The 71071-nt window shown below is 37.4% G+C and overlaps 2 protein-coding genes across 6 annotated transcripts; one reads left to right on the top strand and one right to left on the bottom strand.

Annotated features, from left to right (window-relative positions):
• Positions 1-19930: 19930 nt before the first annotated feature.
• Positions 19931-40697, bottom strand: NPY1R (neuropeptide Y receptor Y1). Of its 4 annotated transcripts, XM_040471296.1 has the most exons (6): positions 40609-40658; positions 32128-32191; positions 28902-29164; positions 27548-27764; positions 21734-22580; positions 19931-21629 (listed from the first exon to the last, which is right to left on the bottom strand). In XM_040471296.1, exons 5-6 carry the CDS (start codon positions 22427-22429, stop codon positions 21177-21179), a joined length of 1149 nt encoding a protein of 382 aa, XP_040327230.1. In that variant the 5' UTR covers positions 22430-22580; positions 27548-27764; positions 28902-29164; positions 32128-32191; positions 40609-40658; the 3' UTR covers positions 19931-21176. The 4 variants fall into 4 exon arrangements, with proteins under 4 accessions (XP_040327230.1, XP_040327241.1, XP_040327236.1 ...); XM_040471307.1 differs by lacking the exon at positions 32128-32191 and having other exon boundaries at positions 40609-40697; XM_040471302.1 differs by lacking the exon at positions 40609-40658 and having other exon boundaries at positions 32128-33052.
• Positions 37917-47637, top strand: NPY5R (neuropeptide Y receptor Y5). Of its 2 annotated transcripts, none has more exons than XM_040471287.1 (2): positions 37917-40317; positions 45980-47637. In XM_040471287.1, exon 2 carries the CDS (start codon positions 45992-45994, stop codon positions 47330-47332), a length of 1341 nt encoding a protein of 446 aa, XP_040327221.1. In that variant the 5' UTR covers positions 37917-40317; positions 45980-45991; the 3' UTR covers positions 47333-47637. The 2 variants fall into 2 exon arrangements, with proteins under 2 accessions (XP_040327221.1, XP_040327213.1); XM_040471279.1 differs by having other exon boundaries at positions 37918-40317; positions 45983-47637.
• Positions 47638-71071: the final 23434 nt, after the last annotated feature.

Here is a 71071-nt window from a genome sequence, read left to right as displayed (position 1 = left end):
GACAGATACCATATGGTTTCACTCTTATGTGGATCCTGAGAAACTTAGCAGGAACCCATGGGGGAGGGGAAGGAAAAAAAAAAAAAAAGAGGTTAGAGTGGGAGAGAGCCAAAGCATAAGAGACTGTTGAGAACTGAGAGCAAACTGAGGGTTGATGGGGGGTGGGAGGGAGGAGAGGGTGGGTGATGGGTATTGAGGAGGGCACCTTTTGGGATGAGCACTGGGTGTTGTATGGAAACCAATTTGACAATAAATTTCATATATAAATAAAAAAAAAATAAAAATAAAAAAAACATACGGAAGGAGCCTAGTCCCTAGATGACAACTCTGCATCTTCATTTCTGGACTTTTTAATTCATGGGAAAAATAAACTCACTACTTGTGTAAGTTATAGTTTGTTGTGATTTCTGTTACTTGAAATTTAATACAATCCTATCTGGTACATCTCAAAGGAAATAAAGCTGATACAGAAAAACAAAAAAAAAAAAACAAAAAAAAAACAAAAAAAAAATTTTAAATGTCTTAAATCAGGTTTTTTGTCTTCTCAATGGAAACAAAATTATATATATATATATGTGTGTGTGTGTGTGTGTATACATATATATACACATATATATATATGACATCAAAAAGTTTTCTATCAGCACTGACAATCTTTAAATGAACCAATACAGAGACATTGTTTTCTGTGATTTGAGATTAATATAGTTTTTAAAATTAATATCAGGCAAAGTAAAAGATGAACCGATGTGAAGGTTTAGGTAGCTAAATGTAGAGAAAAATGGCCTGAATTAATGGAAAAATATATAAATATATAAATATTTGGTGTTTATCAAATTGCTTGTAATGCTGATACTGGAAATACCTTGAATTTCTGAAAGTGCTTAACAGGCTAAATAAACAATTACACTTATAAGAGCAGAAGCAAAGACCAACTGCATGCTAACATAATAACAATGGATGGTGATATCAATAGGCCGTGAAATGAGCAATGAGTATGCATTTTTTGTATTAGTTAACTTCCTCAAGAGTTAGTGCTTTTGAAAAATTTCTTATTTGGGAATAATTATAGATTCATTGGAAGCTGCCTTTCGCCAACTTTTCTCCAATGGTTACATCTTGTACCATTATTATGCTGTATCAAAATTAGAAATCTGACATTGGTACAATCTGTGTATGTAGTTACATGTCATGAGTTTGCTTTAAACCTTGAGGAAAAAAATTCTTCATTTCTTCATACTTAAGATGCCTTTCCACCTATACTTGTGGCTGAAATTTTTATTTGGGGATGAAATTTTAACAGGATAAAGACTGTTCTTGAATAAAGGGTTTACCCCATGCTCTTGTTGCCATGTTTAGCACTGCTTAAGATATTTTCAGAATTAGCTAAATTAAATCCTCATTTTTCCAAAAGCCAGATTTTATCCTATCTTTACAGGTAATGTTGCTACAAAAAGAAGTATTTGAAAAGTCTGTTAAAACCCATTATTTAGGGGCGCCTGGGTGGCGCAGTCGGTTAAGCGTCCGACTTCAGCCAGGTCACGATCTCACGGTCCGTGAGTTCGAGCCCCGCGTCAGGCTCTGGGCTGATGGCTCGGAGCCTGGAGCCTGTTTCCGATTCTGTGTATCCTTCTCTCTCTGCCCCTCCCCTGTTCATGCTCTGTCTCTGTCTGTCCCATAAATAAATAAAAATGTTGAGAAAAAAAATTTTTTAAAAAAACCATTATTTAATGGTGGAATTAGTTCTTGAGAATGTTTTTGTCTGAAGTCAGAACGGTGTTTCAAATTCTATATACTTTAAATTTACAATTTTCATTTCCTCCAGCTGTTCTGTATTCTTATCTGCTTTAGGATTGTTTGCAGTAGTTTTCTCTGTACACCCTAATCTTGTGACAAGTATTATAAGTTCAATTTATCATTATTGTTGGTCTTTGAGTCTGGTGGAAAAGGCAGTCCCTGAGTTCCCTCCAACACACAGAGAGGTTTACTGACCCTCACTCCCTCCACTGTGTGATGTGGAAAGACTAAATTGCAAGAAGGGCAGACTAGAGCTCTAAACCCTACAATAGAATCAGCTAGATTGTGCTTATTTAGGCATTGCTGAACTTCCATTTCTCCATCTCTACAATGTAAGTTATAAATTCAAGGACTTCTGAGATACTTTCTATGTTTAATTCAATAATTCTGTGATTTCTCCAATTCAGCTAGGTCATGCAAATTCAGTTTTGCAGCCAGCAGTCCCTAGTATAGAATGTTATCAGCAGGAGCATGGTATTATTTCTTTGAAAGGATATAGTTGATATGCTTGAGGCATCAGTGATAGCTCGGATTATGGTCCAACAAATCTTTTCGGCCATGACAGTCTGGCTTGGCCACAGTCTTGACCATTCATTGCACACTCCAGACTAGGAAGCCTTTGCCAGGTTGTGAGCTGTGCCAGGACATGCGCAGGAACAAATTGAAATTCTGCTGCTCGGTTGCCAAAAATCTAGGATAATGGATGATGTATGGTACAAGAGGAACAGGAGATTTGGAGCCAGTCCTTAGTTTGAATCCCAGCCCACTTCTTGCTAGCTGTGTTTATAGCTATATAGGTGGACCAGGACTGAAAGGGACCAGGGGGGGTGAAATCTGGATAGAATTCTAAGAACAAGCACAGAGATAGTTTATCCTCTACCTCATTTCAGACTGTCTTCTGGCAGAGATGCTCCTGGACTCAGAGGTGTGATCTCCAGCCAAGCAGAAGTCAAAAGACTGAGAGTAAATCCTTCCCTTAAAAAGTCAAGTTAAGAGAGGGTAGGATGACCTCATAACAGGTTAAGTGCAAAGCATGAGCATAAATGAAGATTAGAATTCCCCCCCTCTTCAGATTTGGGGGGAAAAAAGAGTAATAATGACCTAGCCCTCAATATCCTGCTATACTCTGACTGGTGGTTGTTGACTCTCTGCTTCAGAATCCCCAATTGTGGGTCAGTCACCATCTCCCAGAGTAAGCAGTTTAATTTTCTGCCTTCCTAATTCATCCCTTCCTAATTAAGAAATGTCCTTAATTTTCTTATATTTTTCTTATGCAATGTTTTGAACAGGTAGTAAAAGGGAATATGGAAGAAAACACAGCAGCTCTTGCTGAACCTTGGGTTAATAGTTTGAAGTATCCCAATTTCATTGGTTTTATTCACAGGAATAATTTAACCACAGAATCCATGAATTGCTATGGATAAGCAATTTTTGGTGAGCATTGCCTTTGGGCTTATTTTGAATTTTATCACTTAAGAGAGAACTCGTTTACATTTCTCAGAATTTCACATTATTGTGACCAGGTTTTGGGAGAATTCCAGAATGGTTTCTTTTTTGTATCTATTTCAACTACATGGTTTGATGTTTTCCCCAAGCTCTTGCTTGAAGTGCTAAATCGTTCCCAGAGCTCTGGTAAATCTCCTTAAACTTCTCATTAAAAACAAAATACAGAAGGATACTATATAGAAAAAACTAATTTTAATGAAAATGGCCAATCTTAGATGGAACCAGACCTATTTCGCTGTATCATATTTGTAACCTCCCAAATAGTTAATAGGAGTCATTTTTTTCTTTCCTCAAACTGCAGTGTTCTTTTCTATCCTTCTGTAACACCACTGCCATTATAGTTTAATATCTAATACACAGTTAGCAGAAATGTGCTTTTACTACTCAACTCTTCAGACTTTGCAGTCCAGAAAAAAAAAACCAAACATTATTAATTTCTCCACATATGCAGGTATTGGAGAAGGTAACAAGGAAGTTGAAATAGTCTAACTCTTAAGGAATCATCCATCTCGGAAATAAAGATAATTTAAGAGGAATATTTATACATACTAATCTAAACAGTGAAAATTATCATAAGGTAATAAAAAAGAGATTCCACTTGTTAAATATGATGAACTTTTTCTAATAAAAGTTACTAATTTTGAGGCACGAGAACAGAGCAGTGTTGAGAGGGAAGGCTCCAGAATCAGATAGTCATGTATTTGAATTCTGGCTTCATCATTACTGCCAATATGATTCTGAGCAAGTTATTCGTAGTTAAACCTAAACCTATAATTACATGCTTAAAGATAAGGCTAACACAAATATTTCACCTCATTAAATTCTTGTGATGAGTAAATGAGATAACACACAAAAATTACCTCCTATAGAACCTAACTCTTGGCAGTGCTTAGTAGATATAAGCACTATTATTGCTTAACCCTGGATTCTAGAAATATTTATTGTATTTGCTATATTCCAGATTCTGTGTGAGGTACTGAGGATATAAGAATTTGAAGCTCCTGGGGCACCTGGGTGACTCAGTTGCAGGAGCGTGGGACTTCTGCTCAGGTCATGATCTCACGGTTCATGTGTTCATGCCCCAAGTCGGGCTCTGTGCTGATAGCTCAGAGCCTGGGGCCTGCTTCGGATTCTGTGTCTCCCTCTTTCTGCCCCTGCCCCACTTATGCTCTCTCTCTCTCTCTCTCTCTCTCTCTGTCTCTCTCTGTCTCAAAAACAAACATTTAAAAACATTTTTAAAAAAGGGCACCTGGGTGGCTCAGTCAGTTGAGCATCTGACTTCTGCTCAGGTCATGATCTCACAGCTTGTGGGTTCAAGCCCCATGTAGGGCTCTGGGCTGACGGATTGGAGCCTGGAGCCTGCTTCGGATTCTGTGTCCCTCTCTCACTCTGCCCCTTCCCTGCTCATGCTCTCTCTCTCTCAAGAATAAACATTAAAAAAATTTTTTTTAATTAAAAAAAAAAAAGAATTCAAACCTCTTTCTTTCATTGGCTTTCAAAATCTAGTACAGTAATAGAGAAAGAGAGAGAGAAATAAAAACAAACAACAGTATAATGTGGAAAGTGCAGTGACGCAAAGATGTGGAAACACAGTCCAGAAGAGTCAAGGCAGACATCACAGATAAGACAACATTACACTCTTAGACAGCTTTTATAAATGCAAGCCTTGAATCGATGCAGACTTCTAGAAATGTTTCTTGATCCTTTATCAGTTATACCAGACTCTCCATGGGTAAGTTTTCTAGGAGTAAATCATGTGCTTCTAAAATCTGCCATAATTTGTTTAGGTTTAAGAATGCTGTCCAGGCACTATTCTAGTGATTATCATTAAACAAGAGCACTCAAGGTGTTTCCAGAAGTGCCAGGAAGGTCTATGGGGTCTCTTGGGATCCTTCACAGATGGGAGGGAATATATAATCTTATATTACATAATGGTTTAAGTGTGGCTTCTGGAATCAGGCTCCTGGGATAGACTTCTGACTCTTTCATGAGCCCTGGTTTGCTGTGTGCAAAATGCTCCATTTCCCTAAGCCTCAGGTTTCCACCCTATATAATAGGGAGCATAATATTGTTAATTTTTTGAACTTTGTGAGAATTAAAGGAGATAATATATGTAAGGCACTTGACAGATGTTAAATGATAAGCGGAACACCTCTATTTGTAATTTAATTGTATTTCCCTGGATAGTGAAGGGTGAAGGATTCTGTGAGTGTCAAATTAGATAAGGGCTGGTTTCCATTTACATTGTTGTGATAGCTCTGTTTTCTCTGTGCTTGTTCATAATGTTCTCATTTAATGTGTAAATATGTTTTAGGTTTCACACAGTGTGCTCCTGCTTTTATGACCAAATCTGTTGCTATGCTGCCCAGGGTTTTATTTTTTATATTTTAATAAGAATCCTTTGGTTTATCTTTTTTATCAGATTCTTACGAGAATCAGTCAGGACTAAATAGCAACTCTTTGCTCAATATCCAAGACAATAAAGAAAGAAAGGAGCAAGGCCTTGGCAGGAAGATATGTCACCCATAGAAATATGAATAATAGACTCTGGACACAGGAAGTGGTGGGAGTGTCATTTTTACTAAAATAAACATGCTGATTAATTAAAATTTCCCTCACCATGCCTGGCTTGTAGCCACTTCATTGTTAGCTTCACCAGCAGCAAAGCTGTATTGTCATTCTCTGATTTCTAGAGATTATTGTCCGAAATGTTTTATTATAACTGGAAAAAGCAGCTCCAGAATCTCCAGCCACTCCCTACCACATGAAATAAAAAAAAAAATAACACTTCTGGTGGATTCTAGCAGTCATACATATGTATACCATTTCAGCAGTAAACCAAACTTATATGATTTACCCTTTTCAATTCCTAACCTCATATTCTCATTGCACTCAAATTTGATGGCATTTATGTCAGGTTTTCTGCTTAAGCAGGCTTTTTAAAGCTTTTTCAAAATTGTGAGATATAACACACATACAGAAAATTGCATAAAGTTTAATTGGAGAGCATAATGGATAATTAGAAGGAGAACACCCAGAATGATAAATGAAATCTGCAGCCCTCTGGGTTCTCTGCCTCATGTGTCTCTTCCAGATGCCATTCCTTTTCTGTCCCACTTGAGGTGACCATTGCCCTGATTTTACAGTAACACATTCTCTATGGTTTCCCCGAATATGTGTGCCTCCCTAAAAATGTAGTGGGGGGTTGGGGAGCTACATATGGGAGGGATCATACAAAATGTATTATTTTTGTCTAGTTTCATTTATTTAATGTTGTCTGTGGAAGATTTGGAATAGAGCCAAATCTTTTTGGCTATAAAATATTCCAGTATGTAAATCATGGATACATGATTTATCCATTCTACTGTCTTTGGACACTTGACTTCTTTCTACTTCTGGATAACTAAGGGCAATGACGCTGTAGACATTCTTTTACATGTATAGTATTCAATCCACATGGGCAAGAAATTTTATGAGTTCTATTCTAGGGTTGAAATTGTAGGATGATAGGGTATACATTTCTCCAACTTTACCAGATAATTCCAAATTGTTTTGGAAAGTGGTTGTCCCCACTTACACCCTACCATCAATGTGTACAATTCACACTATTCCCATTCTGGCCAATTTTATGGGTGTGTAATGGTAATTTATTGTGGTTTTAATCCACCTTTTCTTAATTACTGGTAATATTCAACACCTTTTATATTTAGCACCAATTTGAACTTCCTTTTTTGTGACATTCAAATATTTTGCCCATTTTTTTACTGAGGTTTTTTTTTTCCTTTTTCTTAATCGTATTTTTATTTATTTATTTATTTTTAATTTTTTTTTCAACGTTTTTTTATTTATTTTTGGGACAGAGAGAGAGAGAGACAGAGCATGAACGGGGGAGGGGCAGAGAGAGAGGGAGACACAGAATCGGAAACAGGCTCCAAGCCATCAGCCCAGAGCCTGACGCGGGGCTCAAACTCACGGACCGCGAGATCGTGACCTGGCTGAAGTCGGACGCTCAACCGACTGCGCCACCCAGGCGCCCCTTTTTAAAGAAAGTCTGGATACCAGTACTTTGAAGGTCGTTTCCCCAATTTTACTGAGGAAAAATTGAGAAATAAAATTATAAGGTATTTAAAGTGTACAATATGATGATTTGATACATGTAAACATTGTGAAAAGCTTCCCCCTTTGAATTAATGAACACATCCATCACCTCACATATTTACCTCTTTTGGGGGGGTCAAAACATTTAAGTTCTACTTTCTTCACAAGTTTTAATTATATAATACAGTATTATCAATTATAGCCACCATGTTATGCATTAGATTTTCAGACTTAATTCACCCTATAACTGAAAGCACGTACCCTTTTACTAACCTCTCCTGAATTTCCCTCATCCCCCAGCTCTTGGCAGTCACTTTTCTACTCTCCGTTTTTATACCTTCTACTTTCTTTTTTAGATTTCACATGTAAGTAATACCATGAAGAATTTGTCTTTCTCTGGCTTATTTCACTTGGCATATAATGCCCTCTAGGTTTATCCGTGTAGTTGCAAATGACAGGATTTTTTCTTTTTCAGGGATGAATAATATTCTCGTTTTTGTGTGTGTGTGTGTGTGTGTGTGTGTGTGTGTGTGTGTGTACCACATTTTAAGCATTCAATACTTAGGTTGTGTCCATACTCTGGTTATTATGAATAATGCTGCAATGAACATGGAAGTGCAGCTATCTCTTCAAGATACTGATTTCATTTCCTTTGGATGTACACCAGAAGTGGGATTGCTGGAAAAGATGGTACTTCTGTTTTTAATTTTTTGAGGAACCTCCATACTACTTTCCATGGTGGCTGCACCACTTTACATTCCCACCAACAAGCGTTCTCTTTTCTCCACATCTTCACCAACACTTCTTATTTCTAGTTTTTTTGATAATAGCCATTCCAACAGACATGAGGTGATATCTCATTGGGGTTTTGACTTGAATTTCCCTGATGATTAGTGACATTGAGCACCTTTTCATGTACCTGTTGGCCATCTGAATGTCTTCTTTGGGAAAATGATCAATTTCATTCTTTTGCATGTAGCTGTCCAGTTTTCCCAATTGGATACCAATACTCCGGTATAAGCTTACAAATATTTTTTTCCATTCTGTAACTTGTATTTTCACTCTATTATAAGTTGTCTTTTAATAAACAGGAGTTCTCATTTTAATGTAGTAAAATTTATTAATTTGTTTCTCGAATATGCTTTTTTGTGTGTCATTTAAGAAGGAAATCTTACCTTAACCCTAAGGTTATGAAGATAGTCACTTACACTGTCTTCTAAAAGCTTTAGAAGAAAAAATTTGTCTTTTACATAGAAGTCTATAATCTACCTGGAGCTGTTGTTCTTTGTATGGTCTGAAGTAGGGGTACAATTTATTTTGGAGGGGGGAGGGTGCCATATTTCTTAGAGGTAACTATATTGAGAGTTACCTCATTGCTCTTTAGAATAACTTTTGTCGACAACAACAATTACTACAATAATGATAAAGAATATGATATATACTCATTTAATAAAAATGTGGATCTCTGTTCCTAGACTCTTTTGTTCCATTGTTTATATCTTTACCTATTTCTGTACCAATATTATCGTTATTATTGTAACTTTGTATGTGCTTAAAATGTTTTAAGTAATTATACTATAAACACATATTGAGGGTAGTACAGGATAGTAAAAACTATGTATCTCTTAGTCAAGTTTCATAATTATTAATGGTCAGTTATTAATGGCCTGCATGGTCAGAATCCATGTCAGATGTTTAAATGTAGTTAAGAAGTCATTTTAAAAGGATGAAGAATGATTCTTGATGATCTGAGTCTAGTTTAAGGTAATTTATAATAAAAAATCAAATGGGGAAACAGTGGATCTTAACCAGGGGTGCACATCAGAATAAGTTATGGAAGGCTTCAAAATTTACATATGGTTGCTTAGTCCCCAGGAAGTCTGAGATATAGGCAAGGCAGGTATATTTTGATTGAAAAATGTGATTGTAATCATCATTCGTGTTGATTATTACTCCAAAGAGTCAAAAGTTGATTTCAAGTCACAGTTCCACCACTTACTAGTTTTATGACCTCATTTTATGTTACCTAAACTTTCAGTTTCCTCAACTGTAAAATGAGGACACCTACATAAGAGGGTTTTTAAAAGACCTGTAAGCATCAGTAAATTCTATCTCTCTTTCTCTTTTAATCTTGGCTTCCTAATATGCAAAGTGGAGCTAATAATTGTTTAGTACAAAGAGTTGTTGAAAACATCTAAAAGAAGCAAATTATATCGAACTGGTTTATGAACTGCAACACATTATTTAAATATGAAGTATTTTCAGCTAAAAAGCTATCAGATCAAGGAAGGGCTATGCAACAAGAGGTAGTGAATTTACTTAAAACAAGATATGAATGAAAACTTTAAGAGATTTAGTGTCAGGCTTTATGAGACACTGAAAATAACCTTTGGGCTTTTTCTGGGACACCATCTTCTTGTGTGTGTGTGGTCATTTGTCAGGTAATATAAATAGCTATGGGAGGAGTAGCCAATGGTAGTTCTTTAGCCTTAATATCAAGTTAACCATACTACTGGGTCTCCCTAGTGCAGCTCACTTGTAAGTTACACCCACTTGAACTCCACTTAGTTTACTTGGTTATTATTTGGAAGCTAAAATGACTTGAACGGCAAACTGGAATGGAATAGCTTTGTCAAAAAAAAGTTGGGAGAAAGTCAATATAGTTAGAAATAATAACTAGCTGCATACCCACAGGGTTCCCCAAGACAGCCTCTTCATCCTAATGGTTTTGGTTCCCAAAGCTGATTGTTTGGATAAAAACAAATTTCTGCTTAAGGCAAATGTAAGTGCACATGGGTGTCGCATGTACCTATCGCTTTCAGATTTCTAACTTGCACCATAGATATCCACAGTAAAACCACATCTTCTTCAAGCAACCTACATATATTTAACAAACTCTGAGTCTCCAGCACTATCCTAGGTACTCCTCATGTGCCAACAGCTGTATTCAAGGACAAAACATCCTCTAAACAATTGGACTTGGACCAACAAGTGAAAAAGAATAATTCTTGAATATGTTAATTACTATTCCAACACTCTGAACATTAGCTGAGATTTTATTAACACTTATCTTTGATTAATGTTAGCTCCTTTCTCAGCTAAAATATTTGTTCTTACTAAATGTTTAAAAATAACTTCTGTCTTGAATGCATAAATTATGTATAACATGGACAAAGGGAAACAAAAGCAAAAAATTCTAATAATTGTATTGTCGGCTATATGACCTGGATAGATTAAGATTCTCTATAATTCTTCCTGTCATGTGACAGCAGGCCTTAACACAGCTAATGCTCTTACTCACTTTCCAGGCTTGGTTTAGATGTCTTCAAGAAGCTCCCTTCAGTCTGACTGAGTTAAGTACCTCTCAGAAAATTGTAAATATACAGTTAGGGTTACATTCACCACCTGCTATGTGTTGGAATTTTACATTTCTGTACATGTCTTCCATGAATTGAATGTCTGTCAAGAGTAAAGGCAGTCTTCTTTCACTGCCAGAGTCTTCCACAGAACTTGGCACTATCTCGGTTACTCATTAAATGTTAGTTGAAAGGAATTGAACTGATTCTACCCTTTACTGAGAGCCACAGTTTCTAGTATATTAGCTTACTTTATGTTCATCCTGTTTTTCTTATTTGGGTGACTTCTTTGAAGACACTCTAGTAATGCTAAGGCATTTAGAGTATTATCATGGCTATTTAATTATAAATTATAATTTCATTCAAGATATGATTTAAAATTGTTAATACATTATTTATTTATACTCAGGTGCAATCTTTCCCTTAAAAAAGTACTTAAATGGGAAAACAATATGTCCTTGAGAAAAAAAGACTAGTTGTATGGATGTGCTCAAGCTGAAGGGTATGTTTACAATTTTTAAAACTTCCATTTGGCTGCTAGTGGGAAGTATAATAATCCAGTGTTTAAGTAGACACTTTCTGGAATAACTCAGATGTGGGATTAAATTCAGCCTTTGCAAATGACTGTGATTTGGCGGATGCTATGTAATCTTGGTGACCTGCAGCTTCCTTATCTAAAATGACAACACTATCTAACTTATGGCTTTATGGCTGTTGTGGGGTTCTAAATGCTTAGGTAACTATTGGTAAAGCCTCTTTGAAATAATTTGGAGCACTAGTCACTTGATGGCAAAGGATTTCTTTCTCCTTAAGCCCCTTTCCTTCTTCAGAATGAGGTTGTTTTATTGCATTTGTTATTGTTGTTTGTTGTCATTTTGCACTAGTACTTTTCTTTTTTGAGAGAGAGCGAGAGCAGAGGAGAGGCAGAGAGAGAGAGAGAGAGAATCTTCAGCAGGCTCCGCGCTGAGCGTGGAGCGTGGATGACGGGCTCCATCTCACAACCGTGGGATCAAGAGCCAGATGCTCAACCAACTAAACCACCCAGGCACTCCTGCATTAGTCCTTTCTAACTGAATGTTTTCCAATTTAAAACATTTTATTGGAAAGACAGATCACTTGTCTTCCTTGTAACACTTACTAATTGCTGATTGTCACTATTTCCTTGAACCACAGCACAATCTCTGGCCTCTGTGATCCTATGCTCATTAAGGTCCACGTTGCATCTGAATTCCACCTTGCACACCATCTGTTAGTTGGGCCAATTTGCTTTCCTCTCCCCCACTTCATTCATACCTAAATATATTTCTAAATATCTTGCTCTGTTCCCAGTTTCAAAATGTCTTTTATATGACCTTTAAAATAGTGTCCATTTGGGGCATCTGCATGACTCAGTTGGTGAAGCATCTGACTTTGACGTAGGTCATGATCTCACGGTTCGTGAGTTCAAGCACCGTGTTGGGCTCTGTGCTGACAGCTGGGAACGATGAGCCTGCTTTGGATTCTGGATCTCCCTCTCTCTCTGCCCCTGCCCCACTCACAGTCTGTCTCTCTGTGTCAAAAATAAATAAACATTAAAAAAATTATTTAAAAATATTTAAAAAATTTTTTTAATTTAAAAAAATTTTTTAAACTAAATTAAATTAAATTATTAAAAAATAAAAAAGTAAAAAATAGATTTAAAAAAATATTGTCCATTTGGAAAATCAGGTGCGTTCCCTTAGTTGGCTCCTCCATGCACCCAACCTCCCCAGTCTACCTCAATCTTACATTCTGTTCCAGCCAAACTTCTTTCCCTTTGGTCATATATTTTAGCTTCTCCATCTTTCCAGTCTGTCCTTATTTATGGCACAGGCTTCTCTCTTACTTTGCTATAAAGTCTTTCCTTATTTTTCAGGATACCTCCACTGACAAGATTGGTTACAGATAGAACATTTTACCTGCAAACAGTCCCTAACCAGGTATCTCCTTTCTATTAACTCATTCCTAGATTTACTTAAATGGAATCACATAATTTTGGAGCTTATATCTATCTTAGATATCAGATAGAATTAGTCTAGATATAGATATATCATATATAAGATGTAGATAAAAGATCTATCTATATGTATATATATATATATATATATATATATACACATGTATATATACATATTAGATAGGTATTATTTAGTCTAATTTCTTCATTTTATAAATGAGAGTGCTGAGGCCCAGAGAGATTGATGCGTTACAGGCATTGTTCATTAATATTTATTTATTTTTGAGAGAAAGAGATAGCAAGCAGAGGAGAGGCAGCGACAGAGAGAGGATCCAAAGCAGGCTTTGTGCTGACATCAAGACAGACTGATGTGGGGCTTGAACTCACGAACTACCAGATCATGACCTAAGCCAAAGTCAGATGCTTAAGTGATTGAGCCACCCAGGTGCCATGCCCTTAAGTCTATTATTATTACCTAGAAAGATTGCATGTGTAGGATAGACACAACAGTCCTCAAAGTAGTCTTTCAAAATGAAATAAACAATAAAACAAAACTGACGGAATGAGAGAAAATGTTTTATATGGGTGCTTACTCATTTCATTAATTTTTTTAAAAGCCATAAAATACTAAGGCTCAAGATAAAAGAGAAAGCAAAAATGTAAGACACAGAACAACTAGCAAAACTTATTTAAACAAAAAGAAAAACAAGCACACTTTTTTTTTGGTCAGTTGGAAAAAGCACAATATTTTGCTTGATTGCATTTCCTCACTTTTCAACCAGTAATATGGATTGCATGAAAAATAAACAAAATAAGTAAACTGTACAATTTCATTCCAATATTTGCTGGTGTAGAGGTATGAAAGAACAATCCATGGATTGTTATGTGATTTGCAATCACATAAATCTAGGTTTGATTCCTATCACCTCTTATGGGCATCAGTTTAATCATTATCATGAGTTGATGTAGAAATAACAGCATCTGGTAAAATACCTTGAGTCAGATACATATTTGAATGCAACATTCCCAAGAGGCAATTTTAATCAAATGTTTCTCTTCTGTCTCCCTTAGGAGTATAAGATGTAAATGCAAAGCCTGACATCAATACAAGTCTGTAGATCAGTGACTTTGTCTCTGGTGGATATTTTGTACACATCCAGTGAGTCCATATGAACATTTATACAGCAGCTTTCACTGGAAGAAGTTGGAGCACTGCACAGAATTTTCTCATTAATGGCAAACAGTAATCATTTGATAAACTTTTTGTAGAAAAAAATGAGGGAGGTAATCAGATAGACTGGAACTGACATAAGCCTTAGAGTCAAGCATACAATTAAATTCTTACTTTGCCCTTTATGGACTCTAGTGAGTTTGGAATGCTTTTTAATCTGTTTGAGCCTGTTTCCTTACGTATGAAATGAGGATAAAAGAAGCCACTTGCAGGTATTTTGTGAAGATCAAACGAGACGATATATATCAAATTTCTAGCACACAGTAAATATATAGCCATTGTCTCCTTTCTAGCCTTCTGGGTCTTTCCTCCCCTTTAGGAATCATTGTGAAAGTGAAACTAGATTTTGATAATAATTCAAATACCTCTTTTGTTAGTTTTCCTCTTAGGAACTTACATTTTATTTTTTTTTTTAACGTTTATTTATTTTTGGGACAGAGAGAGACAGAGCATGAACGGGGGAGGGGCAGAGAGAGAGGGAGACACAGAATCGGAAACAGGCTCCAGGCTCTGAGCCATCAACCCAGAGCCTGACGCGGGGCTCGAACTCACGGACCGCGAGATCGTGACCTGGCTGAAGTCGGACGCTTAACCGACTGCGCCACCCTGGCGCCCCAGGAACTTACATTTTAAAATTAAATGAAGAAACAGAAAATATTTGCAAAGCATATACTTCATAAGGGACTAGTATCCATAATATATAAAGAACTGTTACAACTCAAAAATAAAAAGAGAAATAACCCAATTTAAAAATATGCAAAGGACCTGAATAGTCATTTCTACGAAGTAGTTACATAAACGCCCATTAAACACATGAAACAATGCTCCACAACATTAGATATTAAGGGGAGGCAACTCAAAATCACAATAAAATACCACTTTACAAACTCTAGGATGAGCATGATCAAACTGACAGGCAAGAGTGGAAAAACTGGAAACCTCATACCTTATGGTAGGAATGTAAAATATGCAACTGCTTTGGAAAATAATTTGGCAGTTCTTCAAAAAGCTATACACAGAATTAAGAGATGACCCACTCTCGGGTGTATATACAAGAGAAATGGAAATGTATGTTCACATAAAAACTTATACATTAATGTTCATAGCAGCAGTATTCATAATAACCAAAAAAGTGAAGGCAGCCCAAATGTCCACCAACATATGAGGAGACCAACAAAATATGGTGTATCTATATATTGGAATATTATTTGCAATAAAAAAGAAGTGAAGTTTTAAAAAAATATTTAAGTCAGTGGATATTTTTTCAATGTTTTTTGTTTTGTTTTGTTTTGCTTTGTTTTTAATTTAAATTTTAGTTAGTTAAGCTACAGTGCAACGTTGGTTTTAGGAGTAGAATTCAGTGATTCATCACTTCCATTCAACACCCAGTGCTCATCACAAGTGCCTTCATTAATGATTATCACCCATCTAGTCCATCTCTCATCTACCTCCCTCCATCAACTCTCATTTTGTTCTCTATAGTTAAGAGTCTCTTGTAGTTGGTTTCCCTCTCTTCCCCTGTCCCATCCCATATGTTCATCTGTTTTGTTTCTTAAATCTCACATATAAGTGAAATCATATGGTATTTGTCTTTCTCTGATTGGCTTATTTCTCTTAGCATAGTATATGTTAGCTCCATCCACATTGTTGCAAATGGCAAGATTTCATTCTTTCTGGTGGCTGAGTAATATTCCATTATATATGTGTGTGTGTGTGTGTGTGTGTGTGTGTGTGTGTCCACATCTTCCTTATCCATTCATCCATTCATCAGTTGATGGATATTTGGGATCTCTCCATAGTTTGGCTATTGTTGATAATGTGCCTATAAACATTGAGGTGCATGTATCCCTTTGAATATGTAATTTTGTATTCTTTGGGTAAATACCTAATAGTGCAATTGTTGGATAGAAATGAAGTATTGATACATATTACATTATGGATGAACTTTGAGAACATCATGCTAAGTGAAAGAATCGAATAACAAAAGTCCACATATTGGAAAATTCCACCTAATAAAATGCCTAGAATTGTCAAATTTATAGAGACAGAAATCGGACTTGTAGTTGCCAGGGGGAGGAATGATAAAGGAATGAGAAGTGACTGCTAAAAAGTATGAAGTTTTTTTTCTTCTTACTTTTTTTTTAAAAGACTTTAATTTTTAGACCAGTGTCTAAATTAAGTGATTTAGTGAAAGGTATAGAAATTACCCGTATACTCCTTGACCTACATACTCACAATCTCCCCTCACTATCAAAATCCCAGAAAAAAAAAGCAGTATATTTGTTACAAAGGGTCTACATTAACACAATATCATCATCCAAAGTCCATAATTTACATGAGGGCTCACTTTCAGTATTGTACATTTTATGGGTTTGGACAAATACATAATGACACATATCCATCAATATAGAATTATACAGAGTAGTTTCACTGCTCGAACAATTCACTGTGCTCTGCCTCTACATCCCTCTCCACCCTAAACCCTGGCAACTACTGATCTTTTTACTGTCTCCAAAGTTTTGCCTTTTCCAGAATGTCATATAGAGGAATACCTAGTTTTTTTTTTCAACGTTTATTTATTTTGGGGACAGGGAGAGACAGAGCATGAACGGGGGAGGGTCAGAGAGAGAGGGAGACAGAGAATCGGAAACAGGCTCCAGGCTCTGAGCCATCAGCCCAGAGCCTGACGCGGGGCTCAAATTCACGGACCGCGAGATCGTGACCTGGCTGAAGTCGGACGCTTAACCGACTGAGCCACCCAGGCGCCCCTGAGGCATACCTAGTTTTATTGCACTTTATTTATTGTGCTTCAGAGACATTGGTTTTTTTTTTACAAATTGAAGTTTTGTGGCAACCCTGTTTTGAGCAAGTCTTGGTGCCATTTTTCCAATAGCATTTGCTCACTTCATGTCCCTATGTTGCATTTTGCCAATTCTCACAATATCTCAAACTTTGTCCTTTTTTTAAAAGTTTTTATTTTATATTATTTCTTTTATTTGAGAGAGAGAGAGAGCATGAGTAGAGGGGCAGAAGGTGGGAGAGGGAGAGAGAGAGAGAGAGAGACCCCAGCAGGCTCCATGCTCAGTGTGCAGCCCAACACAGGGCTCAATTGCACAACCGTGGGATCATGACCCGAGCCGAAATCAAGAGCTGGAGGCTCCACTGACTGAGCCACCCAGATGTCCCTGTAATTATTACATCTGTTGTGATGATTTGTGATCGGTAAACTTTGATGTTACTATTGTAATTCTTTAAGGGCACCAGGAAACTGTGCCCATATGAGATGGAGAACTTAATCAACACATGTTGTGTGTATTCTGTTTCACTGACTAGCTGTTCCTGTCTCTCTTTTTCTCCTCTGAACTCCCTATTCTCTGAAACACAACAATATTGAAACTAAGACAATTAATAACCCTACAATGGCTTCTAAGTGTACAAGTGGAAGAGTCGTATGTCTTTCACTTTAAATCAAAAGCTATAAATGATTAAGCTTAATGAGAAGGCATGTCAAAAGCCAAGATAAGCCAAAAGCTAGGCCTCTTGTACCAGTTGGCCAAGTTGTGAATGCACAGGAAAGGTTCTTGAAAGAAATTAAAAGTACTACTCCAGCAAAAACATGAATAAGAAACAGCTTTATTGCTGATATAAAATTCAAGTGGGTTGGATAGAAGATTAAACCAGCCACATTGCCTTAAGCCAAAGCCTCATCCAGAGCAAGGCCCTAACTCTTCAGTTCTATGAAGGCTGGGAGAGGTGAAGAAGCTGAAGAAAAATTGTCAACAACAAAAAAACAATACTAGTTGAGTGATACTGGTAAGTTATATAACCTCTTTATGCCTCAGTTTCCTTGTCTGTGAAATGAGGAAAGCCATAGTACTACTTTGTAGTTTGTGAAAGTGCTATATAGGTGATAGTTTTAGAAGAAATCAAGAAATGAATAGCAATGAAAATAAATGTATTGTAGAATATATATTCATTCTCATACGATGTGTTGCATGTGCACACATACTTACACATGATATATTAAAGGAATCATTAATTTGTGAAAATTATCAATTTTCCCTAGGAAGCAAGGCTCTTATTCTCATGGGCTCAGACTCTTAAGCTCAACATGCTGTTTGCTGGGCCATGGGGATGAGTAAATGAAGAAAATGAGATTGTGAAAGAGATCACATCTCACCAAGAAACTATAGAACAATTGATTGCTGAGAAAAAGCAATCCTGGCTGTAAGGAAAGATCTACCAGTGCCCATAACCTCACATTTTTTGCAGTAAGGGAACAAGGCCAGTTAGCCCCAGAACTCCAGCTTAAATTTGCTTCTTTCTGCTACTTTTACTGTGTGTGTAGTAGTTTCATTGTCAAAATATACACTTATTTGGCTGTCAAGTTTTGAAATTATAATAGAACATGGATTTATATTTCCTTGGAAATTTGTGGAATAGAAAAGGGTTGAGAATACCCAGCTAACTATAAAGAAATAAAACTAATATGAAAAATCAAATTGCATTTTTAAGTATAAATCTCTAATTCAGAAGGGAATTATGACTACATATGATCCTAATGGCCATTTTTTCTCAACTTGTCTTCACCTCATTGTTTTCTGCAGCTGAAGTCAGAAAGGTGAGTGGTAATGTTAAGCCCTAACAATTTAACTTGTAATGAAAACAAAACAAATTATTTTCTAAAACTCTGTCATAGGCTCAGTTCATTCCTTAGTGTAGTAGTGCTTAGTTTAGACAGATGTTGGTTTGATTCTGACTCCACCTGTCATTCAGCATGGGGCTCAAATTTTACAACCTGAGCTTCAGTTTCCTCTTATGTGGTCATAGTGGCCATGCATCCTCACAGGTAAACACTTGACATAGTACTTGGAACATGCTGCGTGCTTAAAAATTCTAGCTATTATCATTTTACTCCAAATTTATACAAGCTACATTATAATTATGCTCTTGTACTAAAACAGTTGATTTTTGTTCTTGGGCTTAAGAAAACCCAGTGGTTCCATAGTATGTGTTTAGAAGGCATACTCTTTATTCTTCCTGAATCACTCTGGATCTGTTGTTGACCCTAGACTTTACCATTAAGTCACTGACATCTATGCATACAAGAGAAGACTTTTATATTCACTTCATTATTTATGTAAAGATAAGGAATCAGCAGCCTACACAGCTGAATGAGAATCTTAGAAATGGCCATTTCAACAAAGATGCACCTACATATTAAGACTGTTCTCAGGTAGCAATTTGTTTCCATAGCACCTAAGTGGAGAAAGACAAAATTTCCCATTAGTCCCCCAAGGCAGAAAAACGTTAAAGATCCCAGGTTTTGGTAAGGAAAGATGATATTTTCCAGCATCATTACATTATCAAAACATTAAAAATTAGTTTTAGAATTTCTCTTTGTTAACTAAAAGTCTTTCCTAGGCTAGAATTTGCATTCATGTGTACATTCAGTGTAAAAAGTTTGCATGTGTTTGACTTACAGGACGAAACATGCAAGTTGCTAGAATCTAAAATGTCATTTTTGCTTAGTTTAGAAGGGAAATAACATAATAAAAGAGAAAACATCTCTTCAATAAATATGAGTTCAAGAGGACAAAAATGTCAAGATGTAAAGTCCATGTGGTCATAAATGAGAAGGAACGCAATTTAGTCATTATACATTCGTTTAAGAAAATTTTTTTGAAAAACTTCTAAGTACATGGCACTGTGTTAAATGCACTGGGGGCAGTCATGTAAAATAGCTCCTGCCTCCAAGAAGCTTCAAGAAGCAGAGGAAGGAGACTGGGACATCATTGGTTATACCACGGGGTAGAAATGTTTCATTAGTAAGCAGAAATAGGATGTTGTGGGAACATCATGAGAGGGAAACCATGAGTCAAAAAAAAAAAAAAAATTTAAGCTTGAAGAGAGACACAAAAGAGACTACTCAAAAAAAGCAAAAACAATTTTAATAAAGACAATGTCTGCCTTCTAAAATCAAACACATTTAATACGTTTATAATACACTGAAGTTGTATCTTGTTCTTTAAAATATCTTCTCTCCAAATGACTCTGAGGCTCAATCATGAATACAGGATGCATGAAATTAAGTATATTAATATAACACAACCACTTAGTACTCTAGACAGTACATTATTTACAAAACTACACAAGGCACACAGTTTATACAAGTTAAAATGGGCTATATGAAGTGTTCTCAGTTTTCAGGTATTTATCCCTGCCAGCCAGGGTGGACATTCTTTTAACATTACACTTTGGTGTCCTCCTTTGAAAAACAGACATTGAAAAAGTTAAAAATGAGTTACTATATAGGCACTGATGTATGGAAAATACACTGTGTTTTTACATATCGAAAGTTGGAAATACCTTTAAGCCACAAATGTATTTAGGCTAGAAAACTGGACAAACACTGAACAGTTTGTGAAGAATGGAAAGCCTCTTGACCAACAATTCAGATGAATATAATTCAACTATTTGCTGCACTACTAGTTTGCTTGTTAAATTAATTGCTCTGAAACCCTTTGGTTGTCAGGTACCAAAATAGTTTTGAAGTTAGAGAACTGCTTTCCCACTTAATTCTTGTGGGTGGCCCAATTCCCCATGATATTCACAGCTGAGAAGTATTTTTATGCATTTTTATCTTAAGTGATAAATCAGGAGCAAATTAAATCCTGTCTTAAATTTAAAAAAAAATGCAAATCACTCTTCAATGACTTCAGACTGTAGGTATGTAAGACAGAGACTCAGCTCCACATCTCGAATGCTGCTTTTGCTGTCACCTCTGTAACAGACTGAAATGTCTATCATTACATCAGGATTGCCCAATCTATTGACCGTGTAACCTAATCAAATAAGGATAGCCCAATCTAATGCGTATCAGATACCGTGCTTCTAAAGTCAGTCAGTAGTAGTCCTTTAAAGCAATTTTATTCCAACAAGTCAAATATAAAAGTCTTTGTATTATATGCATACGTTTACAAAAAGCACTTCAAGGATGTCTGGTCAAACTAATGTCAGAAAATTCCAAAGTCCATACATTTTGTCCGAATTTAATTATGACAGTTACAATTAAAGCGGTAAAAAGCAAGACAAACAAATCGTGGTCTTTCTTAAATGATTACAACCTCACTCCTTGGGGAAATAAAAGTATTGTTGTGGGTTGTGCTTGTTTTTAAACAGGAGTCATCTGGGGCCATATGCTAGAGCAGTTTCAGATTTTTTCGTTATCATCATTGTTGATTTTCTTAAATGCGACTGGGCTTGCTTGTTTCAAAGAAGTCTTAGAAACATCTGTGTGCATGGTAGACATGGCTATTGTCTCATAGTCATCATCCCGGGACCGGAAATCACAAAAGTTAAAGAAGAACTGTAAGTCTCTCTGGAAATTTTTGTTGAGAAATCCATAAAATATGGGGTTGACACAAGTGGATATCATTGCTGTGAGATGGCAGAGCAAGAATAGTAGATTATGGTTGCACGTAGCAATGATCTGATGATTCCAATCAAACACAGTGTTAAAGATGGTAAGAGGCAGCCAGCAGACGGCAAATGCTACCACAATGGACAACAGCATGATGTTGATTCTTTTGGTTTCACTGGACCTGTACTTATTGTCTCTCATCTTGTCCATCATATTGTTTCTCCTTTTTAAGCGTATATATATCTACAGAGAGAGAGAAAAAAAACGTTCAAATAGAACCACCAAGTTAATGTGGAATTCTGTGGAAAGAAGGTTAAAATGGAAATGGCAGGGGGAAGTTTTCTTACCTTGAAGTAGCAAATAAATATAAAACAGAGTGGGCCAAAATACTGCAGCATCAAGAGGAGAGTTGTGTAAGACAACCTATGAGAGTCCGATGGAAATTTATCAAAGCACACGTACTTGTCCTTGAACGCATCAAGTGTCACGTTCTGGAACGGTTCATCGGTCAGTACTTGATAGATGAGAAAAGGTAGAGAAGAAACCACAGCAAGGACCCAAATGATGGCAATACCTACGTAAGCATGTCTGTTATTTGGTCTCCACCCTCTTGGGTTGATTATCAGCTGATGTCGCTCCACGGCGATGAGAACCAGAGAGAAAATGGACACAGTGATTGAAACACATTGCACAAAAGGATTCAATTTGCACATTGCCTCACCAAAAACCCAGTGGTCCATTAATGTGTAGACAAATGTGAAGGGGAGACACATGATGGCAACAAGCAAGTCTGAGAAGGAAAGGTTCACTATCAGGATATTGGTAACATTTCTCATCTCCTTTTGTTTCAAGATGATTATGATCAACGCCAGGTTTCCAGAGACTCCAAGAATTATTACAGCTCCATAAGCAAGAGCTAATGTAAATATCATGGCCAAGGGCAGATGGCAATCGTCACTTTCAAAAGCCAAAAACTGGGAATTCTCTGAAAAATTACATAGGATTGAATGATTTTCAACCTGGGACATTAATGTTGAATTCATTTTGATTGGTTTGGTTGTTATAGATTATTCTAGACAAATGCAAAATATGTTTCTTCAAAGCAGATCAAATATTCAGCTTATTCTTATTCTTCATATTGGAATCCATTTATGAAAATTATTCTGAATTCTTCATTCCCCTGAACTGAACAATCTGTAAAGAGAAAATGACCAATGACATTACTAATTTCACCGAAGGCAGTCAAAATGAATTCTGACTCACAGTGCTGTTTTAAGTGAAAACACTGAAATAAAGAAACAAAATGTAATCTCTATAAACACCTTTTTTTTAAAAATAGCAGAAACACTGCCAACATTTTGAAGAAAACCTCTTCTAATATTTTTAATTAGGCTAACAATTGACTACATTACTACATTTTGACTCAGCAAAATACAGTAGTCTGTAAATCAGTAAGGTGTGTGTAAATCTCAGGCCCAAAGTCTTATATAAACCACTGTCAACAGATTCCTAAATATTGTAAAAAATGAGCATGTAACAAAAAATTTAATGTATGGGTTAAAACATAAGATATGAAACAAAGAAAAACAGCAAAAAAACCACATCTCCCTAATTCTTCCTCTTATGTTAGAGAAATGAGATAATTCACTAAGTTGTACTAATAGCTCCACCATACACTGAACTGCTCTTTAAGGCAGACATTATTTGGCACAAGTATATTCCAAAGGAGTTGACCAATACAGTGCAACATGAGAACTTTGTCATATGAAGGACTGTGGAAGAGAGATGTCTAATCCAGAAAATAATAGGCATGGTATAGACGTCTTCTCATATCTGAATGGGTAGCATGCATGTTAGGAAACTGGGCTTAGAATATTATGTCTGACTATATAAGCTAGAAACAGGACCAAGGGAAGTATATTAGTGTGTATTTTTTTTTTCAACATTTATTTATTTTTGGGACAGAGAGAGACAGAGCATGAATGGGGGAGGGGCAGAGAGAGAGGGAGAATCGGAAACAGGCTCCAGGCTCCAAGCCATCAGCCCAGAGCCTGATGCGGGGCTCAAACTCACGGACCGCGAGATCGTGACCTGGCTGAAGTCGGACGCTTAACCGACTGCGCCACCCAGGCGCCCCTATTAGTGTGTATTAAAAACAAAACAAATTTTACATCACTATGATGTGAACAGAAGTTTATTAATCAAATGAAATCAACTGCCTGCAGAACTATGGAGCGCTCCATACACAAGTCTGTAGCTACTACACAAAAGACTTTTGGGGAGCTCTTGCATTGTGTAGGAAGGAGATTCAACTGGATAACGCTGAAGTTCCTTCTAACTTTTAAGATTCTATGATTTTATTAATGTCAGAAGATTTCAAAGGATTTCTAAGGTTTTATACATGTAAATATCCTCCCTCCCCGCTAGACTGTATACCCACACAATGCAGGGGTCTACATTTTAGTGGTAATTTTGATCTTTCACAGCATTTTGTGATGCAAAGACTCTTTTCTCACCAACAGGACAAATTACAGACAATGGTGTTTTTTTAAAGTTAAAAGATCCTTTAAAAAAAAAAATCTGATTTCCTCTAGATTGTTAAATACATATAGGAGATTAGGGATTTCTTATGTTAATTAACAGGCCATTGTGCTTGTGTTAAGAAAGGGAATTGCATTTGTTTCTTTTTTATGTGAGAATAAAGAAAATCATGCAGATTTACTTCCATTTCAAGGAGGTAAGATTTAATGAAACATTTGCCTTTTAAGTGACACCTCTAATGAACCTTTTTTTGAGTGTTTCTGCTTTCTAGAACATGAGGTGTTTTTTATTATAAAACCACAATTTGGCTTTATAAAACTGAATAAAAATAAAGATTTCCAACATTTAGAGAGAATGAAACTATTAAGACGAGGAATGATTTCAAGTGTAAATGTTTTTAGAAGCATGGCTCTCCCCTCCTCTGTGCAACAACCAGTAAATAATGACTCTTAAACTTAATGCAGTAAATGCGGTGCCTGGGTGGCTCAGCTGGTTAAGTGTCTGACTTTGGCTCAGGCCATGATTTTGCAATTTGTGGATTCAAGCCCTGCATAGGAGTCTGTGCTAACAGCTCAGAGCCTGGAGCCTGCTTCAGGTTCTGTGTGTCTCCCTCTGCGCCTCCCACCCCCCCCAAATTAAAAAAACATCAAAAAAATTAAAAATAAATAAATAAAAAATAAACAAACTTAATGCAGTAATTACTATTTTTCTCTCAAGAATACCAAAGGCAGAGAGAATAACCTCTGTCTCTTAGTGTCTGAGAACAAACATTGGAGAATAATCTAACATTTCTTTTTTTTTTTTTTTGGAGAATTTATCATTTTTTTAATATTCATTATTTATTTTTGATAGAGAGACAGATCACTAGCAGGTGAAGGGCAGAGAGAGAGGGGGGACACAGAATCTGAAGCAGGCTCCAGGCTCTGAGCTGTCAGCACACAGCCCGACACGGCGCTCAAACCTAGGAACCGTAAGATCATGACCTGAGCTGAAGTTGGACGCTTCACCGACTGAGCCACCCAGGCGCCCCAATAATCTAACATTTCTTTGAAAATTCCTCACTGAAGAATGCAAGAAAATTTTGCGTACTTCATATTCAGTTTGCTATCGTGATAGTCAACATGACTGTGAGTTTCTCTTCATTATTTAAAGTGAAACTCGCATGATAGAAAAGTTGTATCCTCTTTATCCTATGACCTCTCTTGGCTCCCTCTCACTAAACACCACCAGAATCCTGGACTAAGACACATGTGAGTACATCCCTCAGCCTGACACTTGACGACCTCTACATTTTGCCTCCCTCCTTGTTCCAACAGCCCCATTGTGAGTGCTCTTTTCCAGGTCCTCACAGCCCACCAGGTGCCCCCCAGCCTGTTTCAGCCTCCACGTTCATCATTGTCTCTGCCATTGCTCTTTCCGGCTGTTCTGTCTCACCACCAATCCAAACTCTACTCATCTCTGAAAGCATCATTTAGTGTCCTTGAATCCTTAACTGGCTCCTCCCAATTATGACATAACCTCTTTTAGATAGGCAGTGTATATACCTTGTAGGACTTTGCAAATGTTAGATTTAGAATAAAAAACTGTGTTGACTGACATAGTAGGTGCGTGGCTGAAATAGCAGGTTCTTGGGTGAATTAATCCTAACACCAGAAACTCAATTCTGTCATAGTCCTTTTACAAGCAAGATGGATGCGAATTATAATAATCATTTTATTAGGTCACGTATATAGGGGAAAATGTTCCACTGTGTGTTAAAAAAGGAATTGTTTCTGAAAAAAATTCATTAATCCAATAAATGTTTATTGAACACATTTTGTTTTTGTTTTTAATGTTTATTTAGTTTTGAGAGAGCAAGGGCATGAGTGGGAGAGGGGCAGCGAAAGAGGGAGACACAGCATCTGAAGCAGGCTCCAGACTCTGAGCCCTCAGCACAGAGACCCACAAAGGGCTCAAACTCACCAACGGTGAGATCATGACCTGAGCCGAAGTGGGATGCTTAATCAACTGAGCCACACAGACACCTCTTGAATACTTATTTTGTATCAGGCATTGTTTTAGTGGAGACAACAGTGACCTCATGGAGTGAGTTTCCAGTCTCGTGGGCAAAGAAAGCCAAGAAAAAATAAACTGGTAAAAGGGATAGTATGCCAGATGATAAGCATTCACGCAGAAAAATAAAGCAAGGAAGGGGTTCTGGGGTTGTCGGGACCTGTACTTCATTACTGGGTGGTAGGGAAGGCCTCAGTTTGCCTCAAAAGGTGGCATATGAGCTAAGACCTGAAAGTGGCGAGTGGGGAAGCCATGTTGATATGTCAGCGACTGTATCCCATGTGGAAAGAACAAAGGCAAAATCCTGAGGCCAGAGTTTACCTGGTGTATTAAACACCAATGATAAGTAGGATAAGTAAGAGAGAGACTAGTAGGAAAATAATTAGGAAGGGTAAGCAGAAGAGGAACAGATTATGTAAGGCCTTATTTCATGGGACAGTCTGACTTCTTCTCTGAGAAAAATGAGGAACCAGTGGAGTCTTTGGCAAAGGTGTGAAGTTACAGGACTTGTTTTACATTATTACTGTAGCTGCTGCTTTCAACAGATTTAAGACAGGAAAGAGAAGTAGGGAGATTCATTAAGAGGCTAATACAATAATCCAGATTAGACCTAGTGGAGGCCCAGACTGAGGTGTTTACAGTGCAAAGGAAGAAAAATTGAAAATTTAAATCCATTGACTTATTTTGACAAAATTCCATACATACTGGAATTAATGTAAAAGTTTTCAAATCATTACAACTACAGCCTACAGAGGCCACTTCCTGCAGATGGTTTTAAGTGAATATACTGAAATTCAACTCTGAACCCTCTGGAATTATTTGATGGACATGCTCTGTGAGGAATAGCAGTCTTTCTATTAAGTAGATGCTAATTTAACTATACACAAAATGCAAACTATTTTTTAAGTGTTTGCAAAGCCTCCTTTTCTAAGTGCATGTTGGGTAGTCATTCCAGTTTGGTAAAACCCTTCTGCACTGGATAAAATGTGTATTTTCGACCTACCTTAGTATAATTTCAAGAAAGAACGGTTGTCAGCAAATACTACTCAGAGAGAAAGCATTCACATAATCTTTGCAAAAGAAAAATAATGACATTCACTATTCTGATATTTAAAATAAGATATGCAACTAAAGACACTGCAAAAATTAAAGGTTGTTAAATCTCAATATAGCGGTCATGAGCAATTAGAGACAAAATAGAAATACTACCTACATCATCAGATGGAAAACTGGCCCCCTTCCAAAGGGAAATTTCCTTATCCTTTCCAATTGGAATGCTGGTCTTTCACTGCTTGCTGTTCTTAGTGCTGTTACTACCTGAAAATACAAGGTTTCTGGTCATAACCTGCAGCAGATAAATTTTTTTGTATACTCACAACTGGCTGTTCACCTTATGTGTTTTGGAAAAGAAATGTCAGCCTTATTACATAGAGCCTCCCAAAGTTACTGCTAGTTTATCTACATGAGTTACATAATTCTCCGTTCCTTCCTCTCCCAGGAGGGCTGGTTCAACAGACAGCTGCCTTAAAACCATAAGGAAAGAGACTAATAATGCAGTAGTCACCCACCGAAAAGCACTTAGTCTTTAGTCATAGGTGGGGTACTGGGCTGGACAGCTTTCTGCTCTCTTTACCAGGAAAGCATTCTAGAGTCTTGGGACTGACAGATACTGTTTCTCTATCCAGGTAGTGACAAGCAAGCTTTCCATTTCCCCCTGCCTGGGGGCCACCTAGTGAGATATGCTTTTTTCGTAGGACCCAGGTAAGCATGGCAAATCTGAACGATCTGGAAAAAAAAAAAGAAAGAAAGAAAAAAAGAGAAGAAAGAAAAGAGATGTCAAAACACACTCCCTCTTTGCCCTCCCCTAACTTTTTCCTGTGCTCCAGCAGTTGCCAAAGAATGAAATGGGCTGGTTAAATCAAAATTCCTGCTGCCACGTTTACGTGCCCACCTTTTTTCATACAGTGTAATTAGGTGAATTGCCCCCGATTTTCCTCATTCTTAAACTTCCGGCCCCCTCCTCCATTTGCCAGCCATCTATCAAGGTCTCTCCACCCGTGATGAGACTGGCAAACAAAGCATCCACACCAACCAGAAATAAAAGAAGCACAGCCAGTTCTCTCTGGACCAACTTCAGTTCTTAAGACATTCGCCTGTCTACCTGGAGAGACCAACTGAACACTCTGAAGCCACCTCTACCTCCAGTCCATGCCCAATCTCTTAACCCTGCCGAGTTCCATCATCGCTGTTCCAAAAGGAGCTGAAGAGTTGGATGACTGAAACTCAGAAATAAAAGGCTAGAGCTCAGTGTGTCTACCGGGGCGCAGCGACAGACTGGAAGGGCCCAGCACCGACGGAGCGGGGCTCCATTCCAGCCCAGACACAGGGAACCCACAAGTGTCCGGGGGCGCCGCGCCTGAGCTGGGGTCCGCGGGCCCCCCGCGGGACACGTGCGGTGGGACGGGGACCAAAGTGGCTAGTGGTCACTCGCCAAACCCACCCTTCCTCAGACAATCCCAGCCACCGGTTCCCTCCGCTCAAACTCCAGCGCAGCCTCTAGCGCAGCCAGCTCCAAAAAACCGTGGAAGATGAGCGAGGTCAGGGGAAGACAGCCTTACGAGAACCCGAAGAGGCAAGAACTCAGATCCCCGTCCGGAAATCCTCGCGGAGCAGGGTGCACGAATGCCGCCAACTCCCGGTTACGAACGTCGGCCCCCACCCATGGGCAGGGCTCTTGGAGTTGTCCGATCATCTGCAGCACCTTGCGACCTACCTGCACCGGGAGCCCAACTGAAAAGCTGACTCCATGCCCCACCTCAGTTTCCCAGAGTCAATTCCGGGCACTCGGCAGGTTTTTTTTCCTTCGTCTTTCATCCTCCACCCCCTCAAAAGTCCTTAACAAGGTGTAAACTTGAAACTTACCCTCTGTTGGATTCGTCGTTTTCGCCCGTTTATTAAAGCAGGAAGAATGGTAATGGAAGGGATAGAGCCGGGAGAAAAGATCCGCTGGTATTTCTCCTGCTCAAATCCTAAAGATTGATGAAGATAGGAAGAGACGCCCCCTTAAAGCCGAACTCCACCTTATCCCCGGATCACGTGACGGCGCCCCGCGAGTAGCGCCTGCTGCTCCCCCCACAAACACCTCAGCCTGGGTATACACTTCGGGGGTGCGTTGCCTAGGAATTCTGGAATGAAGAGAAATTAAACATATCCACACGTTGTTAAACACAGACGCACGGTGCAAAGGAAAGTAAGCACTCATCCCCACAGTCCTGGACTCCCAGGAAAGCAAGACAATGTCACAGGGCTTTAGAAAGTCAGAGCCACTGTTTTCCTTTGTTTGCAGGTCAGTGCCATCTTGTGGCCGAACTTCTACTCGGCTGAAAAGCTGGAGCGTCAGCCCAAGTCAAGACTGAAAGGGGGTGTTATTTAGGAGAAGAGGAAATGTGAAATTCACCGCAACAATGTTACTAATATGTTCCTTGCTTTTTTTGGTGACCTTTGTATATTTCTCACACCAGTACCGAAAAGTTTTTTGTTTTTTGGTTTCTTTTGCCCCCATTTTAAAAGCGAACAAAGAGAAGACCTTCAAAAGCAAAAGTAGCAAATCTCGGATGAGCTAGCCTGGCCTTTGTCCTTCTTTCTTTCCACTGAGAAAATGCAGTTAGTTTTGTTCCCAGTGCCTAGCTGCTTTTTTTAGGGGAGCACGCTGAACGGAACATTTCCCTGGTGGTCAAAAAGTCAATGCCATTTCCTCGGTGCTTAATCTACCCTTGTACTGAACGTTAGGAAGAAAAGAATGGAATGTACACAGAGTACATTGACGGTAGCAAAGCCATCATGGTGCCCGGTGATTCAGGATCACTACTGATAACACTGATCTCAGATGTTGTACATAGTTGTATTCCACTTTGAAAAACCAAAGTTGTGTATTTCACTCACACTCACACACACACATTATTTACTGGTGAGGATGAATAAAACTTCTTCCAAATCAAGCTGCCAAAAAAATAAAAAGTGCTCCTAATAAAGATACAGGACACTGCTTAGGATATGCATAAACGTTTTGTTACATAACAACTATGATTGCATTCTGTCTTCAAACCAAAAAAAAAAAAAAATTCCAAGACAAAGGGAATGACCTAAACTTTACACTGTTAAAATATGTTTTCTTTCTCTGGCAAAATAAACAGTATTTAAAGTTCAGTATAAGTCATAGCTCATTTATTTGTATAGTGTGGTAAACATCTGTTTTTTTTTTTCCAGGAAATCTTTCTAAAATATTTGTCATTAGACATATTTTTATATAGTTGAAAAGGGATTATGATCAAGATTTAAAATATCGTGGTCATGTAATAAATAAACTACAATAGTAGATGGGAACATACATTTTACAAAATCCTACTACTGGTTAAACAGAGTAAAATGGCAAGTATATTTTCTTTTATTCTTTTCTTTGTTTGAACTAAGGATGAAAACATAAGGCATAATTTAGGAATTTAAATTCTTTTAAAGAGTAATAACTCTAGGTTTCTAATCACCTGTCTACTCTATTCCCTCAAGTCACATTCTGAGAAGCAAGTTTGCCCCAAGGTTTTGATCATCAAACTGGCTATTTTTATTCTGCTCCAAGAATTACAAATGTCATAATTTAATTCTCCATGAAGAATACATTTTCATGTAAACATTTGTGCCATGTCAGCAAATATTTTGGAGCTGAAAATACAATCTGGACTCATTAGACACTTTCCTTTCTGTATTTCCCAACAATGCTAAGAAAGTCATGTCTGCAAGAATGCCCCAAATAAACATGGCCATTGTATTTTACCTTTCTAACTGAATTGCCATAAAGTGTCCCCCATAAGGCAAATTCATAAAGCTGCATTCTTGAAATATTAATATTAAATACCATTCTTTGTTTTTTTTTTGTTTTTTTTTTTAATTTTTTTTTCAACGTTTATTTATTTTTGGGACAGAGAGAGACAGAGCATGAACGGGGGAGGGGCAGAGAGAGAGGGAGACACAGAATCGGAAACAGGCTCCAGGCTCCGAGCCGTCAGCCGAGAGCCCGACGCGGGGCTCGAACTCACGGACCGCGAGATCGTGACCTGGCTGAAGTCGGACGCTTAACCGACTGCGCCACCCAGGCGCCCCTAAATACCATTCTTTGAAAGTTCATTGGTCTCAAAGACTTTTCTATGTCAAATTCTGTAATGCAAAAACAAGTTTTGAAATGCTCACCAACAGCAGCAAATTGTATAATTCTCCAGGAGTATCATTTACTAAGTACTTTTTCAAAGTGTAAAATGTAAAATAAAATAAAATTTTAAAAAGTGTAAAATAAAAAAATTCAGGATAGTATGATAACCTAATGCAACATAAGATCCTCTTATATAATGTACTCTTATGGAAGGTTTCAAATCACATAATCTGAGTTCCTCAGAACACATGTGTTAAAGAGTAATGTGAATTCCTCAAAAGATGTATTAAAGAGAAGATATGTGTGAAATAAAGAAATTCTTTTTCTACTCTTAAATGAACAGCCAGTTTTATACTTTCTTATTTGGAATTCAAACTAGATAAAACCTCTTCGCTAGGGAGAGAGTTTTCCATTTTGTGTATTGCCTTCTGAAATTTCATAGCATTCTGACCTATAAACCATGACTAGGAGAATTAAATTAATGACCTGTTCTCATGTTCTCTTGGGCAAGTCTTTTGTTCTGTCATTTAAACAGAAGAATAGGCTTTCCTCATTAAATCTCTGTAGACCTTAGTTTTATCATCCAGAAAATGGTCTGGCCCTTTAAATTGCATGATTCAATGACTGCCTAGATAAAAGTGTATCACTCTACCTGCTGCTGGAATTTATCCATTGTAACTACTTTATTGGTCTCTTGATGAATTTCTGCTCCAAGAGTTAATTAAAGTTTCTAAAATGCTATTAGGCCTTGATACAGGAAAATTGTCATAAATTATCGCTCAGCTAAATCTTGATAGGCATTAACACTACATAGGAAAACTAGAACGTAGATGATATTGTAAGGAGAAAATTCCACTGGGGTAAAACTTAATATGAACCATGCTGGTGAATCAGTTCATAGTCTATGCATTAATTAGGTGTCAGTTTTTCCTTCTTTCTGTAACTTACCTATTGCATTTATGTGAATCGATGATGTCACAGAATATAGATTGCAGCATTATTTTATGGACCACTGAGAAAGAGAGAAAATGCTTCAAGTAAAGCAATGACACACAATCGATTATAAAAGAATCTCAAAGTGAGAGTACTAAAATATTTTTTTAATAAAGTCCTCATCTTAAAACCAATGAAATATAGGGGGTAAAGAGTTTTGACTAAATTGGTTAGTACAATCAAATAGTCAATACAATCACTTAATTCAATTGGATTCATTGGATTAACTAATTAAGAATTATTAATTGTTTTGGGGACTTAACTAGCAGAAAGGAGTGAAAATTTTCTTTAAAATGTTACTATACAGGTATGTAGGCAAACAATTCAATATATTCCTTGTGTAGAGGAACTAAGTAATATTTATGGATTTGTTCTTGATTAGAAATGGGAATGCACTTCAAGAAAGTTCTCATTCAGTCACATAGCCCACAGATTGAGAGTATCTTTTTTAAATCTGTCAGAATAAGACTATAGAGGACTAGACTCTTAAAATTATTTAGTAAATATCCAAACATTTTACTGTAGATCTCACCTCATCAGACATCCTTCAGACATTCAACAAAAGTATAATGTTATTTTACAAAAGTGTCACATTATGTATTTATTACATGGTATAATGAACAGAGCTTGCCATTGTTACTATCATTTGTTTTGATTTTTATCACTATTCACTTCATATCTCCTCTCAAAGACATGGAGTAGGAATAGCTAGTGAGAAGGGCAAGTGTGAACACCACCTCTGAAACTTGTATCGTCTATGACAAGTATGTCTGACAGTTCATCTTGCCCCACTCCCCAAATCTCAGGCTTAACATTAGACCTTTTCACAACTCTTTGCTTAGGTAAGTATCCCTTCTTCATTCCTTTGTTTAAAGTCTAGCTGTTGCTTTTCTTTCTCCAGATACATATAAATCTACAAAGAGGAAAAATATCTAAAGATGGGCTGGGGTATAATCGGACTCTTCTGAACCCAGGAAATTGCTTGGCTACCACTCTCTACTAGCATAGCATATAGGTGAAAATAATGCAATTGCATAGATTATTGAAACTACACACTCAAAACTTTCGTTGAACCTTAAATATCACCCAAAAATTCTTGGGCTTGAGTGACTTCCAATGTCTCTCCTTTTAGAAGATATTTCAAATTGTCACATTTCTCCCCTAGTCTCCTACCTCATATCCCATTTTCAATAGACTCCTCCTTCCTTCTGAATTAAGTAAAAATGATAGCATATTTACTCCCCAAATTCCATATCCCTCATTTCAGCAGTGAATCCTCTCTCCCAGCTGTTTCAGCCCCCAGGCTTTGAGTCAGCCTAGCCCACTGAGTTTTCCCAGCTGACACCGGAAACACCAAGTGACAGCGACAAGCCACCACCATTGTGCTCTCCCACTCAATCCATGAGAATAAATTCCATGAGTGAGTTGTTGTCTTATTCCACTAAATTTGGGAGGTTTGTTACACAATAATATAAGTATAACACCTGTTTATTCAACAACTCCGTTTTCTTGGCTCAATACTAAAATGAAAACAAAAATAAAATTGCTCACTCTTTCATTGTAACTCCCTCACCCATGTCATTGCTTTTGTAGTTGCTTCTCTTTCTGGTAACTTCTCCCAAAATAAAAAAACATTTACTGTCCTCTCATTTGCTCCTCAAATATGGCCCACCTACCCACCTCTGCCCATAACAGCAATGACCAAAGCCCGTGGACACAATTCAGACTTTATTATATTTATTCTTTATGTTGCATTTGACTCTTTACACCATCCTATGCTCTTGGAATCTTCTTTTCCTTTGACTTCATGAACTCCACACTGCAGGCTTTACTCATCCCTTCCTGGATGCTCCTCAGTCTCCTCTCCCAGGATCTGCTGTCTCTCTCTACTTCTTTAGCTGTTTTCCTTCCCAGGACCCTACTATATAAATCGGCCCAAGATGGCACATGTGTATTAGCTTAAAGTGGCCCCCATATCGTTTTCTTCTTCACAGCAGGCTATGACGATTAGCCCAAAGCCAGACAGCACCAAACTCAAATTCTCACACATCTAATTGCTTTAAATTAATTTTAATATGTATATTTTTAACCAGTTAGAATCCATCTACTTTTCATACTCTGAGAAGTTGAACCCATCATGTGTAAACCAGAGATGAAACAAATCCCATCGCCATGACAGATACCAAATTGTTGCTGCCCTTTGGAGCTTTCTGAACCAAGTCTTCCCACTTGGCCACTGAGGGATGTCACCTAGATAAGTAAGCCCACTCTCTATTTTCCCATTCTCCCCAAGAGTCCCCTGTCCTCTCTCTCTTCTGGATGTAGCACCCCTGGATGAGCTGTTATCTCTGGAGGCACTGTTGCTGGGAGAGACTTCCCATCATGCAACTCTGTCCAAGACCACCCCCCGAAAAGGCTTGTGTGTTACTGCCTTTTGTGGTCCTGTCTCTTCCTTGATTGACCAGACATCCCCACATTTATCATCTCATTCTTAATCTTCTCCTTTTTTTAAACCCTTAATGCATAATCATATTCTTTGCCATCAATTACATGCTTGTATACTCATAACCCTAAATCTCTCTCTAGAGGACAGATCTCTCTCAGGCTTCATTGGCAAATTCTCTTCTCAGTCAGTAGATGGGATCTCAGTCATTGTCATCATCTCTATCCCTCAAACCAGAATCTAAGAATTGTCCCGTGTTTCTCTCTCACACCCTCAAATTCAGTTGCTCACACATTCCCATTGATTTTACCCCCTAAACATGTCTCAGATGTGTTCTTTCATATCCATCAAGCTCTACTTCTTTGTCTGCAAAATGGTCTCTCTGCCTCAGTGGCTTTCACAGCCCTCCAGTAATATCCCTCCCCAGCTTAAATAGTCTAGTTGCTCTCTGAACCCTTCAAGTGCCATGTCCTTTTAACCAATATTTTCAGTATCATCCTCCACCACTTCCCACACACTCAGGCATACTGAACTATTTGTATTTCTCCAACTGGAACACCCTCTCTCACCTTGACGCTGTTTCCCCACTTCTTACTTGCCCATCCCTGCCATTTGGAGCTTTAACTTTCATCAATTCCTCCTCAAGCTTCAGTTCAAGGATCTCGTCTACTATGAAGCCCTCTTTTATATCTCTCAATTTCCCCAAATGCCCCCATACGCTGAATGTGTCTTATTTATATTCCGGCAGGACTCTAAGTTTATTTCTAACACAGAATTTAGTACGCTATATGTAATTAATTATTTATTTGCACACATTTCTGGAAGGTAGTGGCTACTCTTTTCATCCCCTTAAACGCACAGCCCAGAATTCTATCTGGTGTATCATAAGATACTGACAAAAGTTCTCCTGAAGGGCTGAAGAACAAGGAATAAAGTAGGATAACGCAAACTATGAACATCACAAACCAAACCCATTTGTTCATCTCAAACATTTAAAAATGTCTTGGGCATTTTAGTTATGGTGGATTACTGCTATTTTTATACATACACATATTACATGTATACATATACTTTACATATCTGTAAATATTATATATTTTATACATATATATCTTACTGTATACTTGTCTTGATTCTTCTCATATTCTTTATTTTTTTATGTATTGATTCTGCTTTCCCCATTAAGTGTAAGCTTGAAAAATGAATCCTACTGCCTTTAAAAATGCATGTAATATGTAATGAAAATGTCTCATAACTTTTTCTACTTGCTGAATAATATACTTTTAAAAGCTGAAGTACCTGTGAGCGTGATAAGAGTAAGAATATGGCAACAGATACATTTTTGAAGAGCATATCATTTAACCGCCATTTAATCAACTTTTGATTCTGGGCTTTTGCTTTGAGCACTTCTCTAAACATTCTTTTTAAAGACTATTCAAAACAAACCAACATATCAAAAACAAACAAACCATTTCTCTTTCATTTCCATTTAAATATAGTAAAGCTATATTTAAACTTGTAAGTATGATTTAAAATACTAACCATGAAAATTTAGCTAAGAAATGGAAATTTATATTAAAAAGCAATATTGGGGGGAGCTTATCAACACCACCACTTTTTGTTTTGATTTACAGAAGGGAAGAATATATGGCCTATATATGGATTTATATGATAGAAATATTATGTCTTCTTCTTCTTTTCTGTATCTTGTGCTGAAATTTTTAAAATGATATAATTAGATAAAGAATCATTTGTTGGGGCACCTAGGTGGCTCAGTTGGCTAAGTGCCTGACTTCCGCTCAGGTCATGATCTCACAGTTCACGGGTTCGAACCCTGGGTCGGGCTCTGTGCTGACAGCTCAGAGGCTGGAGCCTGCTTCCGATTCTGTCTCCCTCTCTCTCTCGCTGCTCCTCCCCCATTCACACTCTGTCTGTCTCTCTCTCTCTCCAAGAAAAAAAAAAAAAGAATCATTTGTTCATATGTAAGACATCCACATTTTTTAATAAGAATGTATCAAGTATCATTATATAGTTATTATAGCTGCAGGGAAGAGAATGTGACAGTATAATGGAAAACTATCAACAGTATTTTCTTCTTCTTTTTTTCTAATATGGAGAGGAGAGAAACAATTTCTATGACCATAAAATTTTTCTGAAGATCCAAAAAGTGTCTTTTTCTACACATATGTCTATAATGCATACCTCTTAATGGCATAAAGTCATAGGTAGTCAGAGCTCAAAGGGGATTCCATATCTACTAGTCAAAGCATTTCATTTTACAAAGAAAGTGAAGACTAAAAAGGTCAAGTGTTTCGTCTAAAGCCCGGCCAGTAATTTGGAATAAAACCTGGATGAAATCCAGGTGTTCTGGTTGTGTCCATTATACAAATACATTTGTGATTTGTGATTTGTGATTGTATAACTATATATATGTGTATCACATATATGTGTTTATGTATTTTTAACATGGCAAATTTATTTTAAAAAAAGAACCATACATCTTTTTTGGAAATCAGTCAGTATTTTATGCTTAATGGTTTAATCGTTAGAAAATCAAAAGGAAAGATAAAGTGTTGCTTAAGTAGCACAGTGCTTGTCAGAAGAAGGCAATTATGTGTTTATAGTGCCCCCTTAGGACCTCAAAATTATCATCGAATTATATGGGAAAATGGCTCTATGCACTCAAAATTTTGGGTTAATATTTTTTTTGTTTTCGTTCCTTAAAACAATTGCCTGTATTTCACAATTATGTTAGTTTCTTGTTTTAAGTCCTAAATATTGATTATATGACAAACTATTACAATTCCAAAGAAATCAATGCATCAGTCAGCATCACAAAAACATTTTTGATAATACCCAGAAATGGCCCTTCCCACATCTTTTAGGAATTAAGGATTTAAATTTACCATGATAGAAACAGTGGCAAAAGAAATGTTCTTTATGAATGTAACATTCTTCATGAATGTAACAAAAATCTTCACAGAAAAAAAATGCATCACATAAAGTAACACTATTTTTCTACTTTGTCACCACTATTCCTATATATTCCTATATATCAACATTACATATCATTTGAGATTATGTTAAAGCACTTTAGTATTCATCCTTCACAAATGGTCCCTGTTATTAAAATACAGCAATAACTTTGACAAAAACAACAGACATGTTCCTCAGAGAAATGTCACTCCAAGCATTGTTTGGAGAGTGTTTTATTATTCAATAATTTGTCTTAGGAGTCCGAGTGATTTTAACTTTCACCTTTAGAGATATGCTTTTTTTCATAACTGATGAAGAACCATGAGAACTGGAAAACACCCAGTTTAATTTCGTAGCACGCATAAAATCCAACTTAATTTCCCAAATGAGTATTTTATAAATAGTGAGTAGCAAAAATATATAGAGCAGAAGTGGACATTACTATCTGTGTTCCCAGAGGTAGTACTTTACCTGCTTCAATTGACTCCATAAAATAGGAACAAAATTACTTATTATGGTCTACAAAGAGTGATGATGATTAGTTTTGAATCCCTCCTGGGAAATTTGAAGATAAAAGCACACTGATCTTCATATCTTCCTCTTTATGTAGCATACTGTTGGAATTTCAACTTGACAGTATCTTAGAAAAAAAAAAGATTCTTAATAATTTGTTTATTCCATGTATGTTGAATGTGTATTTAAAGAAGAGATTCTGACTCCCTTTTTGAGGCTTACATGTTTGTGCGTGCAGTGGGAAAGGAATGGTGGGTTAATCAAAATCTCCATCTCAATCACATGTTGCCTTTTATTTTTAATACTCTAATAATAACAATTACTTCAACCTAAGGGTTGATATTATAAAAAAAAAACAAATTAGTGGAAAAGAAAACAATAAAATCCATCTTGTATTTTTAACATACAAAAGCTTGCACCATAGACTAATATTTTAGAAGATAGTCACAATGGAGTTCATTTAGAAGTTGTTTTAAAGACAATGCATATTTGAAGTAGGTATGTATTATAACCGTGCAACAGATGGAAGCATAGACATTTATGTGGCAATGTGTAGTGCAGTAACCATGCAGATGTTAAGAAAGTCTAAGAACCAAACTTTGTTTTCTCACCAGTCCCCCCTTGTTGACATTACCATCCCTCAGCTCACCGACTGCAGGATCCAATGGGCCTGCTCAGACTGACTATTCTGTCAAGCATTTGGGGAGAATGTACTAGCATTCTAGAAATAAAACAGAAAAGAATGAAATAGGAACTGGATTTGTCTGAGGTATTTAAAAGCTCTTGGATGCCTTTCTAGCTGACACAATGACAATGTATAGATCCCTTGGGTGTCATATGTTAAAATTCAGCAGAGAAGAGGCACAAGAATTTTGGTAGACTTCTAGGGAAACCACTAGGGTTTGCTGCCCCCAGAAATTACATTTACAAATCGCCTTGCTCCCAAGAGACATGGTCCTCTCCAGTTTACAGAATGTCTGTCCCATTGGATTGCACCAAACACCAAGCACTTGATGCTATGATTGTCACATAATCATTTTCAGTTTTGAAATATACAACAAATACAATCTTCCTCCTGCAAGGCCATGGTCAAAAACATAGGGATCTCTACCTCCAATCTCCTTCTCCAGCGTGTCTTTCCATCCCTCTCTCTCGTCACTCCCTGCCTCTTACACGCACACGCACACGCACACACACATGCACACGCACACGCACACCGGGCAGAGAAGCCTAAAATACCTGCCAACTAATGACTGACAAAAATAAGGCCAACCTGCACCACAGATTGGGAAACACTAAGGATGGGAATCACATTGAGGAGAAACAGAGGGCTAAGTTTTGTGGTGTTTTTTGGTTAATGAGTTGTGGGTTTTTTTGTTTGTTTTGTTTTGTTTTTTAAGAGAAAAAACCTATGACAATTCTTTATTCCCGAGTCTTCTTTATGTTACTGAAAAGCCCTGGGAAACGTGGATCCCATTTCACCCTCACTCCTGCGCTCCACGCCGATTGCCCACTCCCACAACTACCTCTCCTTAGCAGTGGGAGTAAATCCTTTTTCCTGTTCTCCGCGATGGATCAAATTGCTGACCCCTTTGTGTCCCCTGCCCCTCCAGATCAGCCTCTCCACCTAGACTTCTCCCTTGCTCACTCCAAGAGGGTGGGAGAAAGAGCAGCGTTCTGTTTTGGTTTTGGTTTTCATTTTTTCCGAACAAAGAGAAAACCTGGGCCTTGAAGCTTTTTCTCAGGGAACCTAAGCTCTGAGAGGTACCCCTGCACTCCCACATCAGCTCAAGACTCCGAGTTCACTTCACCAGGCTGGGGACACAACCGGCAAAAATCCTCCAGCTCGTCAAGTAAACTTGGCCTCGGCCAGCAACCAGAGGCCAGGGTGACGGGGTACCCTGCCGGGGGCGTGCAGCTTCCCCCTGGGGCCCCAAACAGCAAGGTAGGGGCTGGGATGCCCCGACCCCGGGCTTGGGGAGAAGCTGGCGCGGAGCAGGCGCCCTGGAGCAGGGTCTCTGGGGTCCCGGGAGCAGTCACGTGTTCCCGAGGCGCCTCTAAAACCCCCGCTGCTCCCCGCTCCTTCCTCCCTACCCCCACCACTTTCCCACCGCCACCTTCAGGTCCTCCCCCTGCAGCCGCCGCTCGCTCGGGCGCAGGAGCGACCGCGTTCCCGGGAACCGAGGCACCAGCACCGGCCCGGGAGCCCCGAGGTACGGGGTTCAGCCTCTCCCCGCCGCTCCCTTCCACGCGGGGGTGGGCCTGCAGGGAGGGGCCGAGGCCGTTTCTGGCTCGCGCGGCTAGTCCGCTCCGGGCCCGGGAGCCGCACCCCTGTCCGCGGTCCCCGGGTGTTTTGGGATCTCCCGAGACGGAGGGTGGGGAAGCCCAAGGCAGCGCGGTGGAAAAGTGGGGATTTGGGGGTGGCCGAACAGTCAACTGTTGGGCTTGAAAGGAGAGCAAGGAAGGGACCAAGCGGAATTCTTTAGTGCGGGGCAAGTACTCACCCGGGGTGGAGCTGGCGCTGGCCGAACCCAGGAGGAGTGTCCGGAATCCGAGCTGGAGCTTGGTCAGGAGGAGGCGGGAGGGGGGTGCGTGGGGACCTAGCGCTCCCCCTGGGTGAGAGCCCCGGGTGCAGCCCGGCTGGCGTCCAAGGCAGGGGAACGGCAGCCCGCGGGGTGCTCGGCTAGTGCACAGCCCTAGCCGGGCTCTGGCGAGGTCCCGGGGCGCAGTCCACCGGGCTCCACACGGGCAGTTCCACCTGCCGCGCAGTCCCGCAGCTGGCCGCAGACCCGGAGGCAGCCGCGCGCCTGGATTTGCGCTCCTGTTTGCAAGGTGGCCTCAAATGACAAATGCGAGCAATACCAGACATCCATACACCTCGAATTCCACAAACAGGGAATTTTTATCCCCAAGTTCACAGACCTTTAGTTTATCTTTTAAAGAAACTGAACCATTGTGTTGGATCAGAGTCAAAAGACTTGGCCACAGATCATGGAATAGCGTGAGGCTTTCAGCAGAATTTTGAGTCCGAATGCAATTTAAAATTTCAGATTTCTCAAGGGAAGAGAAACTCTGCTGTTAGACTTGAGAAGGGAGGGTGGCGCGTGCCTGCGTGTTTGTCAGCTGAGCAGAGCTGTATTTATCTTTCCAACTCAAATTTTGCCAGATTCTAGCTTTAAAAATAAATCATGGGAATATTGGAGAACATGGAATCTCGCCATTGTTCCAGGATGATAGCAAAATCGGCGATAGTTGATATTCTATCATTGCTAGAGGAAAAAAAATTCATGTATTTTATTCTTTTGTGTGTGGTTGGCATCCTCTGTGAAAAGATGTGCATTTTCATAAGACAGGAAATTATCTTAACAAAGGAAACTTATTTAAATATATAAGCTGTCTTTTAGAATCCTCTGAGTTTCCCCTATTATTCTTTTTAAGAGCTATCTACCTCACATACTTACAGTCTATTGGGAAGATTTAATTTGTCTTGGTGTCAGATATAGATCGATTTTTATAAGAAAATTACAATATCAGAAAATTATACTAAGTCTTCAAAGACTTTTTCACAGTCACCACACTTTGAGGAAGAACTTTTATTTTTTTCCACTTTTTACTGTGAGGGTTGAAGTTGGATGTACAGCCCTGTGGAAACTGATGGTGAGAGAGAAAACTGGGTACGAAAGAAGAAAAGCTCATAAGTAAGCACAACAAAGGTTTCACACAGTCAGCATCAAGTTTCCTCTAAAATAATATTTCATTTTTCAAACATTCTTTCTGGTTACATCTCATAATTTGCTTAGCACTCTGAGATGAAGGAAAGTACACATAGGGCATTACTTTTATTATGTGTAAAGTATGTTGCATAGGATTGTACAGTGTTCATTATAACACTTGTTGAAAAGCAGATCATTATTAAACAGATTTACGTTTCCATTATATGTTTGCTTATTGTGCTTTTCAGGGAAGTGAAGGGGTAAGTTTAAGAAAAGAAATCCTTTGTGGTTTTGTTTTTGTTTTTTTTTTTTTTTTTCATTTTAAAGTAGTTCCTCTACCTTTGATTTTTCAATTAAAGAAAAAAAAAAGACAAATCTTATTGGACAACTATTTCCTACTGTTTAAAACCTCCCCTGGCTATTGTCAGGGAGGAAGAAATTTTTCTTTGTCCAAAGTTCTTCTAGTTGGACTAAGAATTAAATTTCCCTGAGACAGATTAACAGGAGAAAATCAAATTTAGTTTCCTACCTATGGGGAATCTACACAGACATGGAAATTCCGAAGACAGGCAAAATGAGGCATATGTGTCATCCTAGGCTAAGGAGAGGGGTAAGGGAGGAAAGCTACTAGCAGGAAGGTAGGAGATGTTTGGAAAACAAAGGTTGCCCTGTTATACAGTTAAGTTTCTTAGGTAAAAAGGAATCTCTATAAATAACTCTTTTGTGGGTACAGGTCCCCTATCTAAAATTTTTTAGGCAGTTGGTGGGGAGGTCAAAGTTTCTTCCTGAGTCTTTTGGGTCTTGATTATTTTCAGCTCAAAATAATCTTCATGCCAACGTCTGGTCCATTTTGGATCGCCTGCCCTTGCGGGGGGGGGGGGGGAGCCCTATAAGAGGGCACTTTTAAAGAAATAGCTCTGCATCCCCTTTCTTCTCCCCCATTTGCAATATCTCTTCTTGTTGTGAGAAGTCATTGGAGCAAAGATTCACAAAATGCTCATTTAGTGCAGAGCATCATGTTAGGTGTCATGTGTATTTTTATGTTTGGATGGGATGGATCGGTTTGTGTTAAAGGAACAGCAGCACAGTCACACTAAAATAAAATGAATGTTAAATGAATGAATGTTAGGAGAGGGAAAAAACATAAGAAAAAATGATAATTTATCAATCTGTCAGTAGGTACAAGTAAGCATCCATGATTTTCAGCAACAGTGTGTTTGTACCATAGTAAAAAAGTATATCACTAGCAATCAGGAGAATGTCATTCATTCATTCATAATCCATTTAGGGCCTTTTATATCTCAGTCACTAGCAGTCTATAATTAATTACTTGTTGTGTAACCTTGAATTAACCCCTGGAAATATTACCACATAGTACCTTGTATTTGTTACCTTTATGCCAGAGCCTAGCAGAGCACCTAGCACATCAGCTGTTCAGTAAATGCTAGTTGAATGAATAAGGGAAGGAACAACTAATCTTAGCTATTCATTAATAAAAGGAGCCTACCCTTTAAAATTGTATTTAAAGTAGAGTTTTTTAAGGAAGGCAAGAAGTGTTGCCCTCAGTGTTTCCCGTGTCCAGTGAATACTTAGGACGACATTTCCTTCATCTGCTTACTGATAAGGCAGTGGTTTTTATAATGTAATGAACTGAGGATTTTATGGACATGTATTGTTAGAGAAAAATTTTGGTGATACGATGCAATCTGATGTATTTCTTTTACATTTAAATAAAAACATGTTATAAATATTTTTTGCTATTTTAGTTTTATGTTGCTTATGTGATAGCCTTTATGACTGAAGATGCCTCATTTAAAATTTTAAAGTGTCTATGGATGTATCTCCTCATTTCATTTTAGGGCCATTTGAAAACCTGTCTAATTTCAGTGGTTCCCATATATATGTCTATGTAAAAAGACACACACACACACACACACACACACACACACACACATATATACATAGACATATAGTCACACTCTACCCTGAATTTTCCTATATTCCCCAAATGATTCATTTCTATTATTTCAAGGTTGGGAAAATTAACTATTTTCTTAAGTGATTAATAGCAAGTGTTTACTTAGTATCCTCTATGTACAACATAATTCTCTTAAGCACCATTACTATCATAAAAAGAATTAAGACATTTCCTTTATCTCCATTACAGTCCAATGGAGAAGACTGACCACTGCATTGGAGACAATCTGAAGTTAAGCCTCAAAACCCCATTGTTTCTATTACCCCAAATTATGTTGCATTTCCTCTTCCTTCAAAAAATTGTGGAGAGTAATATTTTACTTTAAAGGAGCATCATCCTCCAGTTACATGCCCCAGAAAACACAAAGCCATTGTAGAATCATCTATGCAACTTCTCTTTTGTCTTTACCTTGGTAGTAGAAAAAGCAATCAGTAACCACAGATCCACAACAAAAAAGGATTGTTTCAAGAAAGTGAGTCAAAAGAGGAATGAATAAACAGGATACACAGGAACAACCTGTACACGTTATAAGTACAAATAGGATTATAAACAAGGTAGATGAAACCAGGGGTTATCAGAACCCAGGAAATTAGGCAAAAAGGCCAGTCAAGGCTACTTTGATTAGAAGCTCACTAATCCATTCAGAGTAGTTATTGGGAGGCAATTATCTGATAATATGATGAATAAAATGATACAGTAGGCCACGTGAGTAACTTTTTTTGTTTTCTTTTTTTTTTTTTAAGTTAATTTATTTTTGACAGAGACAGAGTGTGAGCATGAGCTGGGGAGGGGCAGGGGGAGAGAGGGAGGAGACACAGAATCCTAAGCAGGCTCCAGGCTCCAAGCTGTCAGCACAGAGCCCGATGCGGGGCTTGAACTCACAAATTGTGAGATCATGACCTGGGCCTGTCTCTCTATGTCTCTGAAAAATGAATAACCTTAAAAAATAAAAAAAATTTAAAAAAGAGGACATGAGGTCCCTTTTGCCTCTTACTGATATATTATAGACAGTTTGTGTTTCATCAGGCAATACTGTCAAATCTCCAATATGTAGCAATAAATAAGAAATACCATTGTGCTATTAATAATATTACATTATTAATTTTGTTTGAAATGAAAAAACTTATTATGGGGTATGATATTGGTATTATACATTTAACTTTAAGATGTAAATTTTCCTTTGGCCATATGGATTTTTTAAATTAAAAAGTAAACAGGTAATTTTTTTTTAAACACTAGCAGACTGCTGGCCAGTGGCTATCCTAATTCATGATAATCTGGCACCTCTTAAAGGACTAAGAATTGATCATGGAATGACTGCCATCCAGTATTGTGCACACGGAGTCAACAGTACAGCTTGATAAACACGTATTAAGTGCCTACTATATACACCTAAGTCCTGGGGTGATCTTTCTACACTTGAGAAGCTTAAATTTGAACAAGATAATATTTAAGATACTAGACACTTGTTTGAATTTTTCATTTTTCCATAAATATTTATTTAGCACCCACGATGGTGAAGTTATTGGGCCATGGATTGTGGTAGATGCCACAGTGAATAAAGGACAATTTTCCGCTTTTCCATTGCTTATAAATAAATAAGGGACGCCGCTATGCATTTTAATTGCATAGCAAAGCAAATTGTGACATTCGCATCAGACAGCTATAAACAGAGCAGTATGGGGGTTCCAAAGAGGAGATCACATCCAGTTGAGTAGACTAAGGAATACTTTAGCATAGGTGACTTTTAAGTTTGACCTTGATTGAAGTTGGAAATGAAGGGATGTTTAAGGTAAGATTATGTGACCACACCATGAGTAGGCACCGTGACAGGATAAATAATAGCAATGAGCTGTTGTAAATTAGGTATCTTGAAACTCTTACATATATTTGCCTTTTCCTTCCCTTTCGTCATACCTACATAAATTTAAAAAACAAGGTTTGCTATTTTACAACACATTAACACACCGCAGAAGTGATGGTAGGCTTAGATTTACTGTAATTGTTATTGGCTGATATTTGCTGTGCTCTTAGAACCAGTTCAAGACCTCCCAAAACTTTTTTGGGAGATTAGTAAGGTAACAGGAGCAAATTGTAAAATTTAGTTTCCCTCTCAGTGTATTAATTTATAGTGGTCACGTAACTTTTTTTTTAAGTTGGTAACTAATGTCTTTTTATTCCAAGCAGGACTGTGATATGGATTTAGAGCTCCAGGACTTTTATAACAAGACACTTGCCACTGAGAACAGTACTGGGGCCCCTCGGAGCTCTGATTTCCCAGTATGGGATGACTATAAAAGCAGTGTAGATGACCTGCAGTATTTTCTGATTGGACTTTATACATTTGTAAGTCTTCTTGGTTTCATGGGGAATCTCCTTATTTTAATGGCACTCATGAGAAAGCGTAACCAGAAGACTACAGTAAACTTCCTCATAGGAAATTTGGCCTTCTCTGATATCTTGGTTGTGTTGTTTTGCTCACCTTTCACACTGACCTCCGTCTTGCTGGATCAGTGGATGTTTGGCAAAGTCATGTGTCATATTATGCCTTTTCTTCAGTGTGTTTCAGTTCTGGTCTCAACTTTAATTTTAATATCAATTGCCATTGTCAGGTATCATATGATAAAACATCCTATATCTAATAATTTAACGGCAAACCATGGCTACTTCTTGATAGCTACTGTCTGGACGCTAGGTTTTGCGATTTGTTCTCCTCTTCCAGTGTTTCACAGTCTGGTGGAACTTCAGGAAACATTTGGCTCAACGTTGCTGAGCAGCAGGTATTTATGCGTTGAGTCGTGGCCATCCGATTCATACAGAATTGCTTTTACCATCTCTTTATTGCTAGTTCAGTATATTCTGCCCTTGGTGTGTCTAACCATAAGTCATACCAGTGTCTGCAGGAGTATAAGCTGTGGGTTGTCCAACCAAGAAAGCAAACTAGAAGAAAATGAGATGATCAACTTAACTCTTCATCCATTCAAAAAGAGTGGGCCTCAGGGGAAACTTTCCAGCAGCCAGAAATGGAGCTATTCATTCATCAGAAAACACAGAAGAAGATACAGCAAGAAGACAGCGTGCGTGTTACCTGCTCCAGCAAGACCTTCTCAAGAGAACCATTCAAGAATGCTTCCAGAAAACTTTGGGTCTGTAAAAAGTCAGCTCTCGTCATCCAGTAAGTTCATACCAGGAGTCCCCACCTGCTTTGAGATGAAACCTGAAGAAAACTCAGATGTTCATGAAATGAGAGTAAACCGTTCGATCATGAGGATAAAAAAGAGATCTCGAAGTGTTTTTTATAGACTAACCATATTGATATTGGTGTTTGCTGTTAGCTGGATGCCACTACACCTTTTCCATGTGGTAACTGATTTTAATGATAACCTTATTTCAAATAGGCATTTCAAGTTGGTGTATTGCATCTGTCATTTGTTAGGCATGATGTCTTGTTGTCTGAATCCTATTCTGTATGGATTTCTTAATAATGGGATCAAAGCTGATTTAATTTCCCTTATACAGTGTCTTCATATGTCATAATCCCAAATGTTTATGAAGGAAAGAACAAATGTTGGGATGGTCTAAAACACATTCACAATAACCATTTATGTATAGTAAACACGTTTTAGTAACATGAAATTCAATTTATGTATAAGAGTTCTGGATCTGAATGTCAATTCATAATATATGGAAGATAATTTTCATGTGTTATATATAATATGATGAGTTCATTTAGTTACATAAAGTCAATGTCAGTACACTCTGTAATTTCATTTTAAATATGGGGCACCTGGGTGGCTCAGTCGGTTGAGTGTCCGACTTTGGCTCAGGCCATGATCTCGCGGTCCGTGAGTTTGAGCCCTGCGTCGGGCTCTGTGCTGACAGCTCAGAGCCTGGAGCCTACTTCAGATTCTGTGTCTCCCTCTCTCCCTGCCCCTCTGTCACTTGTGCTCTGTCTCTCAAAAACTAAATAAACATTTAAAAAAATTAAATAGTAGTTATATTAAGTTTCATTTAATCTTGTCTTGCAAACAAATAAATTGTAATTTTTATTTAAAATAAAAGTTATATCGAACCAACTCAGTATTTTTGGTTGAAAATTATAATAAGCAAAAATGTTTTTCCTAAGGATCATTTAATTTCAAATGTGAGGAATATATATTATCTATTTATCTTCAATTCCACTTCACAGGCTTCTTAATATTTAGGTTGTGAAAATACCAAAAACATTTAGGATGCTCAGCAAATCATAACAAATGACACATGTATGCCCAAGTCATGATTAAAATTGTAAGCATTGGGTACAGTTTTGGCAGGAAAACACTTATTTCCTGTTATTGATAATTGGTCAGGTTGTTCATTTACTCCCACTGTCCTAGTAATACACAATTAACTTACCAAATAAAAGTAGATTTTAAATCTTTTCTAGTCTTATACCACATTGACACTATCGAAGAAAGATTGTTTTCATGTACATCTTTTATAATCTAAAATGTGAAGTGTAAATGGTATACGTATTTCCAAATATTAAATAACTTTTTAAAAATACTTAGTGTCCACAAGAAAAAAAGGTTAATTTTTTTGGCCAGGATATAGAATGATTCATATACTTTGTGCTATTTCAGTAGTGAGGTCTCATATGCTATCTTACTAAACTTTACAATTGAGACTTTTTGTTTATTCCAGCCGGTTTTTTTAAAAAACTGAGCCCCTGAAAATTGAATATTTTCACATATGGCTCATATGTGCAAAATGACATTGCTGTCTTCATTTCGTACAACTGATTTAACGTCCCTTGTAGTTATTTCTGTTCACAAAGGAAAACAACAAAACAAGGAACATTTTAGGTTTGCAAGTAGGTAATTCGGGTAGTTTTTTAATCTATTGAAAATCCAAAACCTCTATGGCGGCTTTCTTTCACACACCCTCCGCCTCCTTTGCTACATGTTGTCTACACATGGGGGAAGCTGAAAATGGTGCTAGTCCACATGGTATCCCAAGCTCACTCCTACTGAACTCCAGCTGAGGAGTAACTGTTTTGCCCGGTCTCCATGTTATGTACGCCTGTGTAATTGTATGGTCCGTCCTAAGCAAGGTCAGGAGCTGAGAGTCCAACCCCAATATCCTCCACCCCTACTGACACTGCATCGATTGTGTGGTTGCATAGACACTCCACCATGCCCTCCATTGTGTTCTGAGCCCGGGCTCTTCTGCTCTATCAGGTCTTGTACCTGCCAAGTCTGGCGACTGCTGGGAAACTTTAAATTCGTGACCAAGAACTCTGCAGGAGCTTATGAAATTCTGTTCCTCACATAGATCACTGAGAACTGAAGCAGGCAGCATGGATGTACTGAGTTCTTCTCTGCCCACACACTATGAGCTGCCATATCTACATTGCTGTGCTCACCCTATGATGCCACAAAAGCACTCGGCTTTTCAGTCTTTTTCTAGATTTTCAAATATGAAACTGTGTACACTCCCCTCTACTTTTAGCTTCTCTCTGATCTATCTGATGCTATATTAATGTCCTCCCCAAGTTTTTATATGGCCACAGATAGAAAAAATGAAAGAACTTTAGTTCACTTTTGCTTTTCTTTTTCTCTCCTTTTTTTTTTTATTCTAAGAGCCTCTATTTCTTTCTACCTACAAAGGTTGTTCCCTACTTATAATATCTTCATTTTTCTCTTCACTATGCCTTACAGTAAAATTATGTTCAGAACATCAAGGTTTGCTTTAGGAAAAGGAAGCTTTTGTGATTTAAAACCTGTTTCCCCTCATCAGTGCTTAGATTCAAGTGTATCAAGCAATAAACCTTGACCAAAACCAAAAAGTCTAAGCTGAAGAATGACTTCTTATTTCTAAAAGCAATAGGATAGATAGATAGATAGATAGATAGATAAATAAAAGCAATAGGTATTTTCACTTTCACTAGGGCAGTCAATTTCAAGGCATAATTTTAGTGGCTAGAGCGGGATGGGGGTGAGGGGGAACTCACTGCTAAGTGCAAATATAAACGTATAGGGAGGTATTTTATCATGTTAGAATGAATTATATTAGTAAATGTACAATACCTGTCAAACTTCACAGATTTTATGGTTGCTGAGAGATGAGTTTAGTTAAACTGGATAAACTAATTTGGAGTATTTATTTTAAAGTTTATTTATTTTGAGAGAGAGAGATGGAGGGAGGGACAAAGACAGAGAGAGAGAGAATCCTGAGCAGGCTCCATGCTGTCAGTGCAGAGCCCGACACGGGGCTTGATCCCACAAACCGTGATATCATGACCCGAGCTGAAGTTGGTTGCTCAACCGACTGAATCACCCATGCTTCCCTGAATGTTCTTAATAATTGAAAGTTGAGAAGTTTGACGGTATTGGTGGATAGACACCATAATGGTTTGGGAAGTTTATTATGAATAATAATTTCTTCCATGGAGTCTTGGTTAGAGAGTTAAACAATTTATGTTCAATCCACTCTATTGCTCTGGAGCTGATTATCTTAACTCTCCTATTCTTTTCTGGTGTCTGACTTGATCACTTATTCCACAGCATCTTCACAAAGCATGGCTAGGGGAAATAAAAAGAGATGAAGTTATAAACAGTCAACCTCATTACTTTTAACAATTATTCTTAAATATTTATGTCAAAAAGAGATGTTAAATTGAGTGTTAGTTGTTATTTAAATTCTTCCTGCTAGCTATGTTGTCCATTACTGTGGGTAATAAAACACTAAAACAAAACAAAAACTGAGAAGTCACAAAGAACAACTAAAATAATTAAATGATGAAACAATGTATATGAGGATTACTTCATTCAGATAGTATTGAGTATGTACTGTGTACCAGGAACTCTTGTAGGTGCTTTGGGATATAACAATGAAAAAGATCCCTGCTGTTCTTTATTTGCCTTCTGGGAGAAAGGGGTCAGTGGCAGGAGGTGGACAAACAATAAACAATAAGACAATACAAAGTGAATTAGGTAGTAACGATACAGTATATAGATAGACGCATTCATTTCCTAAGGCTTCCTTAACAGAATGCCACAAGCTGGGTGACTTAGAACAACAGAAAATTATTGTCTGACAGTTCTGAAGGCTAAAAATCCGAAATCAATGTGTCCACAGGGTAACGCTCCAATGAAAACTTACAGAGGAATCCTTCCTTGCCTCTTCTTAGCTTCAGCGTTAGCCAGTGGTCTTTGGTGGGTTTTGCAGGTGCATAAATGGTCTCTGTCTTCATCATCACATGATGTTCTTCCTATGTCTGTGTTCAAGTTTCTCTCTTCTCTGTAAGGACATCAGTCATATTGGAGTAGCCCCCACTCATGCCCCCATTCCAGTAAGACCTCCTCCTAATTTAACTAATTACATCTGTTAAGGATCCTATTTCCAAATAAGGTCACATTCTGAGGTCCTGGGGTTAGGGTTTCAGCATTTCTTTGGTGGGGTATGTGTGTAGAGGGAGTGCAGTTAACTTCTAACAATATGGTAGTGGATATTAGTAATGCTAAGAGCCTTAGAACAATAAAGAGCAGAGTCAGAAGGGGTGTGCATTTGTCAGGAGAAGCAAGAGAGTTGGATGTAATTTCTAATGGGATGCCTCCATCATCCTCATTGAGAAGATAACTTTTGTGCAAAGATTTGAAAAAGGCAAGAAGCTGTGTGGCAGTAAGGAAAAAGAGCACTCCAGGCAGAAAATATGGCCAATGCAAAGGCCTTGAAGTTGGAGCACATTTCAAGTGTTAAAGAACAGAAGGAAAGCACTACACCAGAAGTATAGTCAAGAGAGAGAAATTAGATAAGGAGCTAATTCAAGGACGGCTCTTATAGGTTCTTACAGGCATTTGGAAGGACGTTGATTTCTACTCTTCAGAAAATTGAGAGCTATTGTGAATTTTGACCAGACTTAGGATACAATATGACTTACATTTTGAAAGGATCACTCTAGCTATGAGAAAAACTATGTTCCTCTGTCTTCTTTTATGATGTCAGCAAACATGAATGCTTAATATCTATCTATAGATATACACATTAAGGCATTAAGTAGAAGTATGTGTGTATATGTACATACATAGGCACTAAGCATATTTATGTATGTGTAAATAAAGAGACATTAAGCATTCCTTTTTTCCTAAAATCATATATATGCGTATGTGTGTGCTTTAATTCCATAATTTCTTTTACACTTTTTACATTAAATGCATTAATGGAAAGATACTTTCCTGTATCCATCATTTGGCTACCCAATGGTATAGTTCTTTCAGGAAAGACAAGATGAATACTTACTACTACCTCTTTATTTTCTGGATATCAGAAAATAAATGATATTTTATTTAAATTAAACATATTCATGTAAACACATTTGATAGGTTTGGATAGATTGCCTCTATTGTTATTATTAATAAGAAGCTCAAATAGTGTCATCTTTGGCTAATGGAAGTTGCCACAAATAGGCTCTGGGTCATTTTTGGTTTTTTGATCTAGTATTTGTAATTGTTATCTGTGGGAAGATCGGGTCCAATAGCTAGTCAGTAATCCACATCTGATGTGGAACTTCATTATGCACATTCTAAGTCATAGGTGACAAAGAGGAAATCTGAAAAAATGATAATTTCTCAACCATGGGATTTCAAATCTCTCTTTCTTTCTCTCATAAGGTGTACTAAGGCATTGAATTTCAAGAGTTAGGCAGTATAATATAGAACTTAGATAATTTAGGAAGTAACTTTTTCACATACTGTGGTGGCCAGAGTCCTGCACCACTCTCAAATTTACCACAGAAGTATTTTTGAGGATAGTGATTTAAGGAAAACTGTCTCTCTACCCAAAGAATATTTTGACACCAAATGTGTGGGGTTTTCCCCCACACCAACCACCAATTCTCCAACTCTTGGGATAATAGTTGAGTGTTCAATAACTTAATTCTGACACTACCTGGAGTTAGCACAGATCTCACAGGCAAGGACCCCGTCCCAAAAAACTGCTCCTACTTCAGACACTAGTCAGAAATCTCAGGTTGTCAAATAATTGACTATAAATCTCGGGTTCCCACAATCCTTAGAGACCAAATATATATTTCATATTATATTAATATTACTTTACAGTGATAAAAGAATGCCAAGGGGTGCCTGGGTGGCTCAGTCAGTGAAGCGTCCAACTTCGGCTCAGGTCACCATCTCGCAGTTCATGAGTTCGAGCCCCTCGTGTCAAGCTCTGTGCTGGCAGCTAAGAGCCTGGAGCCTGCTTCAAATTCTGTGTCTCCCTCTCTCTCTCTGCCCCTCCCCCATGCGCACTCCATCTCTCTCAAAAATAAATAAGAACGTTTAAAAAATTTAAAAAAAAGAATGCCAAAATATTATGACTTTACTCCTATGCATCATACATTAAAATCTTACTCCTAGTACTCCATTCTAAATAACATGTCAACAAATTCTTATCTACAATTACTGACCTGATATGATCTAAACTTACATAAAGCTATGTATAGGCTTTATTTATACCACTTAGTAGATATATTAATGCATTTTGCTCCAGAAATATTCATATTTTTGATTGTAGAATGCAACCCCAGACCATACTGAAGGTAATAGATAATAGGTGGTATGATATCCTAATACTAAATATTTTTCTAAATACACTTGACTTCAGAGTTTTGGATAAATGCTTGTGGTTATATAATCTATATATGTACTACTTATTAATTCCCCATCAACCACATTTTAGTAAATAACTTCTTTGAATAATCTCTTTATCCCTTGTGTATATATGTATGTATTTAAAAGGATTCACCGTGGGTTTGTCACACAATTCTAAATGTCCTAGTTCTCTCAAGTTCTAAGCTTCACATCCTTTCTAGCTCAGGTAATCTACTGCCATTTAAATTCCCTAGTCCTTGAGATAAGATCTCTAGAGTAGCAATAGCTTTTATCAGGCATAGCAAAAATTGGTCTTGGGTGCTTGGACACCATCTAGTAAGGGTTGTAAAGGCTCCTCTGGTCTCTGGAGGGAGGGGTACAATCACTGGTGATCACTGTCATCCCCAGAGGAAGAGAAACCAGAACACAGAGCAGTGTTATTTTTGACCATCTCCAGTTGATTCTCTAATCCAGGCACAATCTCTAGTATGTCTTAAAAAATACTGAATGGAAACAACACTGCTGTAGCACTGTGCTAGTAAATAGCAAGATGAAAAAACTGAGTAGTCATGTATATCATCTTAATCATCATCAACAATAGATGCTTATTATTTGCCAGACACACTGGAGGCACTTTACATGAATGTTCTCATGTGCAACGTTGCCTTCGAGGACAGTGCTATCTGGTACTCTTTTGACCCAGTGTATCCTTATTGTGGTCTGTAGACCTTCATGGAACTCATGGAAGGGTTTCAGGCCATTGAAATCACTGAAGATACAAATAAGTGCTGTTTAAGTGTCTATTAAAATAATATTTATTACACTGTCCACTTTCTTTTAACAGACAGCTTTTAGAGATCCCGAATGCATACTGAGCCAAAGTTCATGTTAGGCAGTGTAAGCCAGAGGAGCATGCTGGTAACACAATAAGTCTGTGATAAAATACTCAGCGGAACACTGTAAACCACAGTGGCACTTTTCACCATTAAAAAGTTTGTAACTTTTTAGTCTTAGACTCAAGTTGTTTCATATGGACTATTATTTCATAGGAAGCATAAGGAACACTGGTGTTAAACTACAAGTTAATGAGAGGGATGAACATGAAATTTTGCAAATTTGTCTCAAGATGCTCTTCAACAGTTTTAGAAGTTGCATTATCTAGTTAAAAATTTTATGTACCAAATTAAGATGTCTCTATAACTAATAAAAACATTGTTAAAATAGAAAATAACCGGGCCTATTTGGTGTTTGATTTATTGGGGGATAATGATTATCCAAATCCGTGATAAAGTGTTGGAGTGAAGTGATCTAAATAGAATTACCCAGAATCAGATTGCTAAAATATTCTTATTAAAATGTTGAATTGGGGCTCCTGGGTGGCTCAGTCGGTTGCGTGTGCGACTTCAGCTCAGGTCAGGATCTCACGGTCCCTGAGTTGGAGCCCCGCGTCGGGCTCTGGGCTGATGGCTCAGAGCCTGGAGCCTGCTTCTGATTCTGTGTCTCCCTCTCTCTCTGCCCCTCCCCCGTTCATGCTCTGTCTCTGTCTCAAAAATAAACGTTAAAAAAAAAATAAAAAAAATAATAAAAAAATAATAAAATGTTGAATTTATTAAGTGCAAATTGAGACAATTTGAAACATCAGATTATAAAAGCAGGGATTTTTTTTTTTTGTATATGATTGACTTCACAAACATTTTGTTGTATCTAAATCTATAGGTTAATATTCACGTACCATTAAAAATAAAATTTTGGGGACACCTGGGTGGCTCAGTTGGTTAAGTGTCCGACCTTGGCTCAGGTCATGATCTCGTGGTTCATTAGTTCGAGCCCTGTGTCAGGCTTTCCGTTGACAGCTCAGAGCCTGGAGCCTACTTAGGATTCTGTGTGTGTGTGTGTCTCTCTCTCTGCCCCTCTCCTGTTCACGCTCTGTCTCCCTCTGTCTCAAAAATAAACAAGCACTATAAAAATTTTTTTTAAAATATAATTTTCATTTGTGAATTTGTGAAGCTATTCTGACTTAAAGTAAGTTAAAATATGTGTTAAATATAAAGAAATCTAAATCTCTCTAGAGATATAGTGGGTATTGTTAAAGCTCATCAAAAACAATACTCGCCTTTCCCATAAAATAAAATAAAATAAAATAAAATAAAATAAAATAATAAAAGTTTACCTTGAGCAGTAGCTTTGGCAGTATCTATAAATACTTTTGTTGTGTACATGTTCATAGTGCTGAGCTAAGAGTTTTGGTGGCAATTCAGGAGATGGGAAGGAAAGGGGCGAAGTGGCTCACTATAATCTTGTGCTTTTTGATTATTTGCTTTTTTTCTCCATTCAAGCCCACTGACTCAGGCTTCCCACACTCAATAATAACTGATTTGAAGTCCTCTTCCCCAATTAATCTGTCTCACCTCTCTTTTCTCCTAGAGTTATCCATCTTTTGTCTCATTTCCTGTTACTCTTCCTACATCTTTTTCTCTTATTCTATTGTGCATCCTGACTAAAGCTGTGACCGGCTGCTCCCTGCCCTGATTTTGATGACTTTCCTTAAAGAATAGGATTCTTACCAGAAAGAGTTTCCTTCTTCGACTTACTAGAACGTTATAATGGAAAGATTTGATTTGAGTTGAATCTAGCTCTGTTTTCATAGGAGATTTTGGTCAGAAACAGTAACTCTTTTGAAATGACCATACTGATGATCTCAGAGTTTAGACAGCAGACACTTGAATTTAGATTCTCCCTGCTTAAAGGAATATATGTCTACTCTTTCTAGCTACACTTTAACCAAAACCAAAGTGTCTTTGCTTCCTGTCTTTCAACAAGACAGATCATTTCAGACATGCATAACTAGCATCCTATTTGCAAATATTTTAAAAGCTATAGCAATTTGATATGGAATCAGAAGTAATAGAGATGGGGGAAGGATGACATAGAGACACAGATAATTCAAAGATCATGTCCATTTGACTTTGCTAAGCCTTTTTCACTTTGGAAAAATTGTTATTTTTTAAATGTATTCACTTAGACTCTTGACAAAATAGGTATGTTTATTAACTTGAATAAGTTCTGCCAGGTTGCAGTAAGGAGCAGTAAAGAGAAGTCCTTCTACTGCTTATGTGGATGATGAAGGGTTTGTGGTAGTTAATACCAGACACTGATATTTCCACTATGTTATTTTCAGGTAGCTACAGAAAGCTATAACTACCTGATAGAAAAAAGTCAACTCACCAGGAGTATACTCATTTTACTCCTATCCTAAAAACCAAATTGAGATATGTTTTTTAATGACAACATTTTTGAGATGTAATTAACATGCTGTAAAATCCATCCTTTTAAAGGGTACAATCTGGTGCCCAAGCTGGCTCAGTCAGTAGAGCATGTGACTCTTGATCACAGGGTCACCAGTTGAAGCCCCACATTGGGTGTGGAGTCTACTTAAAATGAAGAGAAAATTTTTTTAATGAAATAAAATTAGATTTCAAATAAATAAATAAATAAATAAATAAATAAATAAATAATGTGTACAAGCCAGTGAGTTTTCTTACATTCACAGAATTGTGCAACCATGACCACTATCTAATTATCGAACATTTTCATTATCCTAAACATCCCTGTACCTATTAGGGGTCACTCTGCATTTTCCCCTCCTCCCTTCCTCTGGTAACCACTAATCTACTTTCTGTTTTTGTTTATTTGTCTTTTCTGGACATTTCATATAAATGGAATCATAAATGTAGTCTTTAATGATTGGCTTCATTCATTAGTATATGTTTTCAAGGTTCATCTGTCTATGTGGTATCATGTGTTGGTATTTCATTCACTTCTATTGCCAATTAATATTCTTCTGAATTACTCTACCACACTTTATCAATTCATCTTTTGATGGACATTTAGGTTGTTGGCATGAAGTAGTATCTCCTATAATTTTAATGTGAATTTCCCTCATGACTAATGGTGTTGAGCATCTTTTCATATGCTCACTTGAAATCAGTTTTAGGAATAATGTCTATTCATTATTTGTCTTTCGGTTGACTTGTAAGATCTCTATATATTCCAGTTAAAAGTCCCTCACAAAATATAGGATTTGCAAATATTTTTCTCATTTTGTAGGTTATCTTTTCACTTTCTTGATGGTGTTCTTTGAAGCACAAAGCTTTCTAATTTTGATGAAGTACAATTTATCTACTTCTTTTCACTTGTGCTTTTGGTGTCATTGCATAATCCAAGGTTATGGAAATGTATTCCTAAATTTTCTTTTAAGAGTTTGTTGGGTTTAGATCTTACATTTTGTTCAATGATCCATTTTGAGTTTGTATTGTATATGGCTGTGAGGCAGAGATCCTTCTTCATTATTTTGCATACATACATCCAGTTGTCCTAGCAACATTTGTTGAAAAGACTGTTTTATCCCCATTGAATTCTTTCTGTACTCTTGTTAAAATCCGCTGACCATTAATATAAGTATTTATTTCTGGACTCTGAATTGTATTCCAATGATTTGTAATTCTAGACTTAGTACCACACCATCTTGATTACTAGCTTTGTAGTAAGTTTTGAAATCAGAAAGTGAATTGTTCAACTTAGTACCTTTTCAAGATTGTTTTGGGTCCTTGCATTTACATATGAATATTTTGCTCTCTTTTCTCTTTCTGGAACTCCCATTATGCCTATTTTGGTCTCATGATAAATTAAATTTGTTTTAGAAAATCTCTATATTTTAATACATTTGCAATTTTTCCCAGGCAATTTTTATTATTTCATTTTGTTATGAAACAATATTATTGCTAAATTCTGAATGCTTTTAAAAATTATTACTTTTTAAATTTTTGTTATTTTCTTTGATTTATGCTTTAGATAAGTTAGGTGTTGCATAAGCATATCATTTTTCTCTTTTCTGGTTATAATAAATAATCTTCACGATCACTTCTTGCTCAGGGTAAGCCTGCCTTTCTGATGTGATGACAATGTCAGGAACAGCAAACTAAATAACAGACTCCCAACCCTAGATTTCTGGTTGGTGTAACACAAGAATAAGCTTCTGTCTTTTTCCATACCACAGTTCTTTCCATATATCAGTGTCAACTACATCATGAATAGGTGCATTTGACAGAACTGCCTTGAACCAACCAGAGAGCCCAAGAGAAGGAGGAATTCTCTAGGACCTAGAAACACATGCTTGGATTTACTTTTTTTTTTAATTTTTTTTAATGTTTATTTATTCTTGAGAGAAAGAGGGGGGAACTCTGAGCTGTCAGCACAGAGCCTGATGCGGGGCTCGAACCCACAAACCATGAGATCACAACCTGAGCCAAAGTCAGACGCTTAACCGACTGAGCCACCCAGGCACCCCCAACTTGGGTTTACTTTTAACAGTGCTGCCTATTTCAGTGCTCAAGTTTGGACTTACAAATCCATAGCTTATAATCAATGCCATTAAATATAGAGAGCAGTAGAATGTCTAATGTCAGCTGATTTTCTTATAAGTGTGAGAAAACCATATAAGCAGAGAACTGGATATTTGTTTTCATTATTATATGGAAACCACTGGATTATTATGTTGCCCCATCTAATTTTTCACTATCCTTGTGATTTTTTTCATCCAACTTTCCCCACTAACATCAAGTTTGTATTTTAAAATGTTATTTGAACATTTTTGAGAACATATTTTGAGAGAGAGACAGAGCATGAGGAGGGGAGGGGGCAGAGAGAGAGGGAGACACAGAATCCAAAGCAGGCTCCAGGCTCTGAGCTGTCAGCACAGAGCCTGAGCCAGGGCTTGAACTCACAAACCATAAAGCCATGACCTGAGCTGAAGTCAGACACTTAACTGACTGAGCCACCCAGGCGCCCCCAATGTTCACAAAATTTTAAGGAGGAAATTTTTTCATACAGTAATCTTCAGATATAAAGAAAAAAATATTTTTTAACCATATGAAATTGCCAGCAATCATTTTGACCTACAAAAAAAAATGAATTCCTTAGCTTCAATCTATAAATAAAAATCCAGAAGCTGTCTAACATCAGCAAGGCACAGAGGTTTAAGACCAAATCTCCAAGAAGTAGATTTAGTTTCTTCAACATTTTTATCTTTGTCTAGTGTTTTAATTAAGTTAATTAGCTATAAAAAATCTAAGTTTTATTGAGCTCTATGGGGTTGAATGTAAAGATATATATGACAAGAGTGACCTAGGGATTCTTGAGAACATTCCTTAAAGTATGAGCTCCATGAGGGTAGAGATTTTTCTAAATTATATCAGTATAAATTATTCATCAGTATATCCCCAGAGTCTGTCACAGTCCTGACATAGAACAGGTCATAAATAAATAAGTGTTGAAAGACCAAATCTATGAACAGATATATTGCAAGTTCTCACAAAGAATTAAATATATTTTGAGAGTTGAAAGTTTCCATGAAGCACTGGGGTGAGGTTGGGATGGGGGGATTCTCATCACAAGACAATATGAAGCTTCAATCTAGGGTTCTGCCACTGAGATGATTCAACTATTTCTCACGTGTCTGCTTCTCTCTGTGTATCTATAAGCTCTGTATGCATCCAGTTTCCATATATATTCCCTTACTGCTTCTTCCAAATTCAACTGGCTATGACTCTCTTCTTCTCAGCCCCAATTTCACCTGAGGATCCCAAATGTATTATTTAGCATCTTTCAATGGTACTCTCTTAGCATTACTTATGTTGCTAATTGCTTCATTTGTTTCATAATTGGGATCGAGCTTAGTACCTGTCTAGCTACATAGTATTTTTAGACACAGTGGAGACTGACTTTAATTACACACACAAAAACAAGAGATAGGAGGGCCAAAGTGGTAAGTTCAGAGATGAGGAGAGAAAAAAATTGGCTAGCAGGAAAGTCCCTTTGGCAAAGGTATTGGGAAACTGTAGGCTAATGATCATCATTCTCAGTCTTCTATTGCCAGCTCTGCTGTGCTGTGATGTTACCTTCTTCCTTGTTATCACCTCCCCATTTCCTGAGAAAAATCTACAGAACACTAGTCTTGCTTAAGAGCTCACAGAGGGGATAAATGAAGTGGAATGATATTCCTTGTCAGGGGGATCCCAGACATAGAAAGAGAATAGAAGCTACAGGAGCAAAGGACATTGGTTAGAAGACAAATAGTAATGAGAAGCAATGTTCTGTATGTATTAACTTGGGAGCAGATAGGAGTGGGAAAAAGCAAATCTTTCCCCCCAAAATATTACATGAAGTTGACTCTTGTAAAGGTTATGCTTAAGACCATATGCTTCTTGTGTTTCTCTCTGATGGCTGATACAATTTTAGTCACTCCTTTGTCCTAGTTTGCTTCAGCTTTCTCCATTCTGCCTTACTCCTGACGTTGTTCTTATTGGGCAAAACAAAAATAAAATGTCCTGTCAAGTCAGTGAATCCTTACTACAAGGCAGAGAAGAATTTCGCAGTTTTATTACTGAATAAGCATTAGACTAGACTTAATGAGCTTCACAGGCAATTTGCTAAAAAGATTGTAAAGACAGAAGGAAATCTCACCCTTTTATAAAAATAGTCAGACAGATGCAATCCATTACCTACATGACCTCAAGATAAATGATAATTTGCCCATGGGTAAGAAGACTTGACAGAACCATTTGGCCTACGTAGTTCATCTTAAATTCACTTGGTATTGGCGTGACATCTGTATTAGCTAATTGTTTTTAACCAAGAGAAAATAAAATGCCATATATCTCTACAACAGGCAGGTAGTGACTACTTGGAGCCGGGCACCTAGGGTAAACTCTCACAGAGATGGTTGATAGGGTGCCAACTTCCTTGATGGTTTCAATTCAAAGAACGGGCTCCAAGGTCTTTAAGAAAAACTTTCCTGGGTTGTAGAATTGGCAAGAGTTTTTTTGTTTTTGTTTTTGTTTTCAGTTTTTAAAAAGCCTTACACATTAAAAAGCCTTATGACATTAAAATTTTTTAATGTTGTTTATTATTTATTTTTGAGAAAGAGAGAGACAGACAGAGCATGAACAGAAGAGGGTTAGAGAGAGAGGAAGACACACAATCTGAAGCAAGCTCCAGGCTCTGAGCTGTCAGCACAGAGCCCAATGCTGGGCTTGAACTCGCGAACCGTGAGATCATGATTTGAGCTGAAGTTGGATGCTTAACCGACTGAGCCACCCAGGCCCCCCTACAATGACATTTTTAAAGGAAATAATCTAAGAAAATAGAACGAGATCTCTTTCTCTTTAGGCATCAAAGAAAATTTTATTTTATTTTATTTTATTTTATTTTATTTTATTTTATTTTTGGAATTGTTTTGACCCTTAGAGTGCATGACAGTATTCTCAGAAGGGGCGATTTTGCCCCCACCCTGGATTATTTAAAAATATCTGGAGACATTTTTAGTTGTCATAACTGGGGTAGAGGGGTACCCTCTAGAGCTCAGGGAGGCTGCTAAACATCCTTTAGAACAAAGGACAATCCCCCACAACAAATAATTATCCAGCCCAATACATCAATAGTGCTGAGGTTGAGCAAGCTTGCTCTATAGAGTAATTTATCCTCTAAACTGGAATGCTTTTTAGAATGAAAAGATGGCATCATTAATAATAAGTCTAGGATAGCAAATATATATATATATACACATATATATATTTACACATACACACACACATATGTAAAGTATACATGTATATGTGATGTAAAGTCACCTTGTCTACAAAACAGTTGTCAATGATGTGGCTGTCGAGAATTATTCTCAGAACACTTGTCATTGACAGAGTCTGTCAGAATATATGCTGGTAAATAGTTAACAATTGGCTTCCTGAAAGGAGTGATTTAGGGAGTATAAAGATCATCCACTTGGTCAGTTTCAGGCTACCAACATGACCTCACTAAATGTGGACTTGGGAGAAATGTACAATAGCACACCACTTGTATAGTATTTTCACCATACAGATACAAAAGACATAAATAACCTTAAGAACAAATTGTAAAATTGTTAGAAAGTGATGAATTTGGAATACCTACACCTTTGTCTTTAATATGATTTACTTAATTATGAGTTTATTATTTTTTTTAAATGGCTATTTTTAACAACTGACTTGCAAGTTCCCATGCAAATTTGACAATGAGCTTTCATGAGACAGTACAGGCTGACTCCAAAACCTATTTGCATAGATTCTTTTATGATACTGGAAATAAGAATTCCCTCTGGGGGCGCCTGGGTGGCCAGTTAAGTGTCCTGACTTCATCTCAGGACTCACAGTTCGTGAGTTCGAGCCCCATAGCAGGCTCTGTGCTGACAGCTCGGAGCTTGGAGCCTGTTTCGGATTCTGTGTCTCCCTCTCTCTCTAACCTTCCCCTGCTCATGCTCTGTCTCTCTCTCTCTCTCTCTCTCAAAAATAAATAAACATTAAAAAAAATTAAAAAAAATAATTCCGTTCTGAGCTCTTAGGGTATATAAAATAAATGAAGAGGGTAAGGGCTTGCTTTTGCTTTTTATCACACCAGGCTTTTTATCACGCCACAGCTCAGATCCTTCCCATTCACCCCTCTTCCCCCTCAAATGAGGAGAATTTACTAATTTAATTGTTCAGATGTCACAGTAGTTGTTGAACCATACTCTGTCAGTGAAAGGAAAAAGTTTTCCTCAAAAGCAGGAATTTCGGCTCCACATGGTCTGTGTTGCATCTCGCCCCAAGGTCCAAATTGGTAAGTCCAGAGATGAGGAAAGAAAAAGTTGGCAAGTGAGAAGGTCCCAGTGGCAGGATCCAAATTTTACATTATTTGGAAAAAATCTTTACAGTCTGTATAATTAAGTTGTGACCACTTCCTGATTTCATCAAAAGACGAGCTCGGCATTACCATGGTATATTAATATTGCCAAACGGGATTTGCTAACATTTCATTAGGCTTGTCACACTCGTGTTAGTTCCATTTTAATTTTATTTTTGTTTCAATCAATGTGATGTTTGGCAAAAGAACTGTGAAAACATATTTAAAAGATAAAAATGATATTTTTATAATAATATAAACTATATTATTAATTTATTGATTAATTAGTTGTAAAACTTTGAATAATTTTCTATAAATTGAATAATTTCTATAATACTTTCAATAATTTCCATACAGCTCCTTTGGGAGCTGTATTTTATTATTATTTTTTTAATATGAAATTTATTGTCAAATTAGTTTCCATACAACACCCAGTGTTCATCCCAACAGGTGCCCTCCTCAATGCCCATCACCCACTTTCCCCTCCCTCCCACCCCCCATTAACCCTCAGTTTATTCTCAGTATTTAAGAGTCTCTTATGGTTTGCTTCCTTCCCTCTCTGTAACTTTTTTATCCCCCCTTCTTCTCCCCCCTGGTCTTCTCTTGAGTTTCTCAGGATCCACATATGAGTGAAAACATGTTGTATCTGTCTTTCTCTGCCTGACTAATTTCACTTAGCATAACACTCTCCAGTTCCATCCACGTTGCTACAAAAGGCCGTATTTCATTCTTTCTCATTGCCAAGTAGTATTCCATTGTACATATAAACCACAACTTCTTTAGCCATTCATAAGTTGATGCACATTTAGGCTCTTTCCATAATTTGGCTATTGTTGAAAGTGCTGCCATAAACATTGGGGTATAAGTGCTCCTATGCATCAGCACTCCTGTATCCCTTAGAACAAGCATCTTTAAAGGGATTAATTTTTTACCCCCTTGAAAGAGTTGATTTTTTACAAACTTTCATATTTTTTTCTGGTTTTAGACTATTCAGATTTTGTCCCAAAAATATTTTTTAAAATGTCTTATTTTAAAAAATACATTTAGGGGCGCCTGGGTGGCGCAGTCGGTTAAGTGTCCGACTTCAGCCAGGTCACGATCTCGCGGTCCGTGAGTTCGAGCCCCGCGTCGGGCTCTGGGCTGACGGCTCGGAGCCTGGAGCCTGTTTCCGATTCTGTGTCTCCCTCTCTCTCTGCCCCTCCCCCGTTCATGCTCTGTCTCTCTCTGTCCCAAAAATAAATAAATGTTGAAAAAAAAAAATTTAAAAAAAAAAAATACATTTAAATAAGGCATATATCCTAAGAATACAATTGCTGGATCATAGGCTGTACCCCTGATCAACTTTAGCTGATACTGCTAAAGAGTTTTCCAAAGTGTTTACACAAGTGTACATTCCCACCAGCCCAGCGGCATAGGAGAGTTCTATTTGCTCCAGATCTTTTCCTGCACTGGTCATTGTCAGGTTTTTTATTTTTATGTTTTTGTTAAAAAATTTTAGCCATTCCTAAGGGTATCTAGGGGTATCATCTTGCGGTTTTAATTTGCCATTCTCTGATGATTAATAGAGTTGCACATTTAAAAAAAAATGTTTATTTATTTATTTTGAGAGAGAGAGAGAGGGTGTACAAGCAGGGAGAGGGGCAGACAGAGAAGGAGAGAGGATCCCAAACAGGTTCTGCACTGTTATCACAGAACTTGATGCAGGGCTGGATCCCATGAACCATGAGATCATGACTTGAGCCAAAATCAAGAGTCAGACATTCACACAACTGAGCCACTCGGGTGCATCGACTCGCACATTTTTAAATATGCTTATTAGTTATTTGCATATTCTTCTTTGTGAAAAGCTTATCCAAGTGTTTTCCATTTTTATGTTGGATGTCCTGTATTTATTATTGATTGAATATTCTTCATATATTCCTTATATGAATATATACCTTCTTTATTCTCTCACTGAGGCTTGTCTTTTCACTCTTTTACTTATTAGAGGTTCTTAATTTACTTAATTTGAATTATTTAATCTTCTCCTTTATGGTAAGTTGCTTTTTATGGTCTGATTGAGAAATTTTTCATTAAGGTCACAAGGTATGCTTTCCCCATAGCTCTGATAAGAGTTGCTGTTCTGAAGTTCTTCAAATTTGTTCTCTTCCTTCATTAGTATTTCCCCTTTGTGTTTATAAAATAAATTTTATAATTTCTACACTAGAATACAACAATAACAAGCTTTATTATGTTATTTTTGAATAATGAATAGGCTTGCAATCAATCTACAAGTCAGTTAAGTTAGAATTGACATTACAACAGTATTACATTTTCAAATTCATAAATATTTATTTGATAGTCTTTAAATTTTCTCAACTATGTACTATAGTCTTCAGAATAGCAGTTTTGCATATCTTTTAGATTTATTTCTAAGCATTTGGTGTTTTTCAATATTATTTTAAATATTAAAAATTGTAAACATTTCATTTTTGAAGTGTTCATTGCTAGTGTATAAGAATATTATTTTTATATTGGCTTTCTTACCAGTAAATGTACTAATTTGGCATATAAATTCTAATGATTTATATGTGAATTATTTTGAATTTTCTACAAATACCATCATGTGATCTGCAAATATTGATGGTTTTATTTCTTTTTTTCTCATCTTCATACATTTTGTTTATTATCCTTGGCTTATTACATTGGCTAAGTCCTCCAGCATAATATTAATAGATTTAGTGATCAAACACCCTTGCCTTGCTGCTAACCTCAGGGGAAAATAATTCATATTTATTTTCTATGTACACAGCAAACTCTATGCCAGACATACAAAACCTAAAATGAGATGAATAAATGAAAGCTTGCCACGTTACTCTTGTTGTTACATCCTAGGGTCCAAGGTATCCTTCTGATAAAACACGGTTTAGGTTCTATTCAGCTCACCTGAATTATAACATGAACTTTGAGAGGTATTTCAAACATACTCAGACAAGGGTTTTAATGACTAATGGCAATGAAACAGGGCCTGATTAAAGCATTAGTGCCAGCATTTTGGTATTTTCTTTAGCTTTGTATGTCAGTACAGCTTACTGATTGCCGTCAGTCTTAGACATGTATCTCACATTTATTTTAACTATAGTACTAGATATCTGTATACCTAAAAATGATGTTGTCACTCTTATTTTAGTTTGTTGGTTTCCCTGGGTTGATTCAGCAGTCAGGTTTGGTGGCAACTGTAGACTTTCAACCAGTACAAGCCTGGATCAGTATCTCACTAGACTTATTCAATTGATGTGTAGCCTTAGCCTGAGGGACTCATTTCTCGGAACCTCAGTATCTTCATCTATTAAATAGGGAAAAGAGCAATGGTATATAGGGAAACATGAATATTAATCAAGATAGCAATAAAATATCTAGTATAATGCTTGACATAATAGGTCCCAAATAAAAATGATCTATTATTAATAGCAAAGGCAATAATAAAATGTCTGAATTGATGCAATGTAATATAATGATAAAAACCAAGTGCACTAATGACAAACTGTGTAAATACACAGTATATATCTACACCTTGGAGAAATGACTTAACAGCTCTGAAAACAAGGTCGCATATTTATAAAGTAGGAAATAATACTAATCTCATAGACTTAAAATTGAAAATTAAAGGAGATTGGGTATGTAAGAAACAGCATGACTTCTATACGTGAGAAGACTGCCACCAATGCTAACTGTAGAATTATCACTGCGGTTAAATACTGTGAAGATTAAGGCAGGGTACAGAAAGCCCTTAACAGGGTGCCCGAGCTAGGAAGTGTTAAAATTGTTCTCTACTGCAATTACCACCGCTGCTAAAGATCGACTTTGCGATTCCAAACTTGTAAAGGTCAGAACTGAACAAATGAGAACAATGAGTGGAGGATGTGAATAAAAGAATTCCCGAAATTTTCCAGAGTCTCTGCACACTCACCTGTAGCCTGGGGATTAACTTTTCACTGATAAGCTTATCTTCTCAAAATGCATTTGTTTTTGTTTTTAAGCCTCTATACAGAAACAAGGTCTCATGTGTTTGTCATCTCAGAAATACGAAGTGGGCTTTCTACAAAAAAGCTCTTCAAAACTGGCTACCTAGGTGTACTCACCAAAACACAGCAAGACTGTGACTGTTACTGGTTGGAAATTTGAAAGCCCCTGCATTTTCTTCTTTTCAGCATCTTTAACCTGCTGGTAATCATATTGTCTGGACTCCAATAAGCTTCCCTGCCTCTTATTTAATGATCTAGGACCTTCATTTCCTGAACAGGAGTAGACACACATGAATGAATTGTACCCATTAGGACACATTGAATTATTTTCCTGAGAAACAGCTAGGTTCAGTATTGGAGAGAACCACAAAAGACTTCTTCATCTTTCATGCTGTGAAACTAAATGCGTACTTTTATTTTTTAATAATAAATTAGAAGAGGGCTTACTTTTAAGAGTGACTAAAGGAGAATCACTGGCCCTTACAGGAAACAGTGTGTCCCCAAGGGCACAGAAATGGACTGGGAGGTGGGAGATAGACTTTATCTTTCTGGAACCTACCTGATCATCTGAGTAATCTGATTAAATCTGTCACTGGCGATATGTAATATTATTTTCTTATTGGTAGAATGGGATTAATTGGAAATCTGAAGAAAGGGACAGAGATTAAGAAACAGATGAAGAAGAACTAAAGATTTTAACATCTGTTAAACATGTCTAACACTGTTTAACATTTGTAAAAATGTTAGCATTTGTAGCTCTAATCACTACAACAACTTTATGTGGTGTTATCTCTATTTCAGAGATTAGAAAAGTGAGGTTAAAATGAAATTATTTACACCTGTTCGCTAGTAGCAGAACCAGGATTTCATATTAGTTGTCTGAGTTCACGGTCACTATCACCTTTTGGTTCAATCCTATATTGTCTTTCTTTTTTTAAACCTGGCATCTCTGTGTCTAAATAAACAAGTGACTTTATCCACATCTGCATCTACAAGGGATGATTAAATTCTGTAAGGATTGTAGGCAGAGCGTGAATAAACCCTATCCCACTCAACTCTACTTCACATTCCAGGGAGAACATGCCGGAACAAATGGACAGAAAACCACATAGGTGGGTTTAGATGAACATTGGGGGAGTTTACTGCCCAGGCCAAGCACACCCAACTCAAGCTCTAATTTGTAAGGGCTGCAGTTTACCTGATGTACTGATTCCTGGGCATGAGAATCTTGATTGCTATTATCAGTTGAGGCCTGTTAAAAGTATAAGTGCTTTTATTTTTATTTTTAAAGTTTATTTATTTATTTGGAGAGAGAGAGAGCATGCATGTGTGGGCAAGTTGGGGAGAGACAGAGAGAGAGAGAGAGAGAGGGTGAGAGAGATTTCCAAACAGGCGCCACACTGTCAGCCCATGAAGGGCTCTATCCCACAAACTGTGAGATCATGACCTGAGCCAAAATCAAGAGTTGGATACTTAACTGACTGAACCACCCAGGCACCCCAAAAGGTTAAGTACTTTCAAAAGAAGTACTGCTAGGAAGGCATTAAACCCAGATGGGTTCCTTATTTTGAAGTTTTATACCAGCATGAAAGATTTGTGGAGCTGAGCAGCAGTCTGTGAACGTAGATCTTTTTGCTCTGGTTTTATATGATGCTCATGCAGAAGTATTGGCTCTTCTTAGGATGATGGTCTGTGATGGGAGTTTATTACTTTGTGGGCTTGATAAGACTCACTAGGATATAACTATTTCAGATAGTTCTTTTTTATATATGAGGATGTTCCTTAAAAAAATCTTTTTATTATTTGGAACATAAAGCCACGTGTATTGGACAGAGAGAAGTATGGAACAGTGTTCAATGTTCAGGCCAGTTGCATCTAGATGATAAGATGTGGGGTGAAGTTTTTACTTTCTTCTTTTGTCTCTCTGTACTCCTTGAATTCTTTAAAAGGAACATGTATTGTTTACATAACCAATATAAAGATAACTCCTACTGTAATGTTATAAAAATGTTCCACAAAATTCAATTTCTTAAAATGTATGCCACGTTACTGACACAGGAAGTAAAAAAGTGCTATTTTTCATTTAGACTGTATTATCATAAATGTACAAAAGTAAAAGTGGTAAAGGCTATCGTGTACACAGATGACCTTACATTGAACTGAGGAACTTGCATCCCAAATGATCACAGAGTAGTCACTTCCAAATGACCCCCACACATTAGCCTATCTCTGTTTGAGCATGGTTGATGGGTAAACGATGTGAGCCTAATCATAATCACACAATACCCAAACGTGGATTACCGCAAGTGTGCTCCAGAGGTGTTGTGTTGTGTTTCATATGCTAAAACAATAATTTTTAGATGCCTGAGTATATATGATGCAAGTTAATTTAATTTAGAGACTCCTCTCACACTAAGAGGGAATCTTTTTAACTCTGTGTGTGTCCTAATCTTTACCTCAACTAATATTATGTGTTTATCTGGTTTTTGTGTGTGACGCAGAACGCACAGAATAAATAGAGCTAAGAGATGGTGAAGAAGCAAGTCAAATAGGCTAAGTTTACCTACACAGAGAAGAGGAAGAGGGAGAACGAGAGGCAAAACCATGCAGGTGGGTTTAGAGGAACATTTAGAGGGTTTAACATCTGAGAAGTTCCAAAGTAGCACACACACACATACACACACACACTCACACATTATATACACACTATACACACACACACACACACACACACAGAGTAGAAGCAAAGAATTTGAAAGGTATTGTTGGTATTAAATAATTGCCTTTAGTGTTCTTTAAAGGACATTAGTATATGCTAACATTTCGTTTTTAATACTTTTGGATTTCTGGACTGCTCCACTTTGAACCTCACTTTGTACCAAACCTGAGTCATGTGGACTCCAAACTCCTATTCAATTTGAAATTCAATAGCAAGAGGGGCGCCTGGGTGGCTCAATTGTTTAAGCATCCAACTCTTGATTTTGACTCAGGTCATGATCTCAGGGTTCTTGAGTTTGAGCCCCGCATAGGGCTCTGCACTGACAGCATGGAGCCTGCTTGGGATTCTGTCTCCTCTCTCTGCCCTTCCCCTGCTTGCTCTCTGTATCTTTTTAAAAAATAAATAAATTAATTTAAAAAACTTTAAAAAGTTTAATAACAATAAAAATACATTTCTGGTATCAGCAATAACTCTTATTTAAAAGAGGAATAGTGACATGGTTAGGAATGTATAACTAGAAAATCTCTCTCTTCTGGTTTCCTTTGGATCCTCTTATTTATTCACCTGTTTTGCTACAATTCTTCATCAAGAAGGTCATTTCCTTTATTAGAATTTTTGACTAATTCCAGAAGCTCTGAAATTTCTCTGTTCATCTCACAGTAGAGAGTACTTCTCAGCTGCCCTTCCATAATTTTAATTGTTGCTCACAGTTTGCTGCTGCAGTGATCAATTCAAGACCAAGAAGCCCCTTCACTTTTGAATAGGACAGCAACCTGGGGGTGATTAGCAATGTTGGCGATTACCAATCAGGACTCCAAAAGCACATCATTGTTGAAACATGTCAGCTAGTCCCCCATGAGTACAGAGATACCAGGACAGGGCTTCCCAATGCTCATTGAAAACTAAAATAAATAAACAGACATAAATTATTCACTTACTGGTCTTTTCAGAAGAAGTTCTCTTAATGCTGTGTTCTTTAGAGTCATGAACTTTTCTTTCCAAATGAAAGTACAGATGGCCATGTGGAAATTTTTGAAAGTCAAACTTTCATGTTCATTTGGATGGTGTCATGTTTGTTTGTTTAAGTTTAATAGAATAAATACATTCTTTTTTTTTCTTTTTTCTTTTCTTTTTTTTTTTTTTTTTGGAGAGAGAGTACGAGTTGCGGAGG

The sequence above is a fragment of the Herpailurus yagouaroundi genome, unplaced genomic scaffold (assembly GCF_014898765.1).
Source record: "Herpailurus yagouaroundi ecotype Mexico unplaced genomic scaffold, PumYag 28, whole genome shotgun sequence".
NCBI classification, from domain to species: domain Eukaryota; kingdom Metazoa; phylum Chordata; class Mammalia; order Carnivora; family Felidae; genus Herpailurus; species Herpailurus yagouaroundi.
The sequence above is the reverse complement of the archived record's forward strand: the minus strand, read 5'-3'. Positions and strand labels throughout refer to the sequence as shown.

Excerpts from the sequence above, each read along its gene's own strand:
- NPY1R (XM_040471307.1), bottom strand. The coding sequence starts at position 22,429 with ATGAATTCAACATTAATGTCCCAGGTTGAAAATCATTCAATCCTATGT. Across the intron at positions 21,630-21,733 it reads TATTTATTTGCTACTTCAAG|ATATATATACGCTTAAAAAG; the intron begins GTAAGAAAACTT and ends CTCTCTCTGTAG.
- NPY5R (XM_040471287.1), top strand. The coding sequence starts at position 45,992 with ATGGATTTAGAGCTCCAGGACTTTTATAACAAGACACTTGCCACTGAG.